At 33.0% G+C, this 72,089-nt stretch overlaps 6 protein-coding genes across 8 annotated transcripts; 4 read left to right on the plus strand and 2 right to left on the minus strand.

The window, feature by feature from the left end:
* The first annotated feature begins 1,211 nt into the window (after nt 1-1,211).
* Nucleotides 1,212-5,482, plus strand: LOC115724994 (VIN3-like protein 2). 2 transcript variants are annotated; one of them, XM_030654385.2, is made up of 5 exons: nt 1,212-1,485; nt 1,658-1,755; nt 2,550-3,234; nt 3,610-3,929; nt 4,031-5,482. In XM_030654385.2, exons 2-5 carry the CDS (start codon nt 1,731-1,733, stop codon nt 5,218-5,220), a joined length of 2,220 nt encoding a protein of 739 aa, XP_030510245.2. In that variant the 5' UTR covers nt 1,212-1,485; nt 1,658-1,730; the 3' UTR covers nt 5,221-5,482. The 2 variants fall into 2 exon arrangements, with proteins under 2 accessions (XP_030510245.2, XP_030510246.2); XM_030654386.2 differs by having other exon boundaries at nt 1,253-1,485; nt 1,658-1,690.
* A 171-nt stretch (nt 5,483-5,653) lies between these two features.
* Nucleotides 5,654-9,464, plus strand: LOC115724661 (pentatricopeptide repeat-containing protein At5g66520). Its single transcript, XM_061116873.1, has one exon. The coding sequence runs from the start codon at nt 7,821-7,823 to the stop codon at nt 9,435-9,437; it is 1,617 nt and encodes a 538-aa protein (XP_060972856.1). The 5' UTR covers nt 5,654-7,820; the 3' UTR covers nt 9,438-9,464.
* A 1,621-nt stretch (nt 9,465-11,085) lies between these two features.
* LOC115725363 (ribulose bisphosphate carboxylase small subunit, chloroplastic 3) lies at nt 11,086-12,421 on the plus strand. The gene is made up of 3 exons (XM_030654853.2): nt 11,086-11,690; nt 11,784-11,915; nt 12,003-12,421. Exons 1-3 carry the CDS (start codon nt 11,544-11,546, stop codon nt 12,225-12,227), a joined length of 504 nt encoding a protein of 167 aa, XP_030510713.1. The 5' UTR covers nt 11,086-11,543; the 3' UTR covers nt 12,228-12,421.
* A 549-nt stretch (nt 12,422-12,970) lies between these two features.
* LOC115725361 (DNA repair protein XRCC3 homolog) lies at nt 12,971-14,116 on the minus strand. Its single transcript, XM_030654850.2, has one exon. It carries the CDS (start codon nt 14,036-14,038, stop codon nt 13,160-13,162), a length of 879 nt encoding a protein of 292 aa, XP_030510710.2. The 5' UTR covers nt 14,039-14,116; the 3' UTR covers nt 12,971-13,159.
* A 2,581-nt stretch (nt 14,117-16,697) lies between these two features.
* LOC115725705 (uncharacterized) lies at nt 16,698-19,375 on the minus strand. 2 transcript variants are annotated; one of them, XM_061116875.1, is made up of 2 exons: nt 18,667-19,375; nt 16,698-16,918 (listed from the first exon to the last, which is right to left on the minus strand). In XM_061116875.1, exon 1 carries the CDS (start codon nt 19,312-19,314, stop codon nt 18,676-18,678), a length of 639 nt encoding a protein of 212 aa, XP_060972858.1. In that variant the 5' UTR covers nt 19,315-19,375; the 3' UTR covers nt 16,698-16,918; nt 18,667-18,675. The 2 variants fall into 2 exon arrangements, with proteins under 2 accessions (XP_060972858.1, XP_030511156.2); XM_030655296.2 differs by having other exon boundaries at nt 16,698-16,902; nt 18,667-19,373.
* A 47,320-nt stretch (nt 19,376-66,695) lies between these two features.
* On the plus strand, nt 66,696-70,372 carry LOC115725732 (probable receptor-like serine/threonine-protein kinase At5g57670). Its single transcript, XM_030655326.2, has 7 exons — nt 66,696-67,254; nt 67,342-67,596; nt 67,689-67,846; nt 67,926-68,005; nt 68,097-68,232; nt 68,373-68,525; nt 69,894-70,372. Exons 1-7 carry the CDS (start codon nt 67,050-67,052, stop codon nt 70,068-70,070), a joined length of 1,164 nt encoding a protein of 387 aa, XP_030511186.1. The 5' UTR covers nt 66,696-67,049; the 3' UTR covers nt 70,071-70,372.
* The last annotated feature ends 1,717 nt before the right edge of the window (nt 70,373-72,089 follow it).

Here is a 72,089-nt window from a genome sequence, read left to right on the forward strand (position 1 = left end):
GAATAAAGATTATTGAGAATCTTTAAATATAATTATACGACATCACTTGTAGTGGTGCTAAACACTTTAGTATTTCCAATACTCTTATATCCCTTATAGATATACAAACATTTACTGCATTAATTTGCTCATAAATATATAGCTCTTATTATTGAAAGTTGGTATCTTTTGTTTATTGAGGAATTTAAAATGGCACACAAGTACCCAACCTATTTATTATTTTTTTTTAAGCCAATGAAAATCATTATGCCATAATTTTATTTTATCTGTTTTTGTTTTTTATTATATATACATATAAGAAAAACATGTTGATTTAATTTTTTTTAATGAGTTGAGAAGGAATCCACTACTCAAATACTCGCATTAAAAAAGCAACAAACTTTAAAAAAGAATATATATTAAAATATATCTTAACCAACAATCACAAATATTTTATTTCTTTGTATGGAAAGTTCAACTATGTTTCTTGATTATATTTCATTGATTAATGAGAATCACAAAAATGTAGTAGTAAATTTGAGTCATCGTATTTTAATTGGTTAGTTGTGCTAATTAATTAATTTATATATATGTATATAGTTTCCTTTATAAAAAAAAAGTAATTTATATATATCTTTGGGTGTTTCTAAAATTAAGTTTAAATAATTTATTTTACATATATATAAAATAAAATAGGCAATATACTTATTTTTATGGCTGCAAACCATTTTAATTTTTTCAAAAATTTGTAAGTATCCAAAATATTTACTGAAAATTTGCAAGTATCGAAAATATTTACTTTGTAATTAGAATTATAATAATTTGAATATCGAAAATATATATAAAAAATAACTTATAATATTAATATTTAAATTTAATTTTTAATTGTAAATAAATAAATAATTTTTATATTTATTATTAGTTTAAATAGTTTCTAATTTTCTTATATATATAAAAGTATGATTACTTTCATAATTGGTCATAATTATTTTGTTGGGGTCCACATAAAATATATATCTTTTTCATAAGGCTGAAAACATGAATAAAATATAAATATATTTTGAGTAACTCAATGAATAATAATATAACACTTACTCATTTTTTTTACTAGGGTTAGGTATATTTTCTATTAATGAATAAATAATTTTAATTATTAGTATTATTTTAATTATTATTATTATTAAAATAAATAATAAATATAAAGAACGTTGGGGTGAAAAAGATGACATGCAGTAAGCCACTGTTGGAGTAGTATATATATTTATATATATATATATATATATCTGTGTATACTTTTCAATTTCTCTCTCTAAAATACTTCTCTGTCTAATCTTTTTCCAAGGGGAAGAAGGAAGAAGAGTACTTGCTCCCTCCCCCTCGAATCTCCTTCCTCATCCGCTTTGGTTAAATCCCACTAAGGAGAGAGAGATAGAGAAAGAGAGAGAACCCAGAAGAAACAAGGCATGGATTCGTTTCTAGTGGAAGAATTTCAACTCTCTTTTCTTGGTATTTGTTATTTCATTATTTCATCATCACACTTCTTCTCTTTCTCTCTCTCTTTTTTTTTTTATTTTTTTGGGTTTTTATTTTTTATTTTTTAAAATATTACCTTTATATATATATATATTTATATTGTTTGCTATTTTTGTTTGTGCTCTGAGGATTTTCTTATTTACAGGTTCACAAAACTTGGGTTGTTGATGCTAATGTGGTGAGCTGATTGGTTCCCTTCTATTTTTTTTCCTATAATTATGGCCACCGATTCTTCTTCTGAGGGTAATTTTTTTTTTCCCTTTGATTCAGTCTAAAATGTTGGGTTTTGATTTTCTTATGTGATGGGGTTGATAAAGGTTGAATCTTTAGGTGATTTTCTAATCTGGGTTATGGTCAAATCGTTATATAACATTGTCTAATCTGTTGTTAAAGGATTTGGCTTTGATTTCAACATCTGGGTATTATTGGGTTACTGATTAAATTGATTGTATTTATGCGAATTGGTGTGTTTTTGTTTATAGATCGATGTTTGAATCTAATTAATTTTTCCCTTTAGCATTGTCTTTTTTATATTTTTATCTTTCTTCTAAACATTTATTATTAATTAGAGGTAAATATTTTGTTGTTTTAATCAAATGCTGTAATGCATTGATGTCCTTTAGGAGAGTATTCTGCCTGGGTTTAATATCCTTTCAGAAAATGCAGAACAGAACCATAGGCATTTTGTAAGTCAAACTCTAATGAAGTTGTTTTGACTTTTCAATACAATAATCTGTGATGCCTTTGATGTTATCTTTACCCAATCATATGGAGTATACTTTGTTTGATTTATATTTGTAGTTGGGCTGTCTTTGTTCGTACAAGTCAACCACTTGTGTGTCTCTCTCTTTTTTATGGGTAGAAGTTGAAGTTTGGTTACTTAAATTATTCTTTTGTTATTTGATTTAAAGAAAGAAAAAAAAAAGGTTTGTCTTTGGGTTTCTGTAATGTGAATGCATTGAAAAAAAAAAAATGGTTATTGGGGTTCTTCATTATTCCTTAAATGTTTGTTCTTTTCTTTAAATTTTGATGTTCAGGAATTTCACTTGATCCATCAAAAGGCGGTAAGATGAGTATGGAGAAAAAGAGAGAACTTGTTTATGAAATATCGAATTGGTCAGAAGGCGCGTCTGAGCTGCTACAATCATGGAGTCGTCAGGAAATTTTACAGATCCTTTGTGTTGAGATGGGAAAAGAAAGAAAGTATACTGGTTTAACAAAGTTAAAGATTATCGAGCATCTTCTGAAAATTGTATCTGAAAAGAAATCGGGAGGGAGTGAGGGTGTCACAACAGACCTTGATTCACAGGCTTCTCCTATGTCTGGTCAACGAGCTGCTAAAAGACAGAGGAAAACTGAGCAACCTTCTCGGCTAGCTACTGCGGCTGCTAGTGTATCGACCCACAATGGCATCATTGATTTGACTAGCAATGTAATATATTGCAAAAACTCTGCTTGTAGAGCTACTTTAAATCGAGAAGGTGCCTTTTGCAAGAGGTGTTCGTGTTGCATATGTAATAAGTATGACGATAACAAAGATCCTAGCTTGTGGTTAATGTGCAGCTCAGAGCCTCCATTCCAAAGTGATTCATGCGGCATGTCATGCCATCTTGAGTGTGCTTTGACACACGAAAAATCTGGCATTGGTATTAAGGCGAAAGTTGGGAAACATGATGGTAGCTTTTGTTGCGTTTCTTGCGGGAAAGAGAATGATTTACTCGGGTAAATATTTATGCTCTTTGTCCTTGTTTGTATCATGTTGATTTTCTTCTTTGCAAAAGTTTTCCACAACTTTTAGATCCTTTTGAGTTAATGATCATTATTTAGGAACAAAGTTGGTTTTTCAAGTTAGATTACTGGTTTGTCTAATGCTGTCACAAATTCAAATGCAGACCACATTATGCTAATTAACTGTATTCATGCAATCCTAATAATAATGTAGCCGAACATATGCAGTGTCTGTAACTATGCCATAATGAACTCTTTTACGTAATGTCTATTTCGTTCAATGTAGTAGTCATTTTTATACAAAGGCTTCATTATGCCATTGTTAATTTACATCTAATCCTCATGAATTGGTTGGTTAAATTAATTCAGGTGTTGGAGAAAACAAATGGTGGTGGCAAGGGAAACCAGACGAGTGGACATTTTGTGGTATCGTATCTCCTTAAGCGAAAAACTTCTCAAAGGAACTGAAAAATATCAAAAGCTTTATGAGCTTGTTGATGAAGCTTCAAAGAAACTTCAAGCTGAAGTTGGTCCACTCGATGGTTTGCCCGTCAAAATGGGTAGGGGTATTGTCAACAGGCTTTCTTCTGGACCCGAGGTTCAGAAACTTTGTTCTTCTGCTGTGGAGTTGCTGGATTCAATGAATTCTAATGTAACCTCAGATCCATTGCCCAATCCCATTAAACAAGGTAATGAATGCTCCGTCGTGATTAAATTACATGTACCTTTGAGATCTTTAGTGAAATGTAATCAATTTATAATGTGCATGTTTTTTTTTACTTCATTTCAGATAAGAAACCGATTGGGCCAAACATGATCAAATTTGAAGACACTCGGGCAACCTCGCTCACCATTTTTTTACAATCTCAAAATATTTTATCAGATGATAACGTACTCTACTCCTTGTGGCATTGTAAGGTTGATGATATCAACTATCCTAAAGAACCGACATGCAAACTGTTAGCGCCAAATGCAAGATTTGTTGTTAGAGATCTTACTCCTGCCACAGAGTATTGTTTCAAAGTTGTTTCACATGATGGTACCAAGGAGTTGGGCACCAGCATAGTTCGATTCTCAACAAGCAATGCAGATGAACTTCCAAATTGCCATGTCCCGGAAAGAAGTCAAAGCCCAGCAACTAACTGTAGCAGCCTCTCTAATCCTTCATCAGTAGAAGATGAAACTAATAACGTTGCACTATCTAGCGAGCAGGCTGATACCCGTCAAGAGAATTATCTTAGTTATTGCAAGGATAATGAAAAGGTTGCTTCTGGTAGTTTGTCTAATGGTACTATTACGTTCAACAGCACAGGTGAAGGAGAAAACAAGGGAAATCAAGTATCTTTGTTAGATGGGAACTGTTCAATTCGGTTGGTTGGCTCCATATCCAATTCTGATGTTGTAGAACCTGATAACAAACCCTCATCTGATGGTCATATTGTTGAGGACATTAGCACTGATAATGGGTCGAACTCTCCAGTTCGAACTGGAATGGAGTGCGTGCCATTTGCTGGTAGCTCAGATGCTGGCTTGCCCATTACACCTTGTAAGATAGAAATACTAAAGGAGGGGCTAGGAAGAAATGTGAGATCCAAATCAAGCAGCAAGGATTTAGAAAATGCAGCAGGGAAAGGAGAACCCCAAGATGGTAGCACATCAAAGAAGAGAAATGCAGAAAGGCCTGACGAGGAATGTGCAGGAAACGGCCTTTCAGATAGGGATTTTGAGTATTATGTGAAGGTGATTAGATGGTTAGAATGTGAGGGTCATATAGAGAAGAACTTCAGGCAGAAATTCCTAACTTGGTATAGCTTGAGAGCAAGCTCACAGGAGCTAAGGATTGTTAAGGTGTTTATCGACACATTCATAGAAGAACCAGCATCACTTGCTGAGCAACTTGTTGACACCTTTACAGAATGCATTTCGAGCAAGAGATCCTCTGTTGTTCCCTCTGGATTCTGCATGAAGCTTTGGCATTAATCATCATCATCTTTATCCTTTAGTTGGATCGAGTTTTGAGTGCAAACGCACTCCTCGTTTGTTCAGCAGTAATTCTTTAGTTCATCTTTACCTAACATGCTTCATTTGAACTATCTCATCATTTATATATATTTGTCATCATCACCATTTTCCCCATTCTTATTATCTAAGAATGTTTAGATATCATTTATTATGATAATTTGTTTCATTCAGTTTGTCTCAACTCATATCCATTATGGCAAATTGACTTTGCTTACTACTACTAGTTCTTCATGAATGTCTAAATCTTTGTGCACATGGCAGCACGAGAAAAATCAACCGATACAGGCGGCGATGAAGTTAAGGTTAGCTGCAGAAACTTTTTCGATTCTGAGATTAGATAGAAATTAGGAATTGGGTTGTCTGAGCTCATTTTGACAAGTTAAAGAACTGATGGTATTTTAACAAAAGGGTATTCCTCAAAATTGTCTAACTCATGGAAAATTTGTCTTTCGGGTATTTTAAGATTTGTTTTGTTTTCTTTGAAACTATTGGTTTGGTTTGTGGTTTCAGCATGTGAAATCGGTGAAGTCAAATCAAGCCACAGTAGTTTTTTCCTTTTCTTTTCTTCATATATTCTTACATGTATGTATGATCAAAGAAAATTTCATTGTAAATAGTATGAATCTAACTTCACCAATTTTTCAGGTCTTCCCTATTTCTATTGTATTTTTCTTTGAATTTGAATTTGAAAAAACTCATTAGGTTTCACATTGACTTTTCGTGCTGAGTGATTTCATCTTGAAGAAAAATTTGATTTTGATCAAGTGATTCATGTTTAAAAGAAAAATACGGTTTAAAATTTGGGTTGCGAACGAGAATTTCCCGAAATCGTAGGGTTGTTTTGACAAATTTGTTTTCTTTTACCCCCTTAAGCTTGAAAATGTCTCTAGCATTATACATACTTGATATTATGACCTTAGTGTTTCTTCTTCTGAATTACAAGACAATTTACCAATTTTTTACTTAGAAAAAAGAAACACTATCTTTGGTTTACACTGCAAATAGAAGGGCAAGGCAACCATGTTCTTACTGCCCTGGCTCCTTGGAAGCTTGCTGCATTGTACTCTCCATTGGCTTCTAGGTTAAAGTTTAAACAAAGAAAAAGATATTGAAGAAAATTATGCACTATTAAAAAAAAAAAATACAAGAAGAATATAGAAACAGGATTTGATTTCTTACTAAAAAGATATTTGTTTTTTCAATTGAGATGAGATAATTCTTTAAATACAAAAATAATTACTAACATCAAAGTATATCGTCTACTACGTGTCTTGCTGGCTTTGTTCATATTTTAAAAAATTCATAATAATATAGATCGTGTTGTGCTAGCTCATAAAAAGATATGGGTCGCGTTTTATCGTGCCATTATTTTAAAGGGTAAGCCCATACAGTTTGTAAACTCACATTTTCGTGTCATGCTTGGACTCGTGTCGTCCTTTACTTGGGTCCGCTCGTATAAATTTATATGCAATTACTACTTGATATCCAAACATATATTGTATTCACTATTGTATTTAATTTGTATCCATTTATCAACTATTATTTACTACATCACCATAGAAAATTTAAAGCAAAAATACTAATTATTCATATTGAGTAATTTGTGGCGGAAATATTTAAATTTAACTCTTGGTTATAGATAAATACTTGAGTTTAACTTTTAACGGTAATAATTATATTTCTGAAACTTCTGTAAGTACCTAACTGTTAAGTGTAAGTCAATAGTAACGTGACATTCTTTTTTTTTTTTTTTGAAAGAAGTATATCTTTATTAATCAAATGTCCTTTGAAATTAAAGACAATAAATTAGCAGGAATGGAATTCCTACTAATAGTACAACCAGCTTTAGAATAAGAGTCTCTTTCAAGGAAATTGGCAACCTTATTCGCATATCGTTTAACAAAAATAACAGACACATTTTTAAGAACGGACAACAAAAGTCTAGACTCATTAATAATGGTACCATATGGAGAGATTATATGAATTTTGCTTCGCAGAGAATAGACAATATTAATCAGTTTATTTCAACTAGAACATAGCTCCAACAACACTAGGTTTGCAAGCTTAGAAGGCTTCAATGAGGAAGCCATCATTATCTCTTGCTACAAAACCATCGCCAAAATGATTCTGATCAACAAAAGTTGCTCCGTCTACATTAACCTTGATCTGAGAGTAAATTGGTTTAGACCATTGCTCAAGTCTATTGCCATCTATTGGAGAAGACAGGGAATGAATAAGTGACAAAGATTGAACAAATTTCCATTGATCAAGAGTGAGTTTAGCAGGAGTCATAACTTTGTTTACAAAAGGTTGAATGTTGTTCCAAATGAGATCATTTCGACTTTGCCATAAAGCCCTGTGCCTTCAATGGTGTCTCTAAGGGATCCAAATGCTTTCCTCCACCAGCTTTGTGGGAAGCTACAACTAGTGAACATAAATCATTAAATTTTTATTTTTTATTAAAAAATAATTTGAATATACGTGGCAAATTACTTCATATTTACATAACAACGTTTCCTAGTGTGAAAAATAAATGAATTGTGGTAGTTAAGTTTAGTATGAACAAAACTTTGTTAACTTCAATTTCAATCACACACAGCCCATCATGTCTTCTTCTTCGTCTTCTCCAAACATGTTCAACAATGGAACACCTCAACCAAATCCATGCTCATACCATTACTCAAGGCCTCTCTCGTTTCACCTACATCGCCAGCAAGCTCTTAGCTTTCTCTGCATCATTATCATCATCAAACTCCGGCCACTTAGGTTACGCCCAGAAACTTTTCGATCAAATCACCACACCCAATGTCTTCGATTTCAATTCCATGCTAATGGGCTTCTCCAAAATCTCAAATTTCGAAAAGGGTCTCTCCCTTTATACCAAAATGAGAAGAATCGGCGTTGACCCTAATTCTCGTACCTTCACAGTTTTGGTCAAGGCTTGTTTTGTTGTGAGTTTGCTTGGTCAACTTCATGGTCAGATTGTGAGGTTTGGGCATTGTTCTGATGCTTATGTTACTAGCTCTGTGATCAGTACTTATTCCAAGTTTGGATCGATGGAGTTAGCTCGTCGTGTTTTTGATCAAAGTGTTGATAAGAATGTGGTTTGTTGGACTAGCTTATTGAGTGGGTACTGTAATAATGGTTTGATTAGTGAAGCACGTCAAGTGTTCGATGAAATGCCTATGAGAAATGATGTTTCTTATAGTGCAATGGTTTCTGGGTACGTAAGGAATAATTGTTTCTATGAAGCAATTGAGTTGTTTCGTGAGTTGAAGACTTGTTCGAATGTGAATCTAAAAGGGTCTCTTTTGGTTAGTGTTCTTAATGCTTGTGGTTCAGTTGGAGCATTTCAAGAAGGGAAATGGGTTCACTTGTTTATAGACAAAATTGGTATTGAATATGAGCTTGAGCTATCTACTGCTTTGATTGATTTCTATGCAAAATGTGGGTTTATTAGAGATGCTCAAGAAGTATTTGACAAAATGGGTTATAAAGATGTAACAGCATGGACAGCCATGATTGTGGGGCTAGCTGTTAATGGCGAAAACTATTTGGGGCTTGAGCTTTTCAGGGAAATGGAAGAGAAGGGACCGAAACCAAATGCAGTGACATTCATTGGTGTTCTCACTGCTTGTAACCATGAAACTTTGGTGGACAAAGCATGGCTGTTTTTAGGACGAATGTTTAAAGTTTACCGAATATCGCCCGAGATCGAACACTATGGCTGTATGGTTGATCTCTTGGCACGTTCAGGAAGAGTAAAAGAGGCAGAAATGTTGATAAAGCATATGCCAATGAAACCAGATGGAGCCATTTGGGGGTCAATGCTAAAAGGGTGTTTAGTGCATGGCTATGTAGAGTTAGGAGAGATGGTGGGAAAGGTTTTGATTGAATTAGAGCCTAAACATAGTGGAAGGTATGTAGTTCTAGCTAATATGTATGCCACAATTGGTAGTTGGGAAGAAGTGATTAGGGTGAGGAAAATGATGAAGGAGAGAGATGTTGTCACCATCTCTGGTTGGAGTTTCATTGAGATTAGTGGTGTAGTACATAAATTTGTAGCTGATGATAAGTCTCATTCTCAGTCGAGGAATATCTACTGTGCTTTGGATCAACTGAAAAGGGAGCTTAAAAGTTCATCCATAGCTCAATTTTCAACCATGTATTTTTAGTTTATAATAGTAAAGATTATTCAGTCCCGTATAGAGAGAAAACAAATGACAAATCATATGATTCAGCAGCAAAAAATGGACTTTTTACAACTCAAAATAAAACAGAAATATCTTACTATAATATAATACATAGGGATAATGTACGTTGATCGGTTTATGTTAAGTACAGTTCGTCTAATTAAAAAAAAAACAGAAACCAATCCAATAAAATTAGTCGAGTTAGTCAGGTTAATCCGTCCAAATCGATCATTAATATATTTTTTTTACATTCAATTGCTATATTTTAATTAGATGTAATAACGAGACAAATAGATATATATTTATAAATAGGGGTGTTCATCCGATCCAATCCGCACTTTTTTGGTCAAACAACATCCAATCCGCACTAAGTGCGGATTTCATATTTTGGATCCAATCCGATCCGCATAATAGTTTAAATCCGATCCAATCCAATCCGCAATAGTGCGGATTGGATCGGTTATTTTGGATCGGTTATTTTTTTAATAATAAATTATTTAATATTTCATAGAAAAAAAATTAAAATAAGACTATTGTTTCTTAATCTCCAATAATAATCTATTTCCATCTCCATTTATATATAAATCAAACCCATATACATATATGTCAATATATAATTTACACTAAAATATATATGTATTTATTACTAAAATAAATAAGTTAGTATATATATATATATTTAAATTTGTGTGTATGTGTCTATGTGAATAGAATAATTTTTCTAGTGTTTTTTATTATAAAACAAATAAAATACACTAACTCAATATATTACTAAAAAAGATTAATAAATTAGAAGTATGTGTTTTTTTTTAATATTACTAGAAAATTAATATATATTATATATTATAATTTTTTAAAAATATATATAATTAAGTGCGGATTGGATTGGATCGGTTACTTTTTGAGGTCAAACAACATCCAATCCGCACAAGTGCGGATTTTAGATTTTTCAATCCAATCCAATCCGCGCAAGTGCGGATATCCGCATTTTGCAGATTGGATTGAATTGGATCGTGCGGATTGGATTGGATCGGATACTTAGTGAACACCCCTTACACTTACAGTTCAATTCAACACATAAAAGAAACATATTAATTTTAACTTTATATGTTTTAAAAATTCATATAAAGTATATGATATATATATAAATATGTATATACATAAAAACCCTTTTGATTGTGTTGGTTGGATTAGTAAGAGTTGAATAGTGGGGTTGATATTATTTTCAATCCACCCAATATAAAGATCAGACAGATTATATTTTCATCGAATTTTTCGATTTGTATTTTTTGTCAGCTTATCTCAATTTAATTTAAGCAAGTTATTCAGATTAGGCGGTTTAAAAAAATGAAAATAATAGCATGAAAGTTTTCAGTCATAACATTAAAAAAAATGTCATTTTGTTATGATGAGTGGCTATGAACTGCAGCCAGTTTTTGATGGTATTCATATGCAATTTTAATGGCTTTCTTCAGCTTAATGATTTAATTAGTAGATAAGAGATTCTTGAATCTAGTACTCATGATGTATTTGATATCCATAGTGACCATTGAAGATTGAAACAGTTTCAACTTGGCTTCTCTCTCATATTATTCAAGCATTATTTTTGGAACATGACGAAAGTTGTTCAGGAACCCATGTTGTCCACATCCTGAATTTCCAAGCTTAAGAGAACAAAAAATCCAAATAGGCATTCATCACTAACTTCACAGACATATGTCACATATCTCTACATTTAATCAAAACTGTTGTATGCTGATGTCTTCAATTCACAAGTGGCAAAAATGTAAGGTGGGACCCCAAAACATTTCCACTAGAGCCAAACTCTAAATAGGGAAAACTCTACACCACCTCGTAGTACCCACCGAAATACCATACCACTCATCTTTAAGAAAAGAAAAAAACCACACTTGATCTCACAACAAATATAAAGCTGACTTCTTTTGTTGTTTTTAGAAACCATTTCCACCATTTTCCTAGTAAACTACTTGATACTAAAATAATCAAAATAAGAATAAAGGAAAGGAAAGGAAATACTACAACACTGCAATTATTTTCTTTCTCCTGTTAACCAAGTTTGAGGTTAGGATGTCTGCTACCTCATTTACTGCTCCAGCTGCTGTTTCTGGCTATGTTGGCCTGAGATCCAACTTCACTGAGCTTCTTCCAGCTAAGGATTCAGTTGGGTGGACCAGGAAAACTGTCTCCAATGGTTCAAAAACTCACTGCATGAAGGTAATAATCAAGAAAAGTCCTAATAAGCCATAATTAAATCAACTTAGGATACTTTGTTTAATCTTTTGATTTTGCTTTTTTTGAATATTACAGACATGGAATCCAATTAACAATAAGAAGTTTGAGGCACTATCCTATCTCCCACCTCTTTCAGATGATTCAATTGCCAAAGAGATAAATTACATGATCAGAAAGGGATGGATCCCTTGCCTTGAATTTGATGAGGTCAGAAGCTAATATACTTAGTCTTCTAGCTTAGGTTATGTTATTAAGAAAGAATCATACCTTGTAACACTTATGTTTTGCTTGAAGGTTGGGCATGTATACAGGGAGAACAGTAAGATGCCAGGCTACTATGATGGAAGATATTGGACAATGTGGAAGCTACCCATGTTTGGCTGCAATGATTCTTCTCAGGTCCTCAGTGAAATCCATGACTGCAAAAAAGCATTCCCAACTGCTTATATACGTTGTTTAGCTTTTGATAATATTCACCAGGGTCAGTGCATGTCCTTTGTTATTCAAAAACCTACCTAGGAAGACCACCAGTTTCTGTTTAGGTTTTTCTCTTCTGGGATGAGTTGTGTTTGTTGTACTTCAGCTTAGTTTTTTTAGTAAGAAGATAATAATAAGCTTATAATAAAATACTCCTACTTTCAATTAAGTACTTGTTAGTGCTTAGTAATATGGTGTAATGCTATAAATAAAGTACAAAAAATCAGGGGATTGAATTGAAATGGTTCATAGCATATTTTATTAGATAATGTTGTCATTCAACAACACATACTCAATAACTTAAGAATCAAATTTTCAAAGAGAGCAACAAAAGAAAAGAAATTCAGATTATGAACAATGCAGAGCAGAGAAAAAAAAACACAAAGAAATTATCCTGGTTCAGATCTCAATATGAGTCCTAATCCAGCTCTCCTCCCAAGGAGTTTCTACTTTCTCCACTATTCAATGTGAATTACAAACACCAACTCGTTGTGAACCACTTTGAGTTCCAAAACAGAAGAATAAAGCTCTCAAACACTCCAAAGAAATGAGCTACTTGAACACCATGAAACCATGATCATCAGCTTGTCTTCTTGGATTCTCTCACTTGTAATCTTGTAACTTCTCTCTATCTTACATTTCTGTCTTTATGTTACCCTTAAACACAAAGGGACTCGACTATATATGACATGTCCAGCTAATTAATTTACAACGGCTCACTGCTAACTTGACAATAAAAAGGTTGTTAAGTGTTTTAGTTTTCAGTTGATTAAACTCCACTGATAATAACATACTAGAATTTCAAAATAAATTATTAATATGAAAAAATATTGCAGCAAAATGACCACTTGTTGAGTACTATCAAAACACTCAAAACAAATTCACAAACATCAAAGTTGAAACAAAACTCAACAATACTAAGCTAACCACAGATAGATTCATTCATGTACACTTACATATCATTATAAATTTTGTTATCTGTTGACTCCAAAAACCCCTTCTCTTCTGATCACAAATTCAGTTGAAGATTCAGGCAAATGAGGCGCAAAGAGAACATAAAGTCGCCGCCTTGTTCGCCTACAGAGCCCATCACCAGCATTTTCCGAGCTGATTTCTGCTCCTATAACCTCCTCATTCCTAGACAAAAACAGCCTGGAATTCACACAATTCGCCCAAGCTATCCCCAATGCTGGACAAACCCGTCTTCCAGACGAATACAAAGAGCCTAAATTCCCAATCCTAAGTCCATTCAAACTACCACTTTCTCCCATAAAATCAACCACTTGATTCGTTACCACAACCGCTACATTAAACCTCTTTGCCAAAAGCTTCAATTGTCCAGAAATCTTGAAAAAAAGAGATGATCTTTGCTTAAGATCAGAAGGGGTGTTATCAAATTCAGAACGAAACAACGCAGCAATCGAATCTACGACAATAAGTCTAATCGGCAAGCGTGATTGGGAATCAACAAGAAACGATTCTATCTTAGGCATTTCGTCGAGCAGTTGTTCCGCAGAATGAGCAGCGTGAACAAATATATTATCTGAGTTCCCGCCAATCGGAGAATCGAGGCAAAGTTGTTGGAGACGACGAAAGGGGAAAGGGAACTCGGTGTGTATGTAGAGAGAGGAACCGGAAAGGCGACCGTGATGGTTGAGCGGTAACTGAGCTGAGAGAGCGAGTTGGAGACAGAATTGGGTCTTGCCGCAGCCACTCTCGGCGACTAGCTCGGTGATGGAGTTGCAGGGGATTCCACCGCGGAGGAAGGTGTCGAAGATGGGACAGCCGAGAGGGATCTTGTGGGTGGTGATGGAGAGGCTGAGGAGACTCTCCGGGGTTGGTGTTACCGCCATTGTTGAGTTGAAACAAAAAGGTGGGAAACCAAATAGAAATTTTAAATTGTATCTAATTCTCAATTACTACAATTTAGGAGACGGTTTATGCTACATTTTATTTAATTCTTAGATCGAGTGTTACAAAATTTAAGTGCATCCTACTTCTCATTTATATATATTTTTTAATTTTATGAATTGGATTAATTCAGTAGTTGCTCAAGTAGTTTTTATATGGGTTTCGATGTGGATTTGAATTGCTATTTGAATTTCTGTAAAATACAAAAAAAAAAAAAAAAACTACTTTGAAATGTAAAAATAAAAAAACCCTATTTAATTTTGCTATTGGTCAGTTTTGTCTACTTAACAAGCTCAAATCGACCACTAATATTTTTTTTTATATTCAATTTTTTATATTTTAATCAAGTGTAATAATGAGATAAATATACATATGAAAAAAATCCTATTATTTTTAACCCGACCAATATAAAAATTGGACATGTTATATTTTCGTCAAATTTTTTTGTTTATATTTTTTATCGGATTAATTCGGTTTGGTTTGGGCGAATTATTCAAATTGGATGTTTTACAAAAATTTTTGTACAACCTTAGTACAATTTATGTATATGCGGGCAAATCTTATTCTTCTAACTTTTTTATGGCAATACCCTTTAATTTTATTTCTGTTTATAAATTTAGAGTGTATGTTAAATTTAACTGTTAAATGATAACTATTTAAAATAATTTTCGTACATTACATAATTCGTTTTAGGGATTGGCGACTTATCCATTCAGCGCTGGACGTTCCCAAAATAGGTGCTACCGGGTCGAATAAATTTAATAATAGATGCATGTTAGCATTCAAGCTTTCTTTCTCCTTATAATATTATGTGTCACGTGTACATATAATAATTGTTGGTATTTCATCGTGAAATTTAAAACTGTAAATTTAAATAGAAATTAAGTACATATAATTTAAAATAAATTTAGGTGCAAATTAAGCTACAATATTATATAACACATGGAATATTCTCCTCATTAAACACATGATCATGCAAGAATATGTGTAACTCAATACAAATAGTATTTGGATAGTACTATGAATAAATGGATCACCACCAAACTTTTGAATTTTATGACAATTTGGAAGTCATCACATATTTGAATATAATAAGTTACACAAAAAATTACTAACCACTCCTAAAAATATGAAATATAAAATTTTGTTGTATTGGATACGTTAATGTAAAATAAAAATTAATTTAGGTGACATTTGATAATACTTTTGTTATTAAATTTTTTAATCACAAAAATAAAATAAAATATTTAATTTTAAAAAACAAAAAAAATATTCTACAACCAATTTTGTTTTTTAATTTTAAAAACAAAAATAAAAATATATTCTGTAAATATCACTTTTATTTGTTAATTTTATTTAAATCGGATCTAGAGAGGTCGAGATCGAGGGTGGGTCCAAGTCTGGGCAAGTATGGGTTCGATTTCTAAGGTCTAAGTGGGTCGAAGTCTAAAATATTGATTAAAAAAAAACTGTTTAAAAAATTTTTGAAAGTGATTTTTTTTTTTATTTTTAAAATTTAAATTCTTAATTAAAAAAATTGAAAAGTAAAAACAGTTTTATAGAATATAATTTTAAAAAATATTTTTACTTTTTTAATTTTAAAAACAATAAACTAATTAAAAAGTACTACCAAACAAACCCTTAGTATTATTTATTATCATTATTGTATTGGGTAAAAAATTTCCAACCCAATTGGAGAATGGAACACTATCACTGATGTAGTAGCAATTCACAAGTTGCTAGTATTAGTTTAGTTTGCTCTGAGTTGTTCTTTTCATTATTCAATAGTGTTAATTTAATCGTCATTTGTACTTAATAATAATAATCTAATAATATATTGCGTCAAAAATAGTTAGTTTCACAAGTATAAGAAGAATTTAATAGAATATAATGTACATGTAATCAACTGTTTGAGCTTAACTTACTCCATTTCGATACTTAAATTTCTCAAAATATAATATTTGTACAGTATTATATATAATATAGGTTATCATTATAAAAATAATTAAAGTTTAAAAAAAAAAAAAAAAGACACACCTCTCAGAATGTGCTGCCTAAAAAATTTACAATGTCTTTGTTACATCAAGTTGTGGCCGAAAGTTGAAACCAAAAAGTTGCATAGTAAAGCCTATCGATTTGATGAGAGGTCTAAAGAGAGCAAAAGTCGTTGATTTTGCATCCATTCACATCTGAACCTTTACACATTTTTTTTTTCTTTAAAATATTTCTTAGTCTAGAAATTATAAATAAATTATCAGTATGCTTCACTAACACGCTTTAAAACTTAATATCTAATCATAGTAAGTAACATCCATCTGGTTTGTAACCATAGAATTCAAACGCACTCTTTACTCAAAAATTGAAAAAGCTTTTTTATTTTTTTACCAGTTTTTGGAAATTGTAGACAGAAACCATTTGAGCAATCAATAGCCTTCTCAACAAACATTTTAGAACATTTTATATATTGTGTGATTTTTAATAATATGGTGGGTGGGTACTTCTGGGTATGGTCAAATCCTAGTGCTATATGCTATATAAATATACATATATATATCATCACACTGAACTGAACCCATCCAACTTGAATACTACTCCACACAGTTTCAACTAGATAGATGCTACTTCTATTTTACTATAAATACTACTCAAATGAATCAAGTTCAGTGTTCAACACTGCAGCAACTATTTATATAAAGTGCATTGTATTTTTAATAAAATACAAGAAAAACACTCAGTCTTACATGGCTGCCTCTAATTGTTGACTTCCAAGCTTCGGGTTGATATTCGAAACATGCCTACATTCCATCTGTAAAGGAAAGAAACTAAAAATTAGCAGAAACAGAGACACTTACTGTGTTACACTACGAAAATAGTAAAGGGCTTATTAGTAAATTGGATATGGAATAGAAAATAGAACTTTGGTTTAATTGGGAGATTGACACTGTCGCGAAGAGTGCGTTAGGAGATTTGTCCTGTCTCGAAAAGGACTATTACACTATCATTTACGAAGTTCTCTTCGAGATCGGACAAATCTCCAAGTGCACTCTTCGAGACAATGTCAATCTCCCAAATGAACTAAAGTTCTCTTTTTTCAATCCATATCCCCTAATGACTATCCAATTACACATTTATAGGCTCACGCCATTTACAAATTACTAATAATAAGCCTTTACACTGTGTTCATAGTGTAACACTTACAATACATTCATCCAAGATTTTTTTCTTTCATTTGGCAGCATAAGCATGCGAATCAATAGACTGCAATCATAATTAGTGTTGTACAGACATACATAAGAAAAAAAGAGTGTTGTAATTCCATTATTAATCAATCATTATTGTTTTAAATTTGAGCTCCCTATACCAACTACCATGTAGATGTAGGTAAGTAGACGTGCCTCAAACATCAGCCGAAACATAATGTATTTAACCATTTACGCTAACTCTCATGTGTTATTTCATTATCACACTCACTGTTATTCCTTCCAATAGCAAAATTAGAAGTTCTTAATAGTTGAAAAGCACACATGTTTTGTTCTGGTGTATAACAAACATTATTCTTAACCCCAACAAACAAATGGAATGAAAAAAATAAATAAACTACACAAGGCAGGAAGACAGAACAACTCATCAGTTAATACAGGTTTGTTTAATTGGAAATTGTCACACCTAAACTCCAATTGACATGAAACTTTCAAGCAATCCACAGGTATTATTGTTTCTCAATTTCACCAAATTCTAATTCTACTCTCTTAATCTGAACAACATCAACATCGACCGAGCTTTTGCAATAAAATAAAATAGACTGCGTCACTACAAACAGAAGGAAAAGTTTTGAATTTGCCTCTCTACCTGGTTTAAACTCAAATGTAGACAAAAACAGCGATAATCTAATTTTAATGAGCTAACCTCTTGCCACCAAATTGAATAGCAGCACATATACTACTAAGGCACACTATCATAGAAAAAAAGAACACCATAATCTAATTTTAATGAGCTAGAAAACCTTCAAATCAACATATCCAAAACATAATTAGTTGCACTAACAACAATCACCAATAGGTTATGCCTGAAACAAAATTCTACCAATAAGATTAAAAATTTCAAGCCATCTAAGTTTAGAAACAACTAATTTGCTCAATTTAACCTGTTAAATCTGTAACTGACTAGTTTGATTGAACAGGAAGAAGTAGCTAGAATACATAACAACTCTTAGTCTATCTTTCCATGCCAACCCCACAGCAGAAAACTAGTCATCCTCAAATGTAAGTTCTAACCCAATAGAACAAGCACCCATTAATCTCAAAACCTGAGCTCAAAGCACTGTTCTAGCTTGAAAAAATAAAAGCAACTCCACAGTAAAACCTTGCTATTTTGTGTACATCCAAAGTTCAAGGTATTTTTCTCTTCAATCTTAGAGAGTCTAATGGAATAACTACATGCATTGGTTTCAAATTCTGATACAAACTTTTACAAATATCATAACAATTTTATAAAATAAGCAATCTAGCCTTTGAAATGAGCTCAAATTTAGGGCAAAACACAAAAACTGGATAGTAAGAGAAACCCTTACCATTCTAGTCTAGCGGTTGCGCTCGGCTGGCAATGGGCGATTGAAACCTCCACGGCGGTTCATATACTGCCGAGGCTGGCGCTTAGTCACTGGTCTGATACCACTAACATCGGCTCCAGGAACATGCTTCCCTTTGGTGGAATCAAACCCTACAGGAATCCCAAGCTTCTTCATCATCTCAATCTCATCCTCATTAGGACCTTCATCCTCCTCAACCTCTCCTCCACCACCTCCGCCGCCATTGACAGCACTCTGCTTTAACTGTTCCTTCACTATCCCCTCAACAAATTCAGACACAGCCGCCTTCTGCCTATCCCTCTCTTTCTCTTCCTCAGCAGTCGATTCACGACGATGTCGCTTTCTGGAATCAGGAGACGGTGTCCGGTTGTGGTGACGGTGGCGACGACGGTGGGAGCGGTCGTCGACCGGGGAACGTGAGCGAGAACGATCGGGAGAGCGTGCGTGGCGGGATCTGCTACGCTCGGGTGTACGAGACCTTTTGCTGCGGCCAACTCGGTCCCGATCGCGTTCACGGTCATCCCTATCTCGCCGCCGTTCCCGTTCTCGGTCACGGTCACGGTCACGGTCGCGGTCTTTGTCACGGGTTCGGTCACGGTCACGGTCACGGTCTCGGTCACGGTCACCCATTTTTAGGGTATGTGGGAAGAAGAGTGGGAATGGGACTCCATGGCTTAATGAGAAGAAGGGGTTTTTAAACCAAAATTTTCAAAATATATATATTAATGTAAACGACGTCGTACTTTTCCCTCCAAAAAACAAACGACGTCGTATTATTGCTAGTTCTTTAAAAATTATTATAATTGTCTTGGGCGTTTCACATTTTATGTTGTTTTCTATATCGTGGTAGGTTTTTTTCTTTTTAATGTTTTGGAGTACTTTAGTCTTATCCCTTGTCAATTGATAGTTTGTAAAGTCCTATTCGGTGCCTTCATCATTGATTTTTTATTGAGCATCAATTCCTTCCTCTTGACCATTGTTATCGGACTGCTGGTTTTGGTTTGGTTTCACCTGAAACTTTCCCAGTGTGTCTCCATTTTATTTCACCTGATTTGAACATGTTTTAACTTTTAAGTTTGTACCTACATGGTTAGTATCTTCCATTTCTGCACTAGACTTTTTATTATATAAACAAGAAAAAATATTTTCTTGAAATATATCATCTATACTATTTATATTTTAAATCTCCCTTTTTCCTTTACCCAAAGTCATTAGCCTTTTACTCTTTCAAGGTACCTTAAGAAAACACACTTTAAAGCCCTAAATTCAAGTTTTCCTATACTCTGATGTGCATAAGCAGCACATCCAAAAACTTTTAAATGAGAAAGGTCTGGAGGTTTACTTAACTATTTTTCATCGAGAGTTTTACCTTTAGTTGCTCTTGATGGACTTCTATTAATTAGGTAAATTGCTGTCAAGGCAGCTTCTCCTCAAAATTCTTGAGATAATCCTGACTGAAGTAGCATACATCTCACTTTGTTAAGTATGGTGTGGTTCATTCTTTCAACCATCCCGTTTTGCTTTGATGAGGTGTTGAAAAAGAGAGGGATTAAATATGATGGATTGGGCTTATATATCCATCCATAGCCCATGTTTATTTGGTGTGAAGAAAAGAATTAAGAAAAGGATGGATGTGTGGATACCAAATTCATGAGGGCCCATCAAAATTAGTCTTCTCTTTGGATGGATGGTAAAAAATGAACATACCTTTCCTTCCTCTTAATTTACCAAACAACTTCTAAGTATACATCAAATCCATCTACTATTTTCTATATTCCACACTTTATATACAATACATTCTTACCATTTTCCATTCACCATACCAAATTAGACTTTCTAGATGTGTCTTACATGTTGTTACATAGTTTCACATCAATAGTGTGTGCAAGATATAGAAAAAAATTTAATGGGCCATAGAAAAAAAAAATTATTTTTAGGCCTTTAGAAAAAAAAATATAGTATTATTCAAAATCAATAAAAAATTATATATTTTCAAAAGGAAAAAAAATTGAGCTCTTAGGTTAGGTGGGCCCTAAGCACACTAAGCACAGGTCTAGCCCGCCTATATCAGGGTCGACCCTGAGTGTGTGGAATTAATATTATTTATAAGAGTATGGACTATATAAAGGGGATAAGTTGAAGAATACTATTTTTTGTATCTATTAATCAAAAATACCCTCATATTATATTTTTTTAATATATACCTACATTTTTTAGTGGATTGTCCAATACACACTCACTCTTTACTTAAGTGTAGCATATAATTTATATTAATTTAAGGGGTCTAATGAGGACATTATCTATAAAAGTGGATGTATCTTAAAGAATATAAAAATGGAAGTAAAAATTAAAACAAGTAAAGGAAAGTGGGTATACCATGTAATTTCCTCTATATAAAGCCTCATACTCCTTGCCATGTATAGCACCCTAATTTCTAAAACATATTTCCACATTTTAAAATACTATGATTATAACCACAAACCCTAACTAGTATATGATCTAAATCTACAAATGAGAGTTAAAAGGAGTCACTTATGCTCTCACTGTCCAAAATTTGTGAACAAAAATAGTCACAAATTAAGTTTGATATGGAATTCTTGACCATATAGTATATTTCACTTCAACATTACATGGATGATGAAAGTAAAAGCTTGTTAGAAATAAAATACCGAACACACAAATTAGGTCTATTTATGAAATGGGCTTGGCCAGGCTCGAGCTCCAACCGGCCCATTTATTGAGCCCATTCTACTAAGATGAAACTACAACTATCTCATGCTCATTGAAATAGGCCCAACGTTGTTTTTTTTTTTTTAACAAAGTTATTAACTTATTATTATTACAAGGGAATTATTAATGTCTTTTTAAGCATGGATCAGTCTAGAGGAAATTATAAATTTTATCAGTTTTTAATATTTTTAGGTTATTTTATAGGAAAAGTAAATAAAAAATTGAAAAATATAAGAAAATCAGGTAAGAATAACCAGGTATCCTTAAAGTAACAAGATGGATAACCATGCACTTTATGCTATTTTTTTTCATATTTTTTTTTAAAAAAAATACCATAAAATAACTTTTTTTGAGAAAAAAAAAACCATATTTTTGCAAACCTATATTTTAAAAACTATAAAAATGAAAATTCTCCAAGAATAGACCTCTTATTAGATATGTTCATATAATCCGCAAATCATTTAAGACCGGAACAAATGAATTCGGTGTGAATGATTTGATTAATTTAGATCGTTTAAAATTCTCTGGTTCAGTCACGGTTTTAAAAATCTCAGTAGCGGGTCAAACCAAATCAATCCGTATAATTATTTTATATATACTTAATGTATATTTTTTGGACGAAATATTAATATTTGAAAACAACTTTAGGTAGAATATTGAAATTGATTTTATATTGCTATGATAATAATTTTTTTATGATTATTTAGCGGCATAATGTAAAGCCCGCTTAGTTAATTTGGAAATTAGCAGTTATTTATGTTAATCATGAAATTATTTATAGCTATTTAAATAATTTAGTATTGATATTTATGGAATTCAGATATGCATGGGTATGTTATCAGTAGCTTTTATATTTCGCATTTCCGGTGTCCGGTATTTTGGAACGCGGCGTTTGGCTCAGTAGAAATCACAACTTAGTATGTTAGTATTTTGGGGACGGGTTTTAGACATTGGGAATGTCGGGAATGGCCGGGAATTTAGAATGTCCCAAAAATACCCCTTTAGTATGATTTTCATGATTTTATGGTGGAGGGGCAAAATGGTCTTTTTGCCCCATTAGTGTTTTGTCTTATGTGACTTTATGAAATGGAAAATAATTAATTAATTAAGTGTTTCCTTGGCTGAAATAAATGAAAAATATAATTTATATTCCTCTTTTCTCAAGCATTTTACACTTAGTCATTTTTTAAAAGAAATTTCCAAAAAAATCAAACACTCAAAGCTCTCTCTTTCTCCCTCTTTTCGGCTGAGACTTGGGCTGCTAGGGCTGGGAATTTTCTGCCTAAAGCTTGTGATTTTCAACTCATTCTTGTGTAATTCAAGTCAAGGTGTGATCCCTTATAAATTCCCTTTGTGTTCTTCTTGAATTTTAAGTGAAAATGGATGAAATGCATGCTTGAATAGTTGTTGTTGTTGCTGCTGAAATATGATTGTTATTTTGAGTTTAAGCATGTTAGTTTAGGGTTGTTTATGTGATAAAGAAAGCATGTTGTATTGATTGTTTAAAGCTTTTAGTTTATATGTTAAAATAGGTGATTTTTGTGAGAAAATGCCATGTTTTGTTTCTGTGAATAGCTGGATGTTTCTGTTTGTTTTCAGAGATGTTTTTAGGCTTAGTTAAGTAGAATTAAGCTTATGGATTGCATGTTTAGGTGGTTTTGCTCAAGCTTGAGTTTGGAACTCAAAGCTTGAGCTCCAATGGTGAATTTTGCATGTGTGATTTCTGGGTAGGTTTGATGCTCTAGAATTGTTATTTGGGGCATATAGAACAGGTCTGGAAAGTTTGGGACCAATTGGGGTTGAATTGGTCAAGTTATGAGATTTTATGGTTGTCGCTCGCGAGGAACCGGAATTCGGTTGAGCATCCGGAATTCGGATGGGGGTTCGAATTTCCCGAACCGGAATTCGGTTGGGCAACCGTCAGGTTGGGGGATTTTTCGAACCCTAGTTTTCCTCGTTTTTGGGTTTTTAGGGGTATTGCCATGCTTTTTATCGATAGGGAAACTTTTAGTTTCAAGTTTTAGTCCCCCGGGAAGTGATTTAGCGTGTCACTTATAGCGTTGTGATTTTTATGGTTTAGGAGCCAGTAATCCGCCGTTCAGCTTCAGTTCCAGTCAGGTTGACCGGCACACCTGAAATCGGAATCCAGGTAAGATTAGTATAACAGTATGCATATGTAGATTACATGTTTAGCGTGCATGTAGGAAGCCCGCTAGATTACATTAGATATGTATTTAGGCTTCGAACCACCCAACCCCGTCACGTCGGTACAGTGGAGTATGACCAAGACGGAGTATGACCGGCTCGACCGATCAGCCGACACTTGGTTGGTGGTTCGGTGCTATTGACCTATCCCGTCGGTACAGGTGGAGTATGACCGGCGGCGGAGTATGACCGGTTCGACCGATCGGAGGATACTTGTCAATAGTACCGTCCCCCGAACGTTCAAAACTCGGTACCATGTTGGACATGGCGGTAGTGCTCGGCACCATGTTGGACATGGCGGTAAGCGGGACTCGGCATCATGTTGGACACGGCGGTCGGTTTTATGTATGATATTATTATGCTTTTCTTACCGAGTCCGTCGACTCACGCTTACGTTCATGTGTAGGTAAAGGCAAGGCGTGGCCGATGGACCGTGAGCGAGCATATGAGATTGTACATGTCGGGGCGGTTAGGCCTGGAGCGTACGATCCTCGGGACGAGGCCGAGATTTTTGTAATCGTCGTTAGACGACTTTCATTTTGATGTAAAAGTTAAACAGTTAAAACGTTTGTAAATATTTTTATAAATCGGGATCCCGAGACTTTTGTAAAATGGTTTATAAGTTTAATGAAAAAGCAAAATTTTAATTAATCACGTTTTTTCCATAAACCTCGTTGATTAGCAACGAGCTGCACAGTACGTTTGAAAATCACGTAATACGCCTAAGATAGTTAGGGTGTTACAATTTGGTATCGTAGCCGCTGTGTTGTCTTCCGAAGATCGTCACGACATGTACAATCATCATCAGCAGTTAGCTCGGTTCACGGTTCAGTAAGCCTTTATTGCTTTAGTAGTTTATTTTATTCAGTTATGAAAAAGAAAAGCCTGTTAGGAAGCATGTTAGTAGCCTGATAGTAGAATAGGCGCATGTTTCATTTCTAATTTCCAAATTAAGCGGCATTAGTAAGCTCGCCTTGAATACGACCTGATATGCCAACTCTTGGTTTCGCAGGCGGTTCTAACTAGATGGACGCCAGGCGGACTACCAGGAGTCGGGGCAACTCCGTGGGGTCGAATCAGGGAGAGGGAGCTCGGTTTCCCCCACCTGCTAGGGGCCGAGGTAGAGGTCCCCGAGGCAGGGCTCGTGGTCGGGGTGTTGAGGACCCGCCACGGGCCGCCGTGCTCCCCGGCCCGATCGTGGAGCCCCGGGTGGGAGTTGCGGTTTGCGGAGATGCAAGCCCGGATCGAAGAACAAGACCTCGAGATTCGAGAGGTTGAGACGACAGGTGCTCCCGCCAGTTCCGTGCCGTAGTTCCGGTGGCACCCGCCCCTGCCGCCCGTGCCGAGATAGTGGTGGCGGCCCATAGATTGGAACCATCGTATGAGCGGTTCGGAAGCAAGCACCTCCGTATTCCCGGGAGGTCCGGATGTATCGAAAGCCGAACGGTGGCCGACGGTGATCACCGTAATCTTGAACTTCATGGGTGTCACCGTAACGACGCAGTGGTGTGCGCCACATTTCAGTTCCAGGAGGATGCCCTGGTATGGTGGGACATGGTGTCTCAGATTCACGATGTCACCACCATGACCTGGGAAAGGTTCCAGGAACTCTTCAACGCGAAATACTACAATGAGGCGGTTAGAAGCGCCAAGAGGAAAGAGTTCGTTCACCTGACCCAGCGGGAGAACATGAGTGTCACTGAGTATACTACTCAGTTTGACCGGTTGGCGAGGTTAGCCTCGGGAATTGTGCCGACCGACTTCAGCAGGAAGGAGAAGTATCTGGACGGGTTGAATCCCAAGATCGTGCATGACCCGATGATTACCACAGACGACGCACCACCTATGCTCGGATGGTGGAGAAGGCACCGCGAGCCGAGGGCGCGGTGGGGTGTATGTCGGAATCGGCCCAAGATCTCGGTTAGTGGCGGAGCTCCTACCCCTCCTGCATCAGGCTTTAGCAGGGGGAGTAGTGGTTCGGCCATTGATCAGAGGAAGAGGGCACCCACTGCTTCCGGCGGCTCGAGTCAGAACAAGAGGTTCCGAGGGAACCAGAACAGAGGGAGTCGCCCTGGTGGTAATGAGACCCGCTTCTCCTATCCCGAGTGCCCTAGCTGCAAGAGGCACCATCGGGGTGAGTGCAAGGGGCAGGGATGCTTTCATTGTGGCATGCCCGGGCACTTCAAGAGGGAATGTCCCCAGCTCCGGCCAGAGGCACCGAGAGCTCCGGCGATACCCACTCCGGTAGGGTATTCGCCATCACGCAGCCGATGCGGATGCCGGCCCATCGGTTGTTACAGTCGCCTTTTATTAACAACTCGCTTTATTCGGTCTTTGTTTGATTCGGGGCTACACATTCTTATGTGGCGGCCGAGTCTTTAGTAAGTTGGGTAGACCCTTTGATAGATATGAATCGGGGTTTGGAACCCCGTTACACAGCGAGAACTGGTTATCTCCAATAGGTGGATTAGGTCTATGCCAATCAGGATAGACGGTAGAGAGTTAAGCGCTGATCTGATAGAGATGAGCTTAGTCGAATTTGATATTATTTTAGGAATGGATTTCCTATCTAAATATTCAGCGAGCATTGACTGTAAGAGGAAGATGGTGGTCTTCCAACCGGAAAGTGAAGAACCGTTCGTGTTTGTGGGTTCGGTTCAGGGATCTCGGATCCCGGTGATCTCGGCTATGTCAGCGAGAGAATTATTGCACGGTGGGTGCTTAGGGTTTCTGGCCGTGGTGGCGGACACCACTCGGCCAGACACCATTCGGCCAGAGGACATCAGAGTGGTTCGGGAATTTTTGGACGTTTTTCCCGAAGAACTTCCAGGGTTACCACCTCAGCGGGAGATTGACTTTGTGATTGACTTGGCACCAGGGGTGGATCCGGTTTCCAAAGCCCCGTATAGGATGGCTCCAGCTGAACTTAAGGAGTTAAAGATTCAGCTCCAGGGGTTGCTTGACATAGGGTTCATTCGGCCCAGTGTGTCACCTTGGGGAGCCCCGGTTTTGTTCGTGAAGAAGAAGGATGGATCTATAAGGATGTGCATCGACTACAGAGAGTTGAACAAGCTGACGGTGAAGAATAAATATCCATTACCTAGGATCGATGACTTGTTCGATCAGCTTCAGGGGAAGACGGTCTTTTCTAAGATTGATCTCCGTTCGGGTTATCATCAGTTGAGAATCCGAGAGGAGGACATTCCAAAGACGGCTTTCCGCACTAGGTATGGACACTACGAGTTTCTGGTTATGTCATTCGGACTAACCAATGCTCCCGCATTCATGGACCTGATGAATAGAGTATTCAAGGATTTCCTCGATATCTGTGTGATTGTGTTTATCGACGACATCCTCGTGTACTCTCAGTCAGAAGAGGAGCATGGGTTACATCTTCAGATGGTACTGCAACGACTTCGAGAACATAGACTCTACGCCAAGTTCAAGAAATGTGAGTTCTGGTTGTCTCAGGTGTCCTTCCTAGGGCACATAGTGAGTAAAGATGGGATCAAGGTGGATCCCGGGAAGATTGAATCCGTCAGGGATTGGCCGAGACCGAAGACAGTGACAGAGATCAGAAGCTTCTTGGGATTAGCTGGGTACTAGCGTAGGTTCGTGGAGGGGTTCTCCAAAATTTCAATGCCCCTAACCGAGCTTACAAAGAAGAATCAGCGATTTATCTGGTCAGATAAATGCGAAGCTAGTTTTCAGGAGCTGAAACAGAGATTGATTACTGCTTCGGTACTAGCTTTGCCTTCGGACGAGGAGAAGTTCGTAGTCTACTGTGACGCATCCAAACAGGGTTTGGGGTGCGTATTGATGCAAGCCGATCGGGTTATCGCTTATGCCTCCCGTCAGTTAAAGGATTATGAACAGCGATACCCGACTCATGATTTAGAATTGGCCGCAGTGGTTTTTGCGCTGAAGATTTGGCGGCATTATCTTTATGGGGAGAAGTGCGAGATTTATACCGACCATAAAAGTCTCAAGTATTTCTTTACTCAGAAAGATTTGTACATGAGACAAAGGCGTTGGTTGGAGTTAGTGAAGGATTATGATTGCGAGATCCTCTATCATCCCGGAAAAGCCAATGTAGTGGCTGATGCCCTGAGCAGAAAGGGTCCCGGGCAAGTAGCCAACATGGTTCAGATTTCACCTCAGCTAGCAGAGGATATGGTTAGATCCAGCATTGAGTTTGTGGTAGGTCAGCTTCACAACTTGACGCTGCAATCTGATTTGTTGGAAAGAATAAAGGTTGCTCAGACGACCGATCCGGAGTTAGTGAAAATCCGAGATGAGGTATTGGCTGGTCAAGCCAAAGACTTTTCAGTGTCAGATAGTGGGATGCTTTTGTATAAAGCCAGGGTTTGTGTTCCGAACAGTGTGGAATTGAGAAACGAAATCTTTGAGGAGGCTCATTCTACTCCATATTCTCTGCATCCCGGCACCACCAAGATGTACCAAGATTTGAAACCGTACTTCTGGTGGAACGGTATGAAGAAGAATTTGGTAGAATTCGTATCGAGATGCCTCACGTGTCAGCAGATCAAGGCTGAACATCAGAGACCAGCAGGGTTGTTGCAGCCTCTAACCCTACCAGAATGGAAATGGGAGGATATTACTATGGATTTTGTGGTCGGGTTACCTAGGACCACGGGTATGTTTGATTCCATCTGGGTAGTGGTGGACCGATTTACGAAATCTGCTCATTTTCTGCCGGTCAGAACAACATTTTCAGTGGATCAGTTGGCAGAATTGTACGTCAGGGAAATAGTGAGACTTCACGGGGTACCGAAGTCTATTGTTTCGGACAGGGATCCGAAATTCACCTCCAAATTTTGGCAGAGTTTGCAACGGGCAATGGGTACGAAGCTAAAATTCAGTACAGCATTCCATCCTCAGACAGATGGTCAGTCCGAAAGGACAATTCAGATATTGGAGGATATGTTGAGAGCCTGTGTTATGGACTTTGAGGGTTCATGGAATAAATACCTACCGTTGATAGAGTTTTCTTACAACAACAGCTATCAGAGTACGATAGGGATGGCACCCTATGAACTGTTGTACGGTAGGAAATGTAGATCCCCTATCCACTGGGGTGAGACAGGGGAGAGGAAATACCTAGGTCCAGAGTCAATTCAGCGGACCAATGAGGCAATAGAGAAGATTAAAGCTAGAATGCTTGCCTCCCAGAGCAGACAGAAGAGTTACGCAGATCCGAAACGTAGGGATGTTGAGTTCCGAGTAGGGGACCATGTGTTTTTGCGAGTATCTCCGATGAAGGGGATTAAACGTTTCGGGAAAAGAGGCAAGTTATGCCCTAGGTTTACAGGACCTTTCGAGATTCTCGAGAAGATAGGTCAAGTGGCATATCGGTTAGCATTGCCTCCAGCTTTATCAGCAGTGCACAACGTATTTCATGTCTCAATGTTGAGAAAATACGTTTCAGACCCCTCTCATATACTCAGTTATGAGAGCCTTCAGCTTCAGACAGACATGTCATATGAGGAACAGCCAGTGCAGATCCTGGATAGAAAGGATAAAGTCCTACGGAATAAGACCATAGCGTTGGTCAAGGTTCTCTGGAGAAACAGTAAGGTGTAAGAAACCACCTGGGAGCTTGAGTCTGATATGCGAGCTCAATATCCAGAGTTATTCAGGTTAGATTTCGGGGACGAAATCCTTTTAAGGGGGGAATAGTTGTAAAGCCCGCTTAGTTAATTTGGAAATTAGCAGTTATTTATGTTAATCATGAAATTATTTATAGCTATTTAAATAATTTAGTATTGATATTTATGGAATTCAGATATGCATGGGTATGTTATCAGTAGCTTTTATATTTCGCATTTCCGGTGTCCGGTATTTTGGAACGCGGCGTTTGGCTCAGTAGAAATCACAACTTAGTATGTTAGTATTTTGGGGACGGGTTTTAGACATTGGGAATGTCGGGAATGGCCGGGAATTTAGAATGTCCCAAAAATACCCCTTTAGTATGATTTTCATGATTTTATGGTGAAGGGGCAAAATGGTCTTTTTGCCCCATTAGTGTTTTGTCTTATGTGACTTTATGAAATGGAAAATAATTAATTAATTAAGTGTTTCCTTGGCTGAAATAAATGAAAAATATAATTTATATTCCTCTTTTCTCAAGCATTTTACACTTAGTCATTTTTTAAAAGAAATTTTCAAAAAAATCAAACACTCAAAGCTCTCTCTTTCTCCCTCTTTTCGGCTGAGACTTGGGCTGCTAGGGCTGGGAATTTTCTGCCTAAAGCTTGTGATTTTCAACTCATTCTTGTGTAATTCAAGTCAAGGTGTGATCCCTTATAAATTCCCTTTGTGTTCTTCTTGAATTTTAAGTGAAAATGGATGAAATGCATGCTTGAATAGTTGTTGTTGTTGCTGCTGAAATATGATTGTTATTTTGAGTTTAAGCATGTTAGTTTAGGGTTGTTTATGTGATAAAGAAAGCATGTTGTATTGATTGTTTAAAGCTTTTAGTTTATATGTTAAAATAGGTGATTTTTGTGAGAAAATGCCATGTTTTGTTTCTGTGAATAGCTGGATGTTTCTGTTTGTTTTCAGAGATGTTTTTAGGCTTAGTTAAGTAGAATTAAGCTTATGGATTGCATGTTTAGGTGGTTTTGCTCAAGCTTGAGTTTGGAACTCAAAGCTTGAGCTCCAATGGTGAATTTTGCATGTGTGATTTCTGGGTAGGTTTGATGCTCTAGAATTGTTATTTGGGGCATATAGAACAGGTCTGGAAAGTTTGGGACCAATTGGGGTTGAATTGGTCAAGTTATGAGATTTTATGGTTGCTGCCTGCGAGGAACCGGAATTCCGGTTGAGCATCCGGAATTCCGGATGGGGGTTCAGAATTTCCCAGAACCGGAATTCCGGTTGGGCAACCGGTCTGCCGGTTGGGGGATTTTTCAGAACCCTAGTTTTCCTCGTTTTTGGGTTTTTAGGGGTATTGCCATGCTTTTTATCGATAGGGAAACTTTTAGTTTCAAGTTTTAGTCCCCCGGGAAGTGATTTAGCGTGTCACTTATAGCGTTGTGATTTTTATGGTTTAGGAGCCGATGTCCGCCGTTCGGCTTCGGTTCCGGTCGGGTTGACGGCACACCTGAAATCGGAATCCAGGTAAGATTAGTATAACAGTATGCATATGTAGATTACATGTTTAGCGTGCATGTAGGAAGCCTGCTAGATTACATTAGATATGTATTTAGGCTTCGAACCACCCAACCCTGTCACGTCGGTACAGGCTGGAGTATGACCCGGCGGAGTATGACCGGTTCGACCGATCAGCCGACACTTGGTTGGTGGTTCAGTGCTATTGACCTATCCCGTCGGTACAGGCTGGAGTATGACCAGCAGCCGGAGTATGACCGGTTCGACCGATCAGGAGGATACTTGTCAATAGTACCGTCCCCTGAACGTTCAAAACTCAGTACCATGTTGGACATGGCAGTAGTGCTCAGTACCATGTTGGACATGGCAGTAGCGGGACTCAGTATCATGTTGGACACGGCAGTCAGTTTTATGTATGATATTATTATGCTTTTCTTACTGAGTCTGTCGACTCACAGTTTACGTTCATGTGTAGGTAAAGGCAAGGCTGTTGCTGATGGACCGTGAGCGAGCATATGAGATTGTACATGTCGGGGCGGTTAGGCCTGGAGCGTACGATCCTCGGGACAGCAGGGCTGAGATTTTTGTAACTGTCGTTAGACGACTTTCATTTTGATGTAAAAGTTAAACAGTTAAAACGTTTGTAAATATTTTTATAAATCGGGATCCCGAGACTTTTGTAAAATGGTTTATAAGTTTAATGAAAAAGCAAAATTTTAATTAATCACGTTTTTTCCATAAACCTCGTTGATTAGCAACGAGCTGCACAGTACGTTTGAAAATCACGTAATACGCCTAAGATAGTTAGGGTGTTACACATAAATACCCAAAGTTTTGAGTTTGCAAGCGGCATAAACTCAATAATTTTTTTAGTGGCATAAGTACCCAATGTTTGTAAAACTGTAATTTTTTTTTCTATTTTCATCAGTACAGGTTCCGTTTTAAATTTATTATAAAAAATTGGAAGTAACTAATACTACATATTTTTCGTCCAGACAAAATAATCTAAAATTTGTGTCTTATATGTGTCCTGTTTAAGACAATAACAAAGTCTGTACTGATGAAACTGGAAGAAAATTACAGTTTCATAAACATTGGATACTTATGCCACTAAAAAAAATCATTGGGTTTATGTCGCTTACAAACCTAAAACTTTAGATACTTATGTTACTATTTACTTACTAAAAAATATCAAAAAAATGAATAATTATAGCAAAAAAGAATTAGAATAATCACAAAATATAAACTACGGTTTTGAACCAAACCAATCAGTTTTTGAGTGAATTAGTTTAGTTTGGTTCGATTATTTAATTGGTCTTATTTAATTTTAAATTTTTAAAATACCGTAATACTAATTGGTGTTTGAAAAATTTGAAAATTTAGACCAAATCAATTCGTAAACAACCCTACCTCTTATTAATATAATTCTTAGGATTTTTGGTTGAGAAAATGATCAAAATGTGAAATATACTTGGTATTTATATTTGGGTAAATACCATTTTGGACCATGTGTTTTGCAAAAGTTACCAATTGGACACTGTATTTTGTTAAATGACAAAATGGACCCTGTATTTTCTAAAATAGTACAAATAGGACACTGAATTGATTTTTAAAGTTTAATTATAATTCGATCTAAAAGTGCTATGACAAAACTGTTTACATTTTTTGTATCTGTTCGTATTAGGAATTATCTTCAAGTTGGTAGTATTAAAAAAAAAAATTGTCTAAAATTAAGCTCAGGGTCCTATTTTTACCATTTTAGAAAATATAGGGTCCATTTTATTAAATAAAAAAACACAGGGTCCAATTTGTAACTTTTGCAAAACACAGGGTTCAAAATGGTATTTACCCTTTATATTTAGAGGCACATGCAAGAATAATATTTTTGAAAAATCAACATGTCATTTTTTAAGATTAATGTTGGAAAATGATCAAACATTTTAAATCCCATGAGCAATAAAATACAATAATATTCACTTTTGTCAAATGGGAAAAAGCAAATTCATTAAATAGGTTCAATAATTAAATACATGAGTAATATAAAGTTGAATGTGATTTTTCTTCACACACTAGAAAAGTTTCCTACACACGAAACTAGCATAGTCAAGTTATAGGAAGAAGTAGACATAATCTTTAATCAATTAATTGATTGATTAATTAATTATTAACTAATAATATTTCATTTCAATATACGAAATTTGACATTTCAGCTAGAATATTTTGACAAAACAAAATACAAAGACATCAGAAACTAGTGGAGTTTGTTTGTACACATATATTGATATATAATTTATGCTACTTAAGGAATTAAACACAACATACTTTTAAAATATATATAAAAAAAAATGATTACCATTAATCCTTAGTGTCACCTAATTAATCAAGCAATAATAAATTAATTACAATTTATTTAAGCAAAAAAAAAAAAAAAATTGTTTTGGCTTCAGGTTCACTCGACCACAAATCAACAATCTTTAATTTTTTTTAAAAAAAAACATATAATATTTTCGTCTCATAAAAAAAAACATTTAATTAAATTAACTACATACTAAAGCAAGTATTTTTTGTTTGGCGTATGTTACATTTGGCTTTACCAGTAGCTTCACAACTTATCTCTCGAAAAGTTTAGGTACCTCTTGGTTTGTTCTGATATGATTCCAGTATGACATCAGTTGGGAGTGTAGTCGGTGCTCCGTCGATGTGTAGATGGACCAATGCAAGAAATTCTCCTATTTCTCTTTGACAAGCTATCTCGTGAGACTTTTGAATTGATGATGACAACCCTTTAGTAGTTGTGGTATGATAAACTCAGTATTATTTGACAACAAGCAGTCAAGGTTGGATTTTGTTCCAAATTTAGCCCTTAACCATCTATCAAAATTTAAGAAGTATGGTCGGTGAAGCCTTCATTTGGGATTGGGCCTTGCAAACCCAGTTGCAAACTGACCTACTCGATGGATTCCACCTCCTCTTGAATCCTTTACTTTAGCGACGGATGCTTCAATGATTTTGGGAAGGGGTTTTGTCAGATTGGGAGGAGTGATACGGGATGCAGAGGGTGTGGTTCGGTTGGCGTGGTCATCAAGTGTGTTAGGTGATTTTTCTACTAATGTGGCGGAGCTACTTGTCATTCAGCTAGGCTTAACTCTTGCACATCAATTTAATTTCAGTATCTCCATTATTAATAAGCTCCACATTAATTTTATTTTTCAGTCTATTTATTTTTTATTAGTTGCTGTTGGTGGTGATTCTTGCAGTGCCATTCTGCATTCAGTGAATGGTGTTGTCCATACACTAGCAACCTCTATTACTAGTTTAGGGGAGTGTGTTTGGACAGATGCTTATCCATGATCTTTGAATTTTTCTACAACAGCAGATTTATCTATGAATTATATCTTTATTTCAAAAAAAAACTTACTAGAAAAATAGTTAATGAATTGTTTTATTATATAGATGATGAACTACACTAATATATTCGTTTAGGGTCCGTTTGGTAAGTTGTATAAGGGTCGTATTGTATTATATAATAAATAACACTATTTTTAGATAAAACATTGTATTGTATTATTTTTGGATAAAATATTGAATTGTATTAATTATTACTACCATAAATTTTAATACAATTTAAGTCGTATTATTTAATACATAACAAATGATCATATTAGCTTGTATTATAATATTTACAAAGGATTTCGGGTCAATCTCGGCCTCGACCCCAGCCCTAGATCTTAGACCTGGACCCAACCCAAACTATGGACTCAAACCCGAACCCGGACCCTAAACCCAAACCCTAGACCTGAACCAGGGCTTGGACGTGGGTTTGGAGTCTGGGTCCAGGGTTTGGGGTTGGGATCTGGGTCCAGTTTTTGGGGTCCGGGTTTGGGTCCGGTTTTGGAGTCCAGCCTGGGTTCGGTTCTAGGGTCCAGTATGGGTTTGGATTTGAGTTCGAGGTCCAGGTCTCAGTTCAAGTTCGAGGCTCCGGTCTCAGTTTGGGTCTGGGGCATGTTTCGGGTCCGGGGTTTAGATTTGAGTCTGAGTTTGATTCTAGGTCGTGTGTGGTCAGGATTGTGGTCGAGTTTATTGTAAATAATTTATAATTTTACACAACTAATTAGTACAAGTCAATATCAAACATGATATTGTATTAAATAATACAATACAATATAATATAATACGGTGTACCGAATGAACCCTTAGTATGCTAAATTATTAGATCGTATTGTAATGTTTAGTATTATATTAAATTGTGTTATATATTATATTTTTATTTAATATAATGTTAAAATTTAAGTTATGTATTTATATATATATATACGTGCATATACATAGGAAATTATTTCATATACAATTTTTTTTAAAAAAATTTACAGTTTGGGTTGCTCTTGTAGTTTCTATGTGAATTTTGGTTGCGATTTAGAATACCCTGTTAGTTACTATGTGGGTTTCTTTGTGATTTCTATGTATGTGAATTTTTGTAAAAATTTTTAAAAAAAAATTGAAATGTAAAAAAAAAATCCTATATATATAAATTAATACCGTATAATATTATAAAAATATATGATATATAATACAATTCAAAATAATATTAATTAGTGTATGTATACGAATTAACAGACCCTAGATATGTTTACCTCATCACATGATAATCTATTATTATGAAGTATGATAATTAATTACATAATTATATGCAATATATATCTTTGTCATGTTAAAACCAATAATTAATAAATAAAGTTCCATTTCCAAAATAAATAAATAATAAACTTTAAATATACTCGTATCAAGGACATAGTATACCAATGCAAATTCAATATCTGTGTTATGGATATATGAATATATATAGATATATATATTTACTAGTATATTGTTACGTGCGATGCACGTATGCTATGTTTTATATTAAGTATTATATTATGAGTTCGGAAGGAAATAAATGAATCAAAAATAAATAATATTTAATTTAGAGAGATTTGAATAATAAATTTAAATTAAACTTTTATGTCCAGTATAATGGAGTTTAAATTAAACTACAAATATTAGTAAAAATATATTGGAAACAATAACAATAAGCTTAATATATATATATATAAATTGTGAAATGAATATGATTATAATATTAAAAGTATAATAATCTATAAATTTTGTAGGTTTTTGAAAAGAGTAGTCTGAAATATTATTAAATAATAGATATCTTTGTTTCTAATTTTGAAAGTTAATAGAAATAATTCTATTGTGTTTAAAAAAAAAAATGAATAGAAAGAATATACAAAGTTCAAACAAAACATTACTCAGGGAAAACTAAAATGAAATGTTTATGAGGATTCTTTTAATTTTCTATTTCCTGTAGATAGAATGGTAAAATGTTTGTATTTCACACTTCTCATTTTCTCTGGAACTACATATAACTTATAAAAAAATTAATACCATGAACAAATTAGAGAAAATGAGTGTCTCTTCAAATAAAGCAGTACGTTAAAGTGGTTTATCTAATCTTGTCCATTTGTAATTTTCTTGACGGATAACTTCTCCATAGTATTTTATATGAAATTTTATAAAAAAATTATGAAAATAATTATATGAAATTTTTGTATATATGTGTATGTGAAAAAATATGCAAGAGTATGCTTTGGTTGTGTTTACAGGGTGATGAATGGGTTAATCGTAAAGATTGTTTAATTTTTTTGGTTTAATTATTGGGTTTATTTTTTGAAATTTGAATGAAGCAGTGTAAAAAAATTTCAAAAATTGTAGTTTGTTAGAGAGATATGTAAGTTAATCGTAAAGATTATTTAATTTTTTAGGTTTAATTATTGGGTCTATTTTTTTGAAATTTGAATGAAGCCGTGTAAAAAAATTTCAAAAATTGTAGGATTTGTTGGAGAGATATGTGGGTAAGATATTTTTTTTAATTTAAAAAAAAGATTGTTTAATTTTTTGGGTTTAATTATTGGGTTTATTTATTTGTTAACGTTTAACGTTAAGAATCTGTTAAGTTAATCGTGTAAGGCTAAATAAAAAAAAAGAATCGTTAAACCAAGAATCGTTAAACCAAGAATTGTCGTTAGATAGGCACTTTTAATATATAAAGATATATATTTATATGTTGTATATTAGGTATTAAAGTGAAAATGTTTAGCATGCGTATACAGACACCAAGAAGAATTTGAAATAAAAAAGTAGTTGAAATGAAAATCTTGCAATTAAAATTGGGTTAACATAGAATACAGGACTAAACCCATGCAAATGTGTATACATGTTTACAAACATACATGTATATATATAATCTTAATTTTGGGGGACCATCTCTAAACCCTAGCTAGCAAAGCAGAGAGCACCAACCCCAAAGTTTCTTTTGCTTATGTTATTATGCCTCTTTTATACATGTCTCGATCTACATATAAATATATGTATATATATAAATGAATATATAAGTTTAACTTTTGATAAGAGGATAAGTTTTGGTAAAAGCACCAAAACCAAACACCATCTTGAAAAGATGTTTGACCCATTGTTTTTGTGCATGCTCATGGGCTTAGCATATATTAATTATATAAATTTATATACATCATACATAGATGCAACGCACTCATTTTCTCTCATTCATTAATGACTCTTATACACAGTTACATCACTTTAACTGCTTTCTAGAATGACGAATGACTCATCAAACCAACACCCATTTTAACGTTTTTTTGAAAAAACTGGAAGGAGGTCACTTTCAAGATTACTTCAAGTTAAGCATACTTGGATCACCGAAAATAAGATACACCTTATTGATATAAACAATACTCATCAATCTATTTAAGCCCTCTTCAACTGAATAGTCCTATACCTACACAGTCTTATAGAATCACCACACTTGACCGTTCCTAAACATTGTGGGATTGCACAGCTCCTTATGGATCACAAAACTACAGTCACTGTGATTGCTGATTCAAGTAACTCTAATGCATGCCTTCTTTCTAAATCCTCAAACGGGTCATTGATTCTGGTGCCACAGATCATATGACAAGTAATTATTCCAATCTCTTTTCTACTTTTCAGTCTCATAGTCCCACTTTTATTGTTACCTTAGCTGATGGATCAACATCTTCTGTTCTTGGATCTGACACTATTGTTCCTACACCTATGCTCACTTTGTCATCAGTCTTACATTTGCCTAATTTTTCCTTTAAATTGCTTTCTGTTAGTTAACTCACTCGTAATCTAAATTGTTGCATCTCATTCTTTCTCGATCATTGTTTGGTTCAGAATCTTATGACGAAAAAGATTATTAGTAAAGGACATGAATTATTTAGTGGCTTGTATGTTCTTGACCCACTTCCACCAGCTTCTATTGCTTGTTCGAGTGTTGCTTTCGCTTTTAAGGCTCATTGTCGTTTGGGTCATCCATCCCTTCCTTTACTCAAGAAACTTTGTTACCAATATAGTAAGATGTCTTCATTAGATTATCATCATGTCAGTTTGCCAAACATCATCATGTTAGTTTGAGTCCTCGAATCAATAAACCTGCTAGTGTTCCTTTTGACTTAGTTTATTCTGATGTTTAGGGTCCTTCTCCTATTTTTTCTCAACCTGGATTCATGTATTTTGTTACTTTTGTAGATGATTATTCTCGTGTAACTTGATTATATTTAATGAAAAATTATTCAGAGTTGTTTTCTATATTCTATATTTTTTGTGTTGAGATTTAAAATCAATTTAATGTATTTATTCGTACTTTGAGAAGTGATAATGCCAAAGAGTACACATCTGCTCAATTTTAATCTTACATGACCTCTAATGGCATGCTTCATGAAACTTCTTGTGTTGATACTGCACCTTAAAATGGTATCGCAGAACGTAAAAACAGACATCTTCTTGAAACTGCACTTACCCTCATGTTTCAAATGAAAGTTTTTAAACCTTTTTGGGCCGATACAGTTTCCACGACATGGTTTCTTATTAATCGCATGCCATCCTCTGTACTTAATGGTGAAATCCCATTTAGAATTCTTTTTCCTACTAAGTTATTATTTCTAGTTGCTCCTCGGGTATTTGAAAGTGTTTGTTTTGCTCGCGATGTCCGTCCATCTGTCACCAAATTAGACCCTAAGGCACTAAAGTGTGTCTTTCTTGGTTATTCCCATCTTCAGAAAGGGTATAGGTGTTATTGTCCTGATCTCAACAAATATCTTGTTTCTATTAATGTTACCTTTGTAGAAAATACACTGTATTTTTTATCTTCAACTACTCCTACTCGTCAGAGGGAGGATGATGATTTGTTGGTATATTCTATCACATACTCTGTGCCTGATACATGTTCTGGCGAGTCTCTTGTTCCTTCACCTGCCTCGGTCATAACTCCCACAATGTCTACACCTCCACCACCTCCACCACTCCCTTGGCCTCCTATAGTGTACACCAGGCGCTCCCTCCTCCACCTCTTGTTTCATGTCCTGCAGCTGCATCTTCGTCATCAAATCCGAAAATCAAAGATGATCTTTCCATTATACTACGTAAAGGTAAACGCCAATGTACTTTTCTTATTTCTTTTTTTTTTTGTTTCTTATAATCATTTTCCTTTTCCTCTTGCTCTTTTATTTCTTCTCTTGATTCTATCACTATTCCTAATTATTCGTGAAGCAATGTCTCATCCTGGTTGGCTTACTGTAATGATAGAAGAGATGAATGCTTTAGTTGCAAATGGTACTTGAGTCTTGGTTAATTTACCTTCAGGAAAATGGGCCATAGGGTGCAAATGGATGTTTACGATTAAATTCAATCAAGATAGAATAATTGCTCGCTTAAAGGCCCGTCTTGTTGCCAAGGATTATGCTCAAACCTATGGAGTGGACTATTGTGATACTTTTTAACCTGTTGATAAACTCACATCTTTCGACTGTTCATTTCCATGGTAGCTACTCATAATTGGTCTTTGCATCAGCTTGATATTAAAAATACTTTTCTTCATGGAGATCTTGAGGAAGAAGTGTATATGGAGCAACCTCCTGGGTTTGTTGCTCAGGGGGAGTTAGGGCGAGTTTGTCATCTTCGCAAATCTTTATATGGATTGAAACAAAGCCTTCGTGCTTGGTTTGGTAAATTTAGTCAGGTTGTTGAGTGTTCAGAAATTTAGTATGTTGAAAAGTAAGTCAGGTCATTCTGTGTTTTATAAAAGATCAACTGCTGGTATCATTTTGTTAGTGGTGTATGTTGATGACATCATTATTACTAGAAATGATACTGAAGGCATCTCATCCCTTAAGTCTTTCATTCATACCCAGTTTCACATAAAAGATTTAGGGGAGCTCAAGTATTTATTGGGTCTTGAAGTTACTCGAAGTAAATAAGGTATTTTTCTGTCTCAAATAAAGTATGTACTTGATTTGTTAACTGAGACAGAAAAATTGAGAGCAAAACCTTGTAATGCTCCAATGAATCCAACTGTGCATCTTACACGTGATGGGGAACCATTTGAAGATCCTGAGAAATATCACAGATTGGTTAGAAAGTTGAATTATCTAACTCTGACTCGTTCAAATATAATATTGCATTCCCAGTTAGTGTCATTAGTCAGTTCATGTCTTCTCCAACAATTCATCATTGGGCAGCGCTATAGCAAATTTTATGTTACTTGAACTGAGCACCATGATGAGGCATAATTTACAAGGATCATGGACATACCTAGATAGAGTGTTTCTCTGATGTAGATTGGGCAGGCTCCAAGGTAGATAGACGATCCACTTCAAGATATTGTGTATTTATTGGGGGCAATCTGATCTCTTAAAAGAGTAAGAAACAAAATGTTGTGTCTAGATCTAATGCTAAATCAGAATATAGAGTTATGGCACAGTCTGTGTGTGAGGTAATATAGATTTATTAGCTTTTGATTGAATTCGGGTTTAAGAATTTTATTCCAGCAAAATTGTGGTGTGATAATCAAGTTGCTCTTCATATTGCCTCAAATCCCGTGCTCCACGAGCGAACTAAGCACATTGAGATTGATTGTCATTTTGTTCGTGAGAAAATTCAACAAGGTCTGATCTCCACAGGATATATGAAGACCGGAGAACAACTAAGAGATATTTTTACAAAGGCTTTGACTGGGGTGCGGGTTGATTATCTTTGTAACAAGTTGGACATGATTAACATCTATGCTCCAGCTTGAGGAGGAGTATTAGAATATTAGCTGTAAAGAAATTAGGGTAACTTGTATTTAGTAGTTTCTCATTTAGTCTCCTAGCTTTGTATATAAATATATAATATTCTATGAAATATAATATACAATTCGATTCACTATTCTCTACATTAACATATGATATAGAAGGATCAAAATATGTGTTTTGAAGTAAAGAAATGTCATTGCACATATGGTGAGTAGCACAAGTGTTAATAATCCACTTAGAGTTGGAAACTTTGGAATTCTTACCAAATAAATGAGACACTAAGGGAGGCTCATTTAATGAGTTGGATGGAGGCTCTGGATTTTTTTTAGGATAACAATGCCATGATCTTTTAACACTGCACTGAAGACAAACCAACAATAAGGTCTTGATCTCTACCAGAACTATCACCATTACTCCCATCATTGGTCTTAGAATTAACTGAAAAATTTATTGCAGAAGGTTTTCTTGAGGTATTATTGCTTCGATTATCATTTCTATTAGGGAATATACCCTACAATTTGTGACCAGGAAGATAGCCATAGATTCTAAAACACTTAGACATTGTGTGACATGTGATGCCACAGTGAGTACATACTATTTTTGGGCAATGTGGTTGAACATTTCCAGCAAATTGTCCATAATTAGAACTAGATCCAAATCCTGATTTGTCATCCTTGGTAGAAACATTTGACAAACACCTTTGGCTCTCTTCTTGTATAATAGAAGCATAGGTCTTGTTGATGTTAGGAGAGGATCTTGCATCAAGATCTGAGATCGAGTGCTGCTATATGACTCATTCAATCTAACTAGAAATTTAAGAACACGATCTTCTTCCTGGTATTCTTGGATTGTCTTCATGGCACCACAGGTACATGTAGGTTGTGGGCGATACTCTTGAATCATATCCCATAAGGACTTGAGTTGAGTAAAGTAATTAGTAACAGTTTTAGAACCTTGAGCTAGAGATTGCTTCGTACGTATAGCTTCAAACACACAAGGAGCATTTTTCTAGTTGAATCTTTCCTCAAGATTGGTCCTGATGTGTGTAGCATTGTCCATATAAATCACACTTTCAGCAATTTCACTTGAAATGGCGTGAAAAATCCACAAAATCACAATGTTATTACAACGATTTCATAGCTCAATATCATCATCATCTTCTTCAGGAGTAGGAAGTTTTCCATTGACGAACTTGAGAGCCACTATCATGGCTTGACGCCATGAACTGTAGTTCTCACAACCTGTGAGAATCTTTAGAACCAAACTAGCTTCAAGATGATCATTACTTGACTGGAAGTAAGGATTTCGAGCTTCATCAAAGTAGGATCGAACGTTCGAATCCAAAACAGAGAATCAATTAAAATTCTTCGATGAGCTTCGAGTCTGAATACCACCACCTTGAGCCATGGAGAAAAGAAGAAGAAGAAGAAGGAAGGAGAAGTGCTCTAATACCATATTAGTTGCAAAAAGAAAATTGAGAAAAATAAAGTATTGAAAGCTCTGTATTTGATTGTATTGATTGTCATGTAAAGATACACATATTGAGCTTATATAGCTCAATACATAATCAATAAGTTAATTAGATAAACTAACTAAAAGGATACTCTAACAACTAACAGAAAACTAACACATAGCCACAATAAATATATAATATAGATATAGTAATATCGATACCCTAGCTACAAATCAAAATTAATATGGAGGAGCTAACAACTAGTGTCACACACTAATTTTTATCCTGTCCAGCAATATATATACATATATAATTATATACATATCTTGCTTTTGAATGGTCTATTAATTTTAATTAATATTTACAAATCCACCAAGGTAGTACATGCATTTTTATTAGGAGTCTTTTTATTTTTATACTTTAAAATAGTTTTTTTTTCTTATTTTTACGGTATTCTATATAGAAACTTTTATTTCAACTAGCACTGCAACTTAAATTGTAACAAATAATCGTATAGAAACCCCTATTACAACTAGTGCTGAAACCACTTTAGAAACTCAAACCGTAAATTTAAAAAAGAAATTAAAAAATAGTATTTAGAGTAATTTCTCTTTTTATTATATATTTGAATAATCATCTTATTGATATATCTATATTTTATACTTTATATATATGGTAGTTGATATATAATATAATAAGTATAGTAAATAATGCTACATATTTTTTTTTTCTTTGGGGTCCCCTAACCTATTTATTGCTTTTCCAAAGAAAAAAAAAGTTTAGTTTTTATCAAATTAATAATAATTAATAACTAATAAATATATTATAAAAACACACAAATTCCACATCAATATGTACTGAGTTAATGTAATAATGTAAGATTATTAAGTGTACATATATAGCTTTAAAATGTTTATTAATATATGTATTGAGTCTACTTTGGAGGGGTTTTTTTTTTGAGAGAGAGATACTTTGGAGGTTTTAATGAAGTTAATATTTTTTTTTTAAAAAAAAATAGAATTATTTTTTACAATATATAAATAAATAAAGAAAATGTTGAATTAATTAATATTTAAAAGTGTGTAAGTGTGGAAGCTCGTGAAAAGTAGTAAAACATCACTTTCTTAATTTAATGGGGTAACTGCAGTTACAGTGACAATTTGGTGGGAAAAAATGTGACAAATTAACATTTTATATTTATGTATATATTTATATTAATTTTGGAAAACATCTTTATCTCTATCTAAAATTCCCACTATAAACTTTTCTAACTAAATATATAAAAAAGATATTTGTGGTGAAATTTTTTTAACATTGTACGTATAATTTTATTTGAAAAAAATAACAGTAAAAGTATATTATGTTACGATTTTGTTACAATTGTACTTTTGTTAAGTGTTAATTAAAAACATGTGACAGCACATTATTAGATCACGTATTAAATAATTTAAAAAAGTATATCGTCGCGTAGTGTTTCTAAACTGACATTTAATGAGTTTAATTGACACTTAAAAACCAAAAAAAAGTAAGATTGCACTAAAATTGTAAGATAAAGTATTTTTGCTACTATTTTTTTTTTATTAAAGCTATATGTATAATAATTATAAATGTTAAAGAAGTTTCGCTGTAAATATCTTTATATAAAAATAATATTATTTTATATTTTTGTAATATATATCTATGTAGTTTTATTATTAATTATTAATTATTTTATCTTATTAAAAATATTATTATAAGCTATGTATATACATGAGAAAGAGAATTAGTCAATCAATTTCTCACCTTTAGTTTTTGGATCTAGCTTTAGGTGACAATAACAGATTAATTACCATGGTTTCTTTGTTTACAATGACTATTAATCTAATTAATTAATTAATAAAGTTTTTTTTATATATTTATTAAATCATATCAATAATTGTCATATACATTGAAACAATAGCATCAGTCCAAATGATTAATGTAGATGATGATGATCCTACAAAAAAATAATTAAATAAAATGATCATAATAACCTCTCATTTCTGTAAATTAAAGTTCAATTTATATATATAGCAGAGAAAAAAATGAGTTTTCATAAAAATAATACGAAAACAATAAGAAAACTATATCAAAATAATATCTAAATAACATCAAAATAATAATAAAAAATAACATACAGATAACACAAAAAATCAACAAGAATACAACATAAAAAGACTGTATTTTCTGTAAATAAAATAAAAAAATCGTAAAAAATATTTAAAAATTTCGTGAAACTGTATTTTTATAATTTTTTTTTATTATTTTTGTGTATTTGTAAAATAATTATACATTAATGCATGTATTTAATTTCTTTCTTTCCTTTTTGTTTAAAAAAATATTTATATAATGTCTGTATTAATTTGAATTACATATATATGAATCACGTGGATATATAACCAGCTCATAATAATATGTATTATAAATACATAAATTATGGTGGCATATGATATCTAATAATAATTATATATATAGTAAAAATACTAGTACTATATATATATAGTTGCATTAATTAATATAGCTAAATTTATATTTGTGGGGAGGAATAATAGTGATATTTTCGTACACATGAGTGTAGATGGAGCTGTAATCACTGTATAATACGTAAGTAAAGTATACGTAATAACATCATGATGCATTAAAATATATATAGATATATATATTATATGGTGTTATTTTCATGTCACGTACGTACTATAATACTATTTATAATTCTCACATTTAAATTTTATTAATATGACTGACTCTTACAAAATTACAATAGATATGATTAATGTTCTATAAGTACTTATACCAAGACTTAATTGGATAATAGAATTTTAGTAATTAGATACATTTTTATATTTGGTGTAATTTATATATATAAAAAAGGTTGTATAGCTTGTAATTAGTTTTATTTAAAAAGAGAAATATTAAAGAATACTTATGGGTGTTTAGCACTTTTATAAAAAGTTTAATATTATTATTAGTACAATTTAATATTAGATCATGCCAGGTCAGATCAACCTTGAGTTAATTTGGACCCTAAAAAAAATAAAAGAATAATTACATAAGATACTATTTTTTGTAAAATATTTATATTTTTACGTTCAAAAAGAATATTTTTTTTACATTTTTACAGTTTTCCAAAAGATAACACGAAAATAATATAAAATCAACAAGAAAACTACATAAAAGTAACATGAAAATAACATCAAAATAACAACAAAAAATAACAAACAGATAACAGAAAATCAACAACAAATTAACAAGATTACAACATAAAAAGACCGTATTTTCTGTAAATAAAATAAAAATAATCGTAAAAATGTTTAAAATTCCATGAAATCGTATTTTTGTTATTTTTATGTTTTTGTGAAATAATCTCAAAAATAAATTTTTAGGCCCTTTCTATAAGAATAAATAAATTTTTTAAAAATTATTAAAAAAATATATGTATATATTAAAAAAAATTATTTAGCCCCTGAGATGAGTGGGCCCTATAAGCGCAGGCCTAACCCGTCTTGGAGTATCTATATGTATACTTTTAGTATAGAAAATGAACTTTATAGATAGAAAAAAAATACTCTATTTTTCACATAACGTTGATACATTTCTTATTTTAACAAAAAATTACCACTTCATTTTATATCAATTTTTATCTTTTTGTCTTTAAGAAACTTTATCCTTTTATCATCTGTTTAATTATCTAATAATTAACTTTTTACCAATGATATTTTTAAATAGTACTATAATCCAACAATATTAATTACTTCATCTAATTAATCTATCATATGTACATAATATAGGATAATGGCTTAATATAATTTAGTATCATTCATATACTATATTTTAATTTTTATTATGATTTTGTGACAAATAGGAGAGACTTTTCGATGTGACAATGTATATAATAATGTTGTGTGTATATATATATGTGATATGTATCACATATATGATATATATTATTTGAGAAAGGTATATATGTGTAGTGTGGCTTAATTAAGTAATTATTATGTCTTTAAATAATGATACATGCATGGTTTGAACTTTGAAATTTTTGTCTAGTTGATGTATATATTGGGTTTATATATTAGCCGCACACAATATAATTAATTATTTATATAAAAGAAATATGTATAAATATATATATATATACTAGGTGATTGTTACGTGCCAAGCCACGTAGTGTTAGTTTTATTTAATATTTTAGTTTTTTATTTTAATTAATAATTAAAATAGTATAATTATTTGAATGATTTGTTTTATAAAAATAAAATTTGTGTCAGTATATTTAGTAAGTAAAACATAGTTGTGTTATAATAATGTATGTTATTAATAGTAAAATATACATTAATCTTCTAATTGAAAAAAGTTCTATTATCTCATTTCATATCTAATAATAGCTACACAACTATATATTTATAGACTTTCACATTCTTTGCAAATTACTAATAAGCACCAATAATATTTTCATATTCTAATATTTTTAAAATAAGCACAAACATATAAGGTAAATACTAATTACAGCTCATTTTATCTTCTTTTTATTTTTTTAAGCCATTTTATCTTTTCTAGGTAATTACAAAGGGGCAATTCATATACTGTCTCACATTTATATTGTAAAGCCCGCTTAGTTAATTTGGAAATTAGCAGTTGTTTATGTTTAATTATGAAATTATTTATAGCTATTTAAATAATTTATTACTGTTATTTACGGAATTCAGAAATGCATGATTATGTCATCAGTAGCTTTATATTTCGCATTTCCGGTGTCCGGTGTTTTGGAACTCGGCGTTTGGCTCAGTAGAAATCACAACTTAGTATGTTAGTATTTTGGGGACGGGTTTTAGACATTGGGAATGTCGGGAATGGCCGGGAATTTAGAATTTCCCAAAATACCCCCTTTAGTATGATTTTCATGGTTTTATGGTGGAGGGGCAAAATGGTCTTTTTGCCCCATTAGTGTTTTGTCTTATGTGATTTATTAAATGGAAAAAAATAAATGTTTATTTATTTATTACTTGGCTGAAATAAAATGAGTAATGTGTTTTATATTCCTTTTTCCACAAATTTCAACACTTAGAGAAAAATTAGAATTTTCAAAACTCACACACAAAGCTCTCTCTTTTCCTCTCTTGTTCGGCCAAGCTTGGGGAGCAGCTAGGGCTGGATTTTCCTTGTTGATTTCAAGTCATTTTAGCAAGATCAAAGTGATTTTAATTGAGGTATTTCTTGGCTTTAGTTCTTACTTGGTTTTTCTTGAAAAAAATGGTGAAAATGAGTAAATGCATGTTAATTTTGAATGTTGTTGCTGCTGCTTGTGATTGTTGCTATTTTTAAGTTCAAATACTGGATTAATTATGTTTAGTTAGGTTGGAATGCATGCTAGATAGGTTGTGCAAAGCTTGGAAATTTTCTATGCAAAATGTGTGATTTTGATGAAAATAGTGTGTAATCTGTACTATGTTGTTGCTGTTGTTCTTATATGTTTTCAGAAGCTTATTCATGCTTATTTGAGTAGAATTAAATAGGTTTGGATGCATGTTAGAGGATTTTAATCAAGTTTGAGTTTTGGAACTCAAAGCTTGGTCTTTAATGGCATTTTGTGATTCTGTGAGTTCTGGGTGAATTTGTTGCCTTTGAATGGTTATTTGGGGTATATAGATCAGGTCTGGAAGGTCTTGCATGATTTGGGTTAGATTTGATCGAGTTATGAATTTTTGAAAATTTCCTGCGAGGAACCGGAATTCGGTTGGGCAACCGAATTCGGATGGGTGTCCGGTAATTCCCGAACCGGAATTCGGTTGGGCAACCTATCTCTACCGGTTGGGGAATTTTTCCGAACCCTAGTTTTCCTCGTTTTTAGGTTTTTAGGGGTATTGCCATGCTTTTTATCGATAGGGAAACTTTTAGTTCCAAGTTTTAGTCCCCGGGAAGTGATTTAGCGTGTCACTTATAGCGTTGTGATTTTTATGGTTTAGGAGCCGATGTCCGCCGCTCGGCTTCGGTTCCGGTCGGGTTGGCCGGCACACACGAAATCGGAATCCGTAAGATTAGTATAACAGTATGCATATGTAGATTACATGTTTAGCGTGCATGTAGGAAGCCTGCTAGATTACATTAGTCATGTATTTAGGCTTCGAACCATCCAACCCTGTCACGTCGGTACAGGTGGAGTATGACCGACGGCGGAGTATGACCGGCTCGACCGATCAGTCGACACTTGGTTGGTGGTTCAGTGCTATTGACCTATCCCGTCGGTACAGGCTGGAGTATGACCAGCAGCCGGAGTATGACCGGTTCGACCGATCAGGAGGATACTTGTCAATAGTACCGTCCCCTGAACGTTCAAAACTCAGTACCATGTTGGACATGGCAGTAGCGGGACTCAGTATCGTGTTGGACACGGCAGTCAGTTTTATGTATGTTATTATTATGCTTTTCTTACTGAGTCTGTCGACTCACAGTTTATGTTCATGTGTAGGTAAAGGCAAGGCTGTAGCTGATGGACCGTGAGCGAGCTTATGAGATTGTACATGTCGGGGCGGTTAGGCCTGGAGCGTACGATCCTCGGGACAGCACGGCTGAGATTTTTGTAACTGTCGTTAGACGACTTTTATTTTGATGTAATAGATAAACAGTTAAACCTTCTGTAAATATTTTTATAAATCGGGATCCCGAGACTTTTGTAAAATGGTTTATAAGTTTAATGAAAAAGCAAAATTTTAATTAATCACGTTTTTCCATAAACCTCGTTGATTAGCAACGAGCTGCACAGTACGTTTAAAAATCACGTAATACGCCTAAGATAGTTAGGGTGTTACATATATTATCTTTTCTAGATATTTTATCTATATTTTTCTTTTTTAAAAAATAAATAAAAAAAATTATTAATATTCTTTTTTAAGATAGGTTTGTTAGAGAGATATGTGGCTAAGATGATTTTTTTAATTTAAAAAGAGATTATTAATATTTCAAAGATTGTTTGATTTTTTGGGTTTAATTATTGGGTTTATTTGTTAACGGGAGATCAAACCTAATCGTTAAATTTAACAGAATATTCTTAGTATATTCTGTTAAACCAAGAAATGCCGTTAGATAGACACTTTTAATATATAAAGATATACACTAGGTGAATGTACGTGCCGAGCCACGTATTGATAGTTTTATTTAAGATTTTAGGTTTTTTAAGATTTTGAATATATTTTATTTTAAAGATTTCAAATTTTTTTTGTTTGAAAAAAATTAAATATTTATATTTGAAATATTATTTAATAATGTATTAAAAATAATATTAGTGTAATTATAAAATTATAAATAAATTTATTATTGGAGTAGTAGATTATTCTATTTAGTTCTTTTTTTAACAGAGCATTGTAATGTAAGTTTATATCTATAAATATTCTGTAAAATGTTAATATTATATGAACATCTGCATTTATAAAGCTAAAAAGTGGGTCAATGACAGAAGTGGTATATCTGCAATCACACAAAGATAGAAGTGGTATTTCTGCTAAACTATGACACTTGAATCATCGGGCCGAATTAACACCAACCAATAAGAAAGAAAAAAAAAACAGAGAACGGTTTCAAGGTGGAGTATTGTGTTTAATATATGAGTTTGCACGATCAGTTTTAGAACAATTACAAATAATGAGAAAGTAGATACAGAATTAAATCTAATCAAATTTAAATTTAAATAGTATATGATTTAGATATTTTTAATTAATCTATTTAATATTTAATAATTATTTAGTCAAAAAAAATATCTACAAACATCATAGTGAAAAAAATAATAACAATAAAAAAAAAACAGTTATCCTTATATAATAGAAAAATAGAAAAGTTAAATTTTATCATCAATTAAAATTAATAATTATACGTGTATAATCAATAGGTTAAAAAAAAATTATTAATATTCTCCAAAGATAGGTTTGTTAGAGAGATATATGGTTAAGATGATTTTTTTTAATTTAAAAAGAGATTATTAATATTTAAAAGATTGTTTAATTTTTTGGCCTTTAATTATTGGGTTTATTTGTTAACGGGAGATAAACCTAATCGTTAAATTTAACAGAATATTCTTTTTATTTTTAAGTATATTCTGTTAAACCAGAAAATGTTGTTAGATAGGCACTTTTAATATATAAAGATATAAATAATATGGACTGAAAGAGGCATTTTATTGGCTTTTTGAGGACTGTATATATATTATTGCATGCATGATAGCGATAATGCATACAAAGATATAATCTTTTTATATTGGATTTAATTATGATCAATTTTCAAGAATAATACATATTTTATTTTTCATGTCTAATTAAAATAGTTTTTATTTTTTTTGTAAGGCTAATCAAAATAGTTTTGATAAATTTATATTAATTATTAGTGGAAAAATCAGGGGGGATTACTACAATTTTAAACTATGTATTTGGTAAAAGTATGAATTGGATCCTTTATTTTGTAAATGATAATTTTTTTTTTTTGATAAATCAAAAAAATTATAATGTTCAAACATTCTTTACAATTACATCCTATCCTTACTTATGAAAAGCTAGACAAATCTATTACAAATTCTCAAACCATATCCTATCCCCTTTTTTAATTTTCTTTGGCATAAAAAGTCTAATTCTATGCTTTACTTATTCCTTTACTTTCCTCATTATTATATACAATGTGGAGCTACAACTATTCTATTAAATATCATTTCTATTGAGCTATAACTTTTTTTTTTTTAATTTAAGCGTTTATATATTACATCAGCATAACTTGAGACTCGAACCCAGGACCTCCAATACACACGCACCCCCTATGACCACTTGTGCTAGCCTCAAGTGGTTATTGAGCTATAACTTGTCACTAGAAAAAATAGCTATTTTTAGTGACAACTTTTTAGTCACAACATAATTTTTGTGTGGTTAAATGTGACTTTTGGCCGTCACAACAAAAAACTACTTGTGACTAAAACATAGTATTTAGACACAAGTTATCACTAATTTACTTTTAGTCACAACAAGTATTGTGACTAAAACACATTTAGTCACAACAAATTATAATTTTTATGACTAATACATTTAGCTACGGACCTTTTAGTCACAACATAAGAATAATAATTAATAATTAGTCACAACTTTTTTTACTTTTAATCACAAATTTTGTTGTGACTAAAAGTTTTTTTTGTAGTGTGTATACTAAGGATGCAAGAGTTGTTGCCATTACCATTTTCACCGTATGATACCATTCAAATTTTCAGCTTGGATCCCCTAATCAAGCCATTGCTTCGCCTCCTTTAAACATCGTTGACTACATGGACACTCAAAGAATAGGTGTTCAATTGTAAAAAAAAAATTGTACTTATTCAAAATAGTATATAAATAAGACCTTCAGCTTAATTTTTGAATTTTTTTTTAAATATATATAACTAGCTTGAAGATAATTTTTAACACAAACATCGTAACTAGATTTGTCATTACACTTCTAGATCGAGTTATTATTAAGTTTTATTTTGACAGAAAATCAATTCAGGGTACTATTTAATACTATTTTGGAAAATCTAAGGTTCAATTTATCATTTATCACAACAAAAGATCAATCAATAACCTTTGTAAAATATATGGTACAAAATAATATTTATTATATATATATATCAATATCGTTTGTCCGTAGAAGTTTAAGGATAATGAACAGGTTGCTATATGCATATAATTAGAGAAATGTTAAAAGGTGTTAGTGGTGTTTAACATCACCGGCCTATAAAGTGTTATATTGTTACTTGTGTAATTAAGTATCAGATTATAAAACATTGCTAACTATGTATATTTATAAGGCGCCACCTCTAAATAGTATTAACTATTAAGTATCATTAGCGTCTAATATATCAATCAATAACTTCTGATCAAATTAATTGATGAATAATTTTAGCCTGTATATACGTCACGCAGACCCTCCATTTACTTACCACCTTAAAATAGGGTAAATATAAATGTTTTGTAAAAGTTACTGATTATACTTTACGTTTTATTAAATGACAATTCATACTTTGTATTTTTCAAAATAGCACAAAATAGACCCTTAGTTAAATTTTTCGTCAAATTAAAACTTAATAATAATTTTGTTTAGAGGTGTTATTATAATATTGATTACATTTTTTTTACCTGTTCATAGTCTGTTTCGTACCATTTTGAAATATATATATAGGGATATGATTTTTTCGCGTTATTGTACTTTCACGGATTGTAATCCGTGATGTACGGCAGCCGTCAGATGAGGGAGTTATTTGATCTGACGGCTGAGATTGATCTAGGGGTAATTAGGGTTAAAAAGTATAAACGTACCATTACGCTCATTTAATGTACCCTGAGACCCATCTAATGTACTACGGAATACATTCCGTGAAAGTACATCACGAGACAAAATCATATCCCTATATATATAATATAGAACTAATTTTTAATTATATTATATATAAAAAAAAAATTGAAGTTCCTAGTCGTCCAACTATATACACCAACTTCCTTACAAATAAAAAAAAAACAAAAACAAAACTATATATACACCAACCCTATTAATTGTAAGCTTAATTAGTATGCCCTAATCCTACCAAACTTTATTATTATTATTATTATTATTATTAGAAGAAGAAGAATACATTTTTACTCTACTTAATTTTGTTTGTTAATTTGTATTTTGGGGATAAGTACTAGTGTAGTAGTACTACTCACTTGTACTAGTGTTTTTACTTTTTTTTTAATCTGAATATACACTAGTCATTACTTTGTTTTAGTTATTGCTAATGATAAGTAAGTACATTAATTATTCAAATAATAATAATTAGCCTTGAATTTGTGATTATATAACTTTTACTAATTTACCGTTTTTCAACTATTTTTAATATTATTGACTGATCAGAACTTTGTTTCTATATATATCTTTATATATTAAAAGTGTCTATCTAACGATATTTCTTGGTTTAACAGAATATACTTAAAAATAAAAGAATATTCTGTTAAATTTAACGATTAGGTTTTATCTCCCGTTAATAAATAAATCCAATAATTAAACCAAAAAATTAAACAATCTTTTAAATATTAATAATCTCTTTTTAAATTAAAAAAATCATCTTAGTCACATATCTCTCTAACAAACCTATCTTGAGAGAATATTAATAATTTTTTTTATTTATTTTTTAAAAAAGAAAAATCTTTATATATTAAAGTTAACCTCACTTATCTAATGTTTTCTCTAGATAAGCATAGGAAGCAAAAATACTACTTCTATCTTTGTGTGATTGCAGATATACCACTTCTGTCATTGACCCACTTTTTAGCTTTATAAATGGAGATGTTCATATAATATTAACACTTTATAGAATATTTGTAACGCCCGTATTTTATAATAATAATAACAATATACGAAGTCTAAATTTTCAAAATTTATATATTTAATAATTATAAGGATCGGGATCCCGAGTATCAAAATATTAGTTTATAATATTTTACTAATATTTACATATACATTTTTTTTTTTAAAAGTTTAGCGGACATGCATTTCTAAAATACAGACTCAAAATAATATAAGATCGAAACCCTCCGGGTTGCACTGCCGCGATATGTACAATCATGTCGAGTTCCGCCTCACTGTTCCTCCAGCTTTGCCTTTCCTTTACCTACACAAGGTAGCAAACTGATGAGTCAACAGACTCAGTAAGATATGCAAGAAATATAAGAGTAAGACGCTGCCAGCTTTATGATCAAGCTGCCCTGAGCTTAACAACGAAGCTCACCAATGATTAAGAACGTTCTTAAGGGTAGTACGACTACTATACCAAATGCACTAAAGTACCAACTCTGTACTTGTGTTGGTAGAGCCCTAACTGTACTCCCGAGAATTACTAAGTGTTGTACCACGAACACGACGTACCCTGGGTACTCGTGTTGGTAACACCGTAATTACATTGACATCCAAAACAAGCATAGACATTCATATATATATTCTTACGCTATCTTACCTCGTTCCTTGCTCAAGTGTGCCGGTCAGCCTGAGTGGAAGTGCAGCTCGACGTTTTACAGGGCCCTAAACCATAATATTCAAAATTCGATGAGAGACTCGCTAAAATACTTATCGGGGATTTAAAATACAAACTAAGCTTAACCCTATCGATAAAAAGGATGCCAACAACCTAAATTATTTGAAAAGGGGGAAAAACTAGGGCTCGGGAAAAAATTCCCAACCGGCAGGCCGGTTCCCAACCGGAAGTCCGGTTCCTGGGACCAACCGGTCGACCGGTTGACACAGGCTCCAGAACCGAATTAGGTTACAGTCCTGGGAACCAAAATATCAACCCTAAAACCTCAATTCATCCCCAAATTTCACAAAAACTTCCAGAACACCTGTGTGCACCATAATAAACCAATCCCAAGCAGTAAAGTTCAACAATTCACATAAATTTCCAATCTACCATTAAAGAGCTAGGTTTGAGTTTAAAAACTCAAACTTTGCCCAAACCTTAATTTAACCTATAAATTCAGTTCAATTTAACTCAACCAACTTCAACCAATCTCCAGAAAACCAAATCAAACCATCTAAATTCTCACAGCAACAAAAAACCTAATTCCACATATAGAACCTAACTTAAGCTAAGAAAATTTAAGAGAAGAAGAGTTACCTTGGATCAAAGCTTGAGGATTCCTACCAACTATCCTTGAATCAAAAGCAATTAACACTACTCTAGCTGCTCCCCAAGAGAATCGAAAGAGAGAGGGTGAAAGAAGAGAGGAATGAACACTTTCTCCAATTTTCTTTCTATTCCTTCTAACCTAAGTAATATATGATTTTCTTTCTTTCTTTTTTTTTTTTTTTAAAAAAGCTTATATTCAGCATTAATAAAACCCAAATAAGACAAAAGAAGCTCTTGCCAAAAGACCTTCTTGCCCCCAACCAAAAATAAAAATAACTAAAGATCTCAAGGGTAATTTAGTCATTTACCACACCCCGAAAATACCAACTCCGCTAAAACTTAGCAATGATTTCCCGAATAAATTCTAAACTATAAAATGCGACTCTCTAAGGCCCAACGCCGCTTTCCACAGCTTCCGAACACAATCACAAAAATTGAGAAATTACATAGATAGCATAATAAATATATATGCACTCAAATAAATTCCATAATCATAATATTATTGATAATAATAAAATCTCATACATAAACCCTAATTATTTAATAATTCAAAGTATTAATCATATGCGGTCTTTACAATTATCCCCCCGTTATAAGGATTTCGCCCTCGAAATCTACCTGAATAACTCAGGATGCTGGGCCCTCATATCAGATTCCAATTCCCAAGTGGCTTCCTCCACTTTACTGTTCCTCCAAAGTACCTTGACCAATGATATGGTCTTGGTTCGGAGAACCTTTTCCTTTTTATCCAAAATTTGCACTGGTTGTTCGTCATATGATAAGTCAGATTGCAATTCCAATGCTTCGTAACTCAGAACATGCATCGGATCAGACACATACTTCCTTAGCATGGAAACATGAAACACGTTATGCACTGCTGACAAGGAAGGAGGTAGGGCTAACCGATAAGCAACTTGCCCAACCTTTTCCAGAATTTCAAAAGGTCCAATAAACCTAGGGCTCAGTTTACTTTTCTTTCCAAAACGTCTAACTCCCTTCATCGGGGATACACGCAAAAAGACATGATCACCAGGTTGGAATGTAACATCCCGTCGCTTGGGATCTGCATAACTTTTCTGCCTGCTTTGAGAAGCAAGCATTCGAGCTTTGATCTTGTCTATTGCTTCATTCGTTTTCTGGACTAATTCAGGGCCCAAGTATTTCTGTTCTCCTGTTTCGTCCCAATGAATTGGGGAACGACATTTCCTTCCATAGAGCAGCTCATAGGGAGCCATTCCTATGGTACTTTGATAGCTATTATTATAGGAGAATTCAATCAGAGGCAAATACTTACTCCATGACCCTCCAAAGTCCATAACACAAGCTCGTAACAAGTCTTCAAGTATTTGGATGGTTCGTTCAGATTGACCATCTGTTTGAGGATGAAAGGCTGTGCTGAATTTTAAATTAGTTCCCATAGCCTTTTGCAAACTCATCCAAAACTTTGAGGTAAATTTAGGGTCCCTATCTGAAATGATTGACTTCGGTACCCCATGAAGACGAACAATTTCTTTTACATACAAATCAGCATACTGATCCACTGAATAGGTTACCTTAACAGGTAGGAAATGTGCTGACTTTGTAAAACGATCCACCACGACCCAAACTGAATCGTACATTCCTGTGGTTCTAGGCAAACCAACCACAAAGTCCATTGCAATGTCTTCCCACTTCCATTCTGGAAGTGTTAATGGCTGAAGCAACCCTGCCGGTCGCTGATGCTCGGCTTTGATTTGCTGACAGGTTAGGCATTTAGTGACATAATCCACTACATCCCTCTTCATCCCATACCACCAGAAATAGGGCTTCAAATCTTGATACATTTTGGTGGTTCCTGGATGTAATGAGTAAGGGGTAGTATGAGCTTCTTCTAAAATTTCCTTCTTAAGCTCAATGAAATCAGGGACACACACCCGTGCCTTAAACAACAGCATCCCATTGTCAGCAATGGAGAAGTCCTTAGCTTTGCCTGCTAAGACATCTTCTCGAATCTTAGTCAATTCTGAATCTTCTAACTGAGCCATTCTGATTCTTTCCAACAAATCTGACTGAAGTGTCAGATTAAATAATTCCTCAGTCACCAACTCAATGTTTGCTCTAGTCATTTCCGAGGCTAGCTGAGAGGAAATCATAACCATGTTAGATATCTGATCAGGTCCTTTTCTGCTTAAGGCATCAGCCACAACATTTGCCTTTCCAGGATGATACAGGATTTCACAGTCATAGTCTTTCACCAATTCTAACCACCTTCTCTGCCTCATATTCAAATCCTTCTGAGTGAAGAAATACTTGAGACTCTTGTGGTCAGTATAGATCTCACACCTTTCACCATACAAGTAATGTCGCCAAATTTTCAAGGCGAACACCACTGCTGCAAGTTCTAGGTCGTGAGTTGGGTAACGCTGCTCATAATCTTTCGATTCTTGAGAAGCATAAGCTATGACTTTATCTGCTTGCATTAACACACAGCCTAAACCCTGCCTTGAAGCGTCACAATATACCACAAACTTTTCTTGATCAGAAGGCAAGGCTAGAACAGGAGCTGTAATCAATCGTTGCTTCAGCTCTTGAAAACTCTTTTCACACTTATCTGACCATATAAATCGCTGATTCTTCCTAGTTAACTCAGATAACGGCATGGCAATTTTGGAAAATCCTTCCACAAAACGCCGATAATAACCCGCTAAACCGAGAAAACTTCGAATTTCAGTGACTGTTTTAGGTCTAGGCCAATTCTTCACCGCTTCAATCTTTCCTGGATCAACCATAATTCCATCTTTTCCAACAATATGCCCCAGAAAAGACACTTGTGACAGCCAAAACTCACACTTTTTGAACTTTGCATAAAGTTTATGATCTCTAAGTCGCTGCAGAACCATTCGAAGGTGTTGCTCATGTTCTGCTTCGGACCGAGAGTACACAAGAATATCATCGATAAATACAATTACAAAATTATCGAGGAAGTCCTTGAATACCCTATTCATGAGATCCATAAAAGCTGCCGGAGCATTTGTTAACCCAAAAGACATAACCAGGAATTCATAGTGACCATACCTGGTTCGAAAAGCTGTCTTCGGGATATCCTCTTCTCGAATTCTCAATTGATGATACCCAGATCTCAAGTCAATTTTAGAGAATACAGTCTTCCCCTGGAGTTGGTCAAACAAATCGTCAATTCTGGGCAGAGGATATTTATTCTTGATGGTTAACTTGTTCAGCTCCCGGTAGTCAATACACATACGAAGAGTTCCATCTTTCTTTTTCACAAATAGCACAGGGGCTCCCCAAGGTGACACACTAGGCCGAGTGAACCCTAGATCCAACATCCCTTGGAGTTGTATCTTCAGTTCCTTTAATTCAGCAGGTGCCATTCGGTAGGGTGCCTTTGAAACAGGTTCTGCTTCAGGGATTAAATCAATGATGAAATCTATCTCACGCTGAGGTGGTAATCCCGGCAATTCCTCTGGAAATACATCCAGGAATTCCTTAACCACATTAACCTCTTCTGGCCCAAGTAACACAGGTTTACTGGAATCCACTACCACTGCGAGAAATCCAACACATCCATCTCGTAATAAATCCCTAGCTTTCAGTGCTGAGATTCTAGGGACACGAGAGCCTTGAACCGAACCAACAAAAACAAAAGGTTCCTCATTTTCTGGTTCAAAAGTCACCATTTTCCGTTTACAATCAATACTAGCAGAGTATTTGGACAGAAAGTCCATACCAAGTATAATATCAAATTCGGCCAATGGTAACTCCACGAGATCAGCATTCAACTCTCTATCTTCAATTCTAATTATTACTGATCTAATCCACTTTCTTGAAATAATCAATTCCCCATTAGGCAACAGGGTTCCAAACCCCGTCTCGAGAATCTCACTAGGTCTAACAAACTGATCTAAAAGTCTTGATGATACATAAGACCGAGAGGCACCCGAATCAAATAAAACAGTATAAACAAAACCATTGATTAGAAGCTGACCTGCAACTACCGAAGGACTGGCAGCAGCATCTGCCTGGGTAATAGCAAAGACACGTGCAGGGGCAGGTACAGGTCTGACCTCAGGCTTCGGTTCCTCTTTCTTCATCTGAGGACAGTCTTTCCTGAGATGTCCCACCGAACCACACTGAAAACAGGCTCTCCGGTTACAAACCCCGGGATGATGCTTCTTGCAACGCGGGCACTCAGGATAAGAATAAGTCTGACGTCCTCCTCTATTCTGGTTTCCCCGAAACCTTTTACCTTGCCCTGAACTTCCCGAAGATGGAAAAGTTCTTTTCTTCTGTTCAAAGGTAGAACCCCCACTCTCTTTCTCAAGACCCGACATAGGGAGAGTAGTGACCCCACCAACACCAGAAGACTCTCGGGTTTCTTGTAAAAATTTAACCGCTCCTTCAGCTCGAAGAGCCTTGTCAACCATTTCTGCATAGGTTGTGGTATCACTTGTGGTAATAACCAGGTCATGCCTGATTTTGGCATTCAGCCCAGCCAAATATTTTTCTTTCTTGCTGAAATCTGTTGGCACAATTCCGGAGGCCAACTTGGCCAAGCGATCAAACTTGGTAGTATACTCGGTCACTGACATACTCTCACCTTGTACCAACTCAATAAATTCCTTCCGCTTTGCACTGCGGACTGCCTCGTTGTAATACTTGGCATTAAACAATTCTCGAAACTCTTCCCAGGTCATTCTAGTTACATCTCTGGTGAGGGATACCATTTCCCACCAGATCAGGGCATCTTCTTGAAATTGAAACGTGGCACATGCCACCCTATCATTTCCAGCTACTCCCATAAAGTTCAGTATTCTCTCAACAACAGTCAACCACTGCTCAGCTTTAAGAACATCAGGGCCTCCCAGAAATACTGGAGGCGCTTGCTTTCTGAACCTTTCATACAAAGGCTCCATGCGGTTACCAGCAACATATTGCTCAGCTGGCACCGCAGGGGCTGCAGGGATTGCAACAGCCGGTTGTAGGGGAGGCTCAACAGGGGCATCCCGTTGCCTGAGTCGCCGGATTTCTTCTTCTTGTTGCTCAATTCTAGTTTGCATCTGAGCAAACCTTTGTTCCCAATCAACAGGGGCCTGAGGTGGATTCTCCTGTCCACCTCTCGGAACTCGACCGCGGCCTCTACCGCGTCCACGGGGGTTTTGGGGATTTCTACCACCCCGACCACTTCCAGTCTCAACCAATTCACCCTGCCTTCTAACGTTTCGCTGGTCGTCCATTATTTAGGACTTAGCCTGCGAACCCACAAGGCACGTAGGTTAGACAGTGGTCATACATTTCAGGACCGCAATTAATATTTATTTAATCATATATACAACACCACATATCTTAAACAGTTTGCAAAAAGAAATAAAGCTTACGGAACCGTGAGTTGAACTCGACACTGGCCTTGATTGTACATATCTTGACGGTCATCAGTGAACAACCCGGTGGCTCTGATACCAAACTGTAACGCCCGTATTTTATAATAATAATAACAATATACGAAGTCTAAATTTTCAAAATTTATATATTTAATAATTATAAGGATCGGGATCCCGAGTATCAAAATATTAGTTTATAATATTTTACTAATATTTACATATACATTTTTTTTTTAAAAGTTTAGCGGACATGCATTTCCAAAATACAGACTCAAAATAATATAAGATCGAAACCCTCCGGGTTGCACTGCCGCGATATGTACAATCATGTCGAGTTCCGCCTCACTGTTCCTCCAGCTTTGCCTTTCCTTTACCTACACAAGGTAGCAAACTGATGAGTCAACAGACTCAGTAAGATATGCAAGAAATATAAGAGTAAGACGCTGCCAGCTTTATGATCAAGCTGCCCTGAGCTTAACAACGAAGCTCACCAATGATTAAGAACGTTCTTAAGGGTAGTACGACTACTATACCAAATGCACTAAAGTACCAACTCTGTACTTGTGTTGGTAGAGCCCTAACTGTACTCCCGAGAATTACTAAGTGTTGTACCACGAACACGACGTACCCTGGGTACTCGTGTTGGTAACACCGTAATTACATTGACATCCAAAACAAGCATAGACATTCATATATATATTCTTACGCTATCTTACCTCGTTCCTTGCTCAAGTGTCTTAGGTCGGCTGAGTGGAAGTGCAGCTCGACGTTTTACAGGGCCCTAAACCATAATATTCAAAATTCGATGAGAGACTCGCTAAAATACTTATCGGGGATTTAAAATACAAACTAAGCTTAACCCTATCGATAAAAAGGATGCCAACAACCTAAATTATTTGAAAAGGGGGAAAAACTAGGGCTCGGGAAAAAATTCCCAACCGGCAGGCCGGTTCCCAACCGGAAGTCCGGTTCCTGGGACCAACGGTCGGCCAGGTTGACACGAGCTCCCAGAACCGAATTCGGTTCGTCCGGGAACCAAAATATCAACCCTAAAACCTCAATTCATCCCCAAATTTCACAAAAACTTCCAGAACACCTGTGTGCACCATAATAAACCAATCCCAAGCAGTAAAGTTCAACAATTCACATAAATTTCCAATCTACCATTAAAGAGCTAGGTTTGAGTTTAAAAACTCAAACTTTGCCCAAACCTTAATTTAACCTATAAATTCAGTTCAATTTAACTCAACCAACTTCAACCAATCTCCAGAAAACCAAATCAAACCATCTAAATTCTCACAGCAACAAAAAACCTAATTCCACATATAGAACCTAACTTAAGCTAAGAAAATTTAAGAGAAGAAGAGTTACCTTGGATCAAAGCTTGAGGATTCCTACCAACTATCCTTGAATCAAAAGCAATTAACACTACTCTAGCTGCTCCCCAAGAGAATCGAAAGAGAGAGGGTGAAAGAAGAGAGGAATGAACACTTTCTCCAATTTTCTTTCTATTCCTTCTAACCTAAGTAATATATGATTTTCTTTCTTTATTTTTTTTTTTTTAAAAAAAAAAGCTTATATTCAGCATTAATAAAACCCAAATAAGACAAAAGAAGCTCTTGCCAAAAGACCTTCTTGCCCCCAACTAAAAATAAAAATAACTAAAGATCTCAAGGGTAATTTAGTCATTTACCACACCCCGAAAATACCAACTCCGCTAAAACTTAGCAATGATTTCCCGAATAAATTCTAAACTATAAAATGCGACTCTCTAAGGCCCAACGCCGCTTTCCACAGCTTCCGAACACAATCACAGAAATTGAGAAATTACATAGATAGCATAATAAATATATATGCACTCAAATAAATTCCATAATCATAATATTATTGATAATAATAAAATCTCATACATAAACCCTAATTATTTAATAATTCAAAGTATTAATCATATGCGGTCTTTACAATATTTATAGATATAAACTTACATTACAATGCTATGTTAAAAAAAGAACTAAATAGAATAATCTACTACTCCAATAATAAATTTATTTACAATTTTATAATTACACTAATATTATTTTTAATACATTATTAAATAATATTTCAAATATAAATATTTAATTTTTTCAAACAAAAAATTTGTAATCTTTAAAAATAAAATACATTTAAAATCTTAAAAAGACCAAAATCTTAAATGAAACTAGCAATACGTGGCTCGGCACGTACATTCACCTAGTATATACATAAGATTACTGCAGGTTTCACCACAAGCTAAAATTATTAATTATGAAGTCTTCCTATTTGAAAAATATAAGTGATTAATTAAAAAAAATGCTTGCTATTTTATTTTTAATATTCATATATGGATTATGGATATATATACATATTTATTTTTGAAAAATATTCATATGGATATTTGATTAAGCTTAATTAGTAACCAACCAAAAGATCATTGCGGAGATTAATTAATTATTTGAAAATTTCAAGGGTATTTGTTATTATTTGTTTTTTTTAATAAATTATAAAATTTTATTAATTAATAACAATTAACTAAAATGATAGCCTGTAAAATTATTAGGTAATCTCTTTATTAGAGATACAATCACGATAAAAATTAAAAAAAAAAAAAGAAGAACCAAATTATCAGTCGCTTGATTCTCAGATCGTTTGGCAAAAATTTAAAATAAAATCAAATAAAAAAGATTATAACATCACAGTGAACTTTAAGAACAACACATATATGTAGTTTCATTACAATTAACCTCATAAGACACAACAGTAGAAACTGTTGCAGTACGTAGGTTCAATTTCGTAGCTCAAGCACTCAACTATTGTGTAAGGTACGTAACTGCACTACTAACAACTCCTTCAGTCGCAAAAAACTTATTATTCCTAACCAGTAACAACGATATGATATGACGAGCTATTAAAGAACAAAGAAGAAACACAGGACGAAACAAAACAAAACAAAATCATGTCATGTAAACAAGACTAAAAACACTCAAAACTATGTCACATAGACAAGACTAAAATACTTAAAATCATGTCACAGTGACAAGACTAATCGTAGTAGCGAAAATCGAATGCCAGTAAATAAAACCCGACCAAGTCACACCTAAACATAAGGAAGGCCAAAGGGCCTGGCCGAACAAAAAAAGTAACCTTCAATAGCTATTTAAGAATGAGAAACCCTAATTTTTTCCTTTAGATTTTTTTTTTTAAGATTTTATTATTTGTTTTTAGGCAAAGAAACAAAACCATAATATAAGATATTACTATATATCAAAATTTTCATTTTGTTATATTAATATTAGTCCATATTTTTCTATTTTTATTGACATTAATATTTTTATTTTATATGAAAAAATAAAATAACTTTTTTTAATGTTATAAATTGATTTTAAGTTGGAAAGTTTAATGGTAGGCCTTAAGTAAGTGATAAGCACATTTTACCTATCTTTTGTTATGTTATACTGTTTTGTTCAAACATTAACCTAATTAAACTAATTAAGCATCTATATATAGCTATATTTACAAAAATAAATAAATAAATAAATAATTACATATTTTTTTGAAAAAAATAAATAATTACATATTTATTGTTACCCGCTCCTATAATTTGATTTTCAGCTGAAAAATTAAATTCATTTATACATTTATATTTATAGTTTGCTTTACATTCAAATTTCAGTAACTTTTTTGTTTCAAATATTGAAAAGCAACCAAATGTGGACCTAAATAAATAGCATTAATGCCTTTTTCTTAATACATAATAAAAAACCCATCTATCTAGTTTAGAACTAACTTTTTTTACAATCTGCCATGTTCAAATTTTCAATATTTTTTATGTATTTTTTTTTTGAGATAATTACATAAGTCATTTTTTTTAAAAAAAAAGATTATTTTATATTTTTACTTTCAAAGATTTTTTTTTTAATATTTATTTTTATGGTATTTTATAAACAAGAAAACTACATAAAAATAACACTCAAACAATAACAAAAAATAACAACAAATTAACAAGAGTACAACATAAAATTACATCATAAGACTGTAATTTCTGTAAATAAAATTGTAAAAATATTTAAAATTCTATAGAACTGTATTTTTGTAATTTTTTTGTTATTTTTGTGTATTTATAAAATAATATTTTTTTTTGTTAATTTTAAATAAAAAATAATGAGGAAAGGGGGTGATATAAGAAATTTTAAGGTTTTTTTTTTTTTTAATTTTTTTTAAGTTTGTAAGTATCATAAACTTAATGTTTATTTTTAACAGTATAAGTACTCATTGTTTGTAAAACTGTAATTTTTCTCTAATTTCGTTAGCACATACTCTGTTATTGTCTTAAACAAGGCACATATAAGGTCTAAATTTTAAATCATTGCATCTAGATAAAAACATATAGTATCAGTTACTTCTAAATGTTCTTTTAATAAATTCAAAACAAAATATGTACTAACAAAACTCGAAAAAAAGTTTTAGTTTTATAAATATTAAGTACTTATATTACTAAAAATAAATATTAAATTTATACCGCTTATAATATAAACTTAAAACTTTGAATACTTAATTGTCTAAGAAAATAAAATATATTAAAAGAAGAATTGTAATCTATAAAGTAATAAAGACATAGACTGTAAGTTTGGATAGAATTCTTTTGACTGTTTTATTTCAAATTTATTACTTTTAATTAATATATTGTTAAAGAATGTGTCACTTTAGTAGTTTTTTATAAGGTAAAAAGAAAACTAAACCTTCCAAAAAAATATAGGTTTCAAAATATTGTACGTCTCAATTTTAATTTGGAAAATACACAACATTCTAAATTCATATATAACTTTTTATGTTACTTCTTCAACCATTAATTTGAGTTGAATTTGTTGTGATATTTTTTTAAGGGGTTATTTCACAAATATACAAAAATAATAAAATATACAGTTTTACGGAATTTTAAATATTTTTACGATTTTTTAATTTTATTTACAAAAAAATACTGTTTTTTTTTTGTTGTACTTTTGTTAATTTGTTGTTGATTTTTTGTTATTTGTATGTTAATTTTTGTTGTTGTTTTGATATTATTTAGATTTTGTTTTTAAGTTACTTTTATGTAATTTTTTTGTTGTTTTCGTATTGTTTCTATGGAAAATCGTAAAAATGTAAAAAAAATTCTTTAAACATAAAAATGTAACTTTTTTACAAAAATAGGTGCCTTATATAATTATCTTTATTTAAACATCAGCTAAAGAAAAAAAAGAAAAGTAAAAAAAATATCAAACAAATACAAATTGTAATATTTAGGTGATCCCTTAACTATATCTGTCCTATCTATATTCTAATATGAAAATAAAAAGATTTTATGATGACTTTTTTATTATTAAAATTTAATATCTTAATCTTACTTATAATTTTTTTTTATATATATAATATTTGTACAACTAAACTAAAAAAAAATTCTGTTTCAGAAAAAAAAAAAAAAAATTTTGAACCATATCCTAACATATATAAATAAATAAGAAAAATTAATAGCAAGCTAAGCTAATTCTCAATTTTCTTTTTAGGAAACTGCCCCTTTAATTAATAGTCTTCTTCTATTACTGATTGACTTTAAGTTTTTTTTACCCTTCTAAATTTTAACATGAATTAAATCAAGCCCGTTCTTAAAAAAAAACCACACCCTTTTAATTTTATAGGTTGTTGAAATTTCTTTTAAAGTATTGAAATTGTTAAATTTAAAAATTTTGGTCTAATTTCATTTAATTTTACTAATATAGTGATTGTCTATGTATTAAATTATATTCAGTAAAGTTTGACATGTACCAAATTATACTCTCTGATAATTTTTAAATCCAACAATCTCAATATCTATAGTTCTCGAAAACATTTAAATGTTAAAATTTAAAGGGCTAAAATCCTAATTAAAATGGACCAATTTGAAGAATAAAAAAAAGTAAGAGTTCATCTTGCCAAACTAAGTATAATTTGAAAACTTGCTACACAAATAAGCCAATATTTTATTATTTTGAAATGCTATAACTCAATTATTATCACAACAAATATATAAAATAAGAAAGTATTAGTTTCATTTTCCTTTCTCAATTTTTTTTTTTTTTTAATTTCTAAATATCTGAACAAGCCATATCATAGCTTATGTAACATTGCCATCTTCTTTGTCCATAATACAAATAATAATAATAATATTATTAAAATTATGAATTTATATTATTTTTTTAATGAATTAATAATTATAATAATAATAATAATATGAATAGAAAAGGGTCTGTGACAGTAGCTCTGTAATGGATCGTCTTCTTCTTCTTTATAACTATTAACCATTAAAACACACACACTCTCTCTCTCTCTCTCTCTTTCTCTTCACAAACCACCATTCTTCTCTCGAGACAAGCTTTCCTCGAACCCTTAAACCAAAACCAAAAACAGATACCCTTTTCAGTTTTCAGTCTTTATCTCTTTTTCCAATTCATTTCAATTTACAGAGTTCGAAACAAGAGAGATATAAAGATAGCTTTTTTATCTTCTTCTTCTTTTTCTTCTTTTCTATATAGTGTTCTCTCTCTTTCACTGCATGAACCAGATTCTCTCTTAAAGCTTCAAACTTCAACAGTAATCCCATCTCTCCCATGAAATACATTAGGACCAACAGCCTCAAAAGGCTTTTCTCCCTTAAACGACGAAGTTTTGAAGAAGACAAGAAAACTCCAAACCCCAATGCTCATGAAGAAGAAGAAGAAGAACACAGTGTTGGAATTGATTATTTTCAAAGACCCATTTGGAAATGCTTCACCTTTGAAGAAATCTCTGAGGCCACAGATGGTTTCAGCTCAGGTTAGCTTCTTAAAGTTCTTCTCTTTTTTTTTTTTCCTTAGTGCCATTTTTGGTCTGTTTTTTTTTATTAAGGTGTTTTTTTTTCAGATAATTTGGTGGGTAAAGGAGGCTATGCTGAGGTATACAAAGGAGTTTTAAGAAATGGAGATGAAATAGCTGTGAAAAGGCTTACAAAAACAGCTTCAGATGAGAGAAAAGAAAAGGAATTTTTGACTGAAATTGGAACCATTGGACATGTCCACCATAAAAATGTTTTATCACTACTTGGTTGTTGTATTGACAATGGTCTTTACCTCATTTTCCAATTCTCTTCCATAGGCTCAGTTGCTTCTCTTCTCCATGGTACCAACCAAAGCTTTAATCTTTCTTTCTGGGTTTTCTTTCTTTTCTCCAATTTCATAATGGGATTTTTTTTTTTTATTTTCTTCTTAAAGGTGAGAATTTGGCTCCTATGGATTGGAAAACAAGGTATAAGATAGCCATTGGTACAGCCAAAGGTCTCCATTATTTACACAATGGTTGTCAAAGAAGGATTATACATAGAGACATTAAATCATCCAACATTCTTTTGACTACAGAGTTTGAACCACTGGTAAAAAATTTCTACTTCTTCATATGAATTTCTTCTTATGTCAATTTTGGTTTATCTTTAATGTTATTTTTTGTTTCAGATATCTGATTTTGGACTAGCAAAATGGCTTCCATCACAATGGACTCATCATTCAATTGCCCCTATAGAAGGGACATTTGGGTACTTATTAAAAAACAACATTTATTATCTAACATTTTCTTTAAATGAAATGAAATGTTTTTAACATTGTTTTATTTATTTAATTATACAGACACTTAGCTCCTGAGTATTATATGCATGGAATTGTTGATGAGAAAACAGATGTGTTTGCCTTTGGAGTTTTTCTATTAGAAATCATTTCAGGCAGAAAACCAGTTGATAGTTCTCACCAGAGTTTACACACTTGGGTAATCAAATCAAATCAAAAAAATTGCAACTTGATTAATTATTCTATTGGGGTTAAGGCTTTGCTTAATTAGTCTTTGGTAATTAAATATTTTTTAAATAAGCACATGTGATTGATTGTTAATTGTTAATTATTGATTAGGCTAAACCAATATTGAAACAAGGAGAAATTGAAAAACTGATTGATCCAAAGATGGAAGAAGGGGCCTATGATGTTACTCAGTTGAAAAGACTTGCCTTTGCTGCCTCTCTTTGCATAAGGTCACTCACAAAATGGCGCCCTACCATCACTAAGGTATTAAAAACAATTCAAACAAAAACCCCTTTTATTAACATATATATATACACACTTAGTTTGTAGAAAAGGGGTATTTAGTCATATTTCATATCACTAGAATAGTGAAACTTGTTGCTTATTCTTTGCATGGGATCTAACTAGGCCATTGTAGATGGAAAATGATATATTATATAATTATATATTACTTTGGTTGTAATCTTCTGAGATGCTTTCCTTATCAATATGGTCATATATATATATATATATTATTTATTTATGTTAATGGAAATGATTTAAGAATATGTATAACTTTGTGAATAAACTATTTCCTCGTGGAGGAATATCATGGGCTTAATTAGCTAGCTTATTAGTCTAACTTATATTGTGTCTCATGTTAATACACTATAGCCTTTAGTTGACTCAATTGGCCAGTAAGCTATATATATATATATATATATATATATTTATATTGAATTATTCTTTGTTTTGTTCAAATTATTTATGGTGGTTTGGCTGTAAAATGACTTTGTACATCTCTATCAACAACCCAAAAGGTCTTATAGAAGACTTAGATTTGGTAATATTTTTAATTTTCTTTTAGTCTTGATCAAAAAATACTCTACATCCAACTAACCCCTAATACCTATACATAAATTAAAACACATAATGTATATAATATACATATTTATTTATAGAGTAATTTTTTATTAAAATATTTATGTTTAACTTCTGCTTACAGATAAATACCTAAGTTTAGTTTTTGATAGTAATAATACTTAATTTATATTTTTAGAAATTCTGTAGGTACTTAGCCGTTAAGTGTCAAGTCAATAGCTACGTAATAATTTTTGATTCGTTTATGTTATTAATTTTTTTTTATTTAAAAATTAATTTAAATATATGAGTAAGAAAATGACACGTGGATAATGATTTAATACTTAATAGTTGAGTATTTACGGAAATTCTAAAAATATAATTTAGGTATTAATTTACTGTAAAAAATTAAACTTAAATATTTATCTGCAACTGAAAGATAAACTTAAGTATTTATATAACAAACTACTCTAATTTATATATGTATATGGCCCTACCTTTCATGTACTTATAAGATTAAGTTATATGATCACTACAATGATTGTGAAAGTGGGGTCCTTCTCTTGTCCCCAATTTCAAGTGTTTTTTTTTCAACCCAATAATTACTAAACTTGTGGGCCAATTTCACTGGTTAAAAATCTCATGAAAGTTTGGATTTTTCACTATACTAAATTTGGTCAAGAACTTTTTAACTAACCATAGTCAAAAGTACTTTACTTTTTTTACTTTAGTAAAAGTATCTACCACACCACAGTAACTTATTAGTTGTTTTTTTTTGGGTTTGAATTGCAGGTTTTGGAGGTTATGGAAGATGAGGAAACAGACTATGAAATTTGGAAAATGCCAGAGGAAGAAGAAGAAGAACAAGATGAGTTCTGGGGTTTTGAAGATCTTGAATATGAAAGTGACACTTCTTTCTCAATTTCTCCCCAAGATTCAATCTCAACAAAAGGTTCTTTAAAAGAGTAGACTTATTTATTATTAATATATATTATATATGTATACTTTGATGTAAATATAGATGTAACACAAACACAACAATGTTAGTATTAAGTCACACCAGATTTGAAAATTGGATACAAGGAAACCCCACCTCCTTTCTAATCAAACTTTTATAATATATATATATATATATATATGTATGTATATGTATATTGTATGGAGAAAAGTTTCCTTGGATGTGTTGTGATGTTTTTATGATGATTAGACTCTTATGGAGTCAGTGTTGTTACAACAAAGCAATATATATAATATACCACTTTCTATGCTAAGATTGAGGAAATTCCAAAGAGAAAGTGTCATGGAGATAATGATGTGCAAAATTATTGTCAAATTCTTATTAATAAGTATATATTTATTTCGATAAATTTAGAATAATTTAGCTCAATTTAATTGCACGAGTATAAAATAAAATAAGTGTAACGTTCTTGCTTCAAGTCTCTACACCCACAAAATGAATGACTCTTATACACGAGTACGTCACTCTGACTGCTTCATGGAATGATGAATGACCCTACAAACCAACACAAGTATTTCTAGCGTGCTTTGTCTTAGGAAGTCTTCTCAGAAGGTCACCCATCCTGAATTACCCCAAGTCAAGCACGTTTAACTGTGGAATTCTTTCGTGATGGGCTACCGAAAAAAAAAGATGCACCTTGTTGATATAGGTGCCAATCAATCCATTTAAGCCATCTTCAACTGTGTAGTCCTATACCTACACAGTCTCAGAATCATCCCATTTGACCTCTCCCAGGAGGTGTGGGATTGCACAGCTTACCCAGTATTTCTCTTTACGGATCACAGGACTACTGACTGTCACAATAAATATGCTTGTAAGTAGATATTTGAATTATATTTTTGGCACCTTAAATTACTCAAGAATTTCTTAAAAAATTAACATAATACCAATGCCAATTGTAACTATATTGTATTCCGTCATATAAAAAAATTAAGTTATATTGTCACCTTAGAAGTGATGCTCTCTTTAAAAAATTTTCTATTATTATTATGAAAATAGATGTTACTATCATATATATTGTCACCAATAAATGATGTTGTTTGTAAAAAGGATAGAGTTGAGACAAGTGGATACAATGTAAAAACAGTTTGAAATGGTGGCACATACTCTTCCATCAATTTCTCAATATGTATAAAGTACATATCAATGTGTAAATTAAAATCAACAACTTTAATTATGCAAGAAATTTAGATAAATATAGGATGACTATTTCTAAAACAATATTTAATAATTAATATTCTATTATTGATCACAGTCCAAAATTACAATAGTAATTAGTAACAATACAAGAAGGGTCATGATTAAATGAATAAGTTAGATTGTCACAATATATATTAATTATCTTATTTTCTTTCATTTTCTCAAATCATATTAATTTGGTAACATAACAACAAATTGTTCTTCTTCACTTTTCCTTTGGTTTTTAAGCCTTTGGCCTTTTCAGAGTTGGCAACCAAAAATTGTTAGTTTATTGCATTGTTGAACAATATATGTATGTATATTTATATAGTTATGTAGTTATATCTATATTTGTTTTTCTATATTAATAAGTATCCATATATATATAACAATGTCATGACAGTTCTATCTACCTTATAGAAAAATAAAATAAATAAATATATTTATATTTAATTTAGTAGAAAATGAAACTGAAATAATCTTACCAAACCACTTCAAAATTATTATTTATTAAATTTGAACCCATATATTAAAAAAATTAAAAATTCCTAGGATTTTTATTATTCTGAAATTCTGGGACACTATAGATAATTTACTCTATATTTTATTTATTTATTGTAATGTGTAATAAATTCTAAATAAAAATAAATAAAAAAAAAGATTGCCATCGAATCATGATGGTGTCATGCCAGTTAGGCATATGTGTTATTGGCCTTTCACCTAAAGAGGTCCACTAGAGCTGTCTTCCTATTTCAAAACATTAATTTTTATTTTACTCTAATTTTGTACTA

Source organism: Cannabis sativa, chromosome 6 (assembly GCF_029168945.1).
Source record: "Cannabis sativa cultivar Pink pepper isolate KNU-18-1 chromosome 6, ASM2916894v1, whole genome shotgun sequence".
NCBI classification, from domain to species: domain Eukaryota; kingdom Viridiplantae; phylum Streptophyta; class Magnoliopsida; order Rosales; family Cannabaceae; genus Cannabis; species Cannabis sativa.

Coding starts and splice junctions, on each gene's coding strand:
- LOC115724994 (XM_030654385.2), top strand. CDS start 1,731: ATGGCCACCGATTCTTCTTCTGAGG. Junction 3,235..3,609: donor AAAGAGAATGATTTACTCGG/GTAAATATTTAT, acceptor AAATTAATTCAG/GTGTTGGAGAAAACAAATGG. Junction 3,930..4,030: donor GCCCAATCCCATTAAACAAG/GTAATGAATGCT, acceptor ACTTCATTTCAG/ATAAGAAACCGATTGGGCCA.
- LOC115724661 (XM_061116873.1), top strand. CDS start 7,821: ATGAACAAAACTTTGTTAACTTCAATTTCAATCACACACAGCCCATCA.
- LOC115725363 (XM_030654853.2), top strand. CDS start 11,544: ATGTCTGCTACCTCATTTACTGCTCCAGCTGCTGTTTCTGGCTATGTT. Junction 11,691..11,783: donor CAAAAACTCACTGCATGAAG/GTAATAATCAAG, acceptor TGAATATTACAG/ACATGGAATCCAATTAACAA. Junction 11,916..12,002: donor CTTGCCTTGAATTTGATGAG/GTCAGAAGCTAA, acceptor TTTTGCTTGAAG/GTTGGGCATGTATACAGGGA.
- LOC115725361 (XM_030654850.2), bottom strand. CDS start 14,038: ATGGCGGTAACACCAACCCCGGAGAGTCTCCTCAGCCTCTCCATCACC.
- LOC115725705 (XM_061116875.1), bottom strand. CDS start 19,314: ATGGGTGACCGTGACCGAGACCGTGACCGTGACCGTGACCGAACCCGT.
- LOC115725732 (XM_030655326.2), top strand. CDS start 67,050: ATGAAATACATTAGGACCAACAGCCTCAAAAGGCTTTTCTCCCTTAAA. Junction 68,006..68,096: donor CCTATAGAAGGGACATTTGG/GTACTTATTAAA, acceptor TTAATTATACAG/ACACTTAGCTCCTGAGTATT. Junction 68,526..69,893: donor GGCGCCCTACCATCACTAAG/GTATTAAAAACA, acceptor TTTGAATTGCAG/GTTTTGGAGGTTATGGAAGA.